Below are 70897 nucleotides of genomic sequence, written 5' to 3'. Positions count from 1 at the left end.
TTAATGTCATTAAATGGAACTCCAAAACAGCCTCCGGCTTTACACACTCATTTCTCCTTCTTGCCTCTGCTAAGAAGACTTTTCTTTTTTTCTCCCTTAGTCCTTTTCTCCCTCCCGCCTTCCCTCCCGGATATCCGCTACTTCTCCCAGTGCTTCCTCCACTCCAAACCTGCCACCATCCCTGGAAACACCGGCCAACTCCTGGCCTCTCACCTCCTGGGCTCCTTCGTCCCCAGGGCCCTGCCCTCCATTCCCGCCCATACCCGTGGCCATGCTGTGCCCTGGAATCCAGTGGGTCTAGGCTGTGGATCGTCCCCAGGACTGTGCACACGAAGCTTGTGCCCCCTGACTACAGCCCCCACACTTGCGGCTCACCAGCTCAGTCACTTTAACACACCCGCTCCTCAGCTCACGGACACCTCCCCATCGCGCCCACAACCCAGGCTCCGCTGCCTTCGCATACGTCCCTTCCCAGCTCAGGTTCCACGCTCCAGCTTCAAGCACTGATCGTCTGTATCCTAGACTCCCTCTCTTCCTTGTCCTTCCCCAGCAGGCACCTGGCAAAACCCCAACCCTCCCCCCAAATGCAGCCAGCAGCTTGCCATAGTTCCAGGAAGCCTGGGCCACCTTAAAGTCGTGGTCTCCACCCTCAGCTGAGCCCACAGCAGCATCCAGCAATCTGAGGACCTGTGTCTCCAGGCAACTCTTGATTCTGTGCCCTGGAAAGACTACCCCATTTGCTCAGACCCCCAACAAGCCGGCCGGCCCAGTGGTGTGTTGGCAGAGGTTCTAACAACAGGCCCGGGGCTGAGGGAAGCCCTGATTTACAGTGTTTGCCCATTCTTCTTCTCCTTCTCCTTCTCCTTCTCCTTCTCCTTCTCTTTCTCCTTCTCCTTCCCCTCCTCCTCCTCCTCCTCCTCCTCCTCCTCCTTTCTTCTTTCTTCTTGATTTCATTTATTTATTTGTCAGAGAGGGAGAGAGAGAGCACAAGCAGAGGGAGAAGCTGACTCCCCGCTGAGCAGGGAGCCTGACGTGGGACTCCATCCCAGGACCCCGGGATCATGACCTGAGCCGAAGGCAGACGCTTAACCAACTGAGCCACCCAGGTGTCCCTTACATGTATTTTTAAAGTAACCTTTATTTTGAGATCATTATAAATTCACATGGAGTTGTAATGATGCAGACCGATAGCCATACCTCTATCCAGCTTCCCCCAGTGGCAACACGTTGAACAACTATAGTACAATGTCACAGCCAGGAGACTAATGTTGACACAGTCAAGACACAAAACACTTCCATTACCACAAGGATCGCTTCTGTCGTCCTTTCAAAGAGACCCACATTCTTCCTCTTTCCATCCCTGACACCTGGCAACCACTCATCTGTTCTTTGTTTCTATCGTTTTGTCATTTTGAGTTTCTGTAAATGGACTCATAAAGGGACACCTGGGTGGCTCAGTCAGTTGGGTGTCTGCCTTCGGCTCAGGTCATGATCCCAGGGTCCTGGGATCAAGTCCTGCATGGGGCTCCTTGCTCAGCAGGGAGCCTCTTCTCCCTCTCCTTCTGCCTGTTGCTTCCCCTGCTTGTGTGCTCTCTCTGACAAATAAATAAATAAAATATTTAAAAAAATAAATGGACTCAGAGTACAATATCTTTTGGAACTGGATTCCCCCCACTCCCCCACACAGGGCATTATGTTGAGTAAAAAATATCCAATTCCAAAAGATCATATACTGTATGATCCAAGTTGCCATACGTATCGAGAGTTTGTTCCTTTTTCCTGTCGGTTAGCATTTCATGGTAGGGATGCGCCATTCACCCACTGAAGGACATCTGGGTTGTTTCTAGGTTTTTACTATTATAAGCTGCTATGAACATTCCTATGCAGATTTTTGTATGAATGTAAGTTTTCATTTCTCTGGGATAAATGCCCAAGAGTACAACTGCTGGGTCGGACTGTACGCACATGTTTACTTTTGTAAGAAACTCCCCATACTCTTGTCCAGAGTGGCTTTACCATTTTGGGTTCCCAAAAGCAATGTATGAGTGATGCAGTCCCTCCACATCCTTAACAGACATGCTGGTAGGTGTGCCACGTTATCTTATTGTGGTTGGAACTTGCATTTCCCAAAATGTCTAACGATCTTGAACGTGTTTTCATGTGCTATTTGCCGTCCGTATCTCCTTTTCAGTGAAATGCCCACTCATGCCTTTTGCCCATTTTTCTAACTGAATTGTTTGTTTTTTACACTGCAGAGTTTTGAGAGTTCTTTATATATTTTAGATACTGGTCCTTCATCAGAGACATAGTTTGCAAGTATTTTCTCCCAGTCTGCAGCTTGTCTTCTGATTCTCTCCATGGGGTTTTTCAGAGAGCCACAGCTTTTCATTCTGATGAGGTCCAATTGCAACCACTCATTGAAAAAGCAAAGTGCTTTCGCATCTTTTTTTTTTTTGGTAAAGATTTTATTTATTTATTTGAGAGAGAGAGAGAGAGAGAGTGAGAGGGAGAAAGCACGAGAGGGGGGAGGGTCAGAGGGAGAAGCAGACTCCCAGCTGAGCCGGGAGCCCCATGTGGGACTCGATCTTGGGACTCTGGGATCATGACCTGAGCTGAAGGCAGACACTTAACCGACTGAGCCACCCAGGTGCCCTGGTTTTGCATCTTTATAAAAAAAAATAGTTGAGCATTTTTGTGCAGATTTACTATAATTTAATTTTAATAACAGCAATGTTTAATAACTGGCTCACAGAATTCTTAAAAACTTAACAATAGGCTCTCTGAGCCATTTTAGACATACGCTGGGCCAGCCCCTCCATTTTGCCGGCAGCCCCAGTATTTGACCTTGTCCCCTGCTTCAGTGACAGAAGAGAAGTTGTGTGGGAATTCCCTTCCCTCATCTCTAGACTTACAAACGCTGGCACCACCCACCTCAGCCCTGCCCCTTCTTCCCTCCCGCTAAGAAAGGGGCCCATCCCTCCTCCCACAGGGCCAAGGCTCCTGGCTGCTAATTCTGGCTCCACCCACTTCCTTAGAAACCCTGCACAACGTTTAACCCCTCCAGTCCGGGCTCTCAGAATGGAAACAAATTGCTTCCCTCTCACCCTTGAGCCCTCTCACCCTGCCAGCTCTACTCCTGTATCGCTTCTCCCCTTCACGAACTTGCTTCCAGAATCAGCTTCTGCTTCTTCCTCCTCCAGTCATCCTCCTCAATCTACCTCAGTCTCCCTTCAGTCAAGTTGTGGTCCAGCCCTGTCCCCTCAGGGTCACCAGTGACTGATCTGTCCCTGAATCCAGGGGACACCTGTGTGTCCCCACCTGCTAGACTCCCTATGGTGTTCCACACGGTGGACCACACCATTTTTCTCAAGACACCCCCTCCTTTGCGCCACCTCCAGGCTTCCCTGTCCCAATAAGTGGTCCCCAGTCCCGTTTCCCTGGGCCACATACCACGCCTCCCTCTTGGCACCCCTCCCCCCACATCCAGCCATCCCCAGCTCTGTCGTTCCTCCTGTCCTCTCCCTTGAATCCTACCTTCCTCTTTCCCTGCTGACCCAATTCAGGTCCCCATGATCCCTCATCTAGATAGGGCAGCAGCCTCCTACCTGGTCTTTCTGGCCCCCATTTGGTAGCATCCTCCACACTGCAGCCAGAGTGGTCTTTCTAAAGTGCCAACCTGACCACGGGGCTCAGGTTCAAAGCCCGCCCTGGTTTCCAGAGCTCCCAGGTCAAGTCCATCCAAAGGTCCATCCTGCATGATCTGGCCTGGCCGACCTCTCCCTTTTATCCCACGTGACCTGGGCTTCATTCAGTTGCTCGTTGGGCCTCAGGTTCCCACCCCACCCACTTTGTGAAAAATGGAGACATCATTCACATAACATGCAATTCACTGTTTTTTTTTTTTGTTTGTTTTTTAAAATATTTATTTATTTGACACAGAGAGAGCACAAGCAGGGGGAGCGGCAGGCAGAGGGAGAAGCAGACTCCCCGCTGAGCAGGGAGCCCGATGCGGCTCGATGCCAGGACGGTGGGATCATGACCCGAGCTGAAGGCAGACGCTTAACCGACTGAGCCACCCAGGCGCCTGCAATTCACCGTTTTAAAGTGTAAAATTAGTTAGTTTTGGTTATTCGCAAGGTTGTGCAACCATCACCACTATCTAACCCTGCAACATTTTTAGCCCCAAAAGAAACCCAATCCCATTAGCAGCCACTCCTCATTTGCCCCCTCCCAGCTCTGACAACCGCTAATCCTTCTTTATGCACTGACGATTCTGAACATTTCATATAAATAGAATCCTACCACATGGGGCCTTTTGTGTCTGGCTGTTTTCACTTAGCATCATGTTTCCAAGGTTCCAGAGCCTCTCTTTTGTTTTGGGAACTTCAAAAACACTTCACTCTAACCCCTAGCCACCCTATACATCCCCTCTACCTGCAGAGCTCCTGCTCAGCCCTCGGGTTTCAGCTCATCTCTTCTTTTGGGGGTCTTTTTCTGCACCAGCCCCCTGGCCACTGGGTGCCGCTGGGACCCTGCTGTATGTTGTCTACCAGCAGAACCCTTGTCACATGGTGTTACTTACCTAGTAATTTGTTCTCCTGCTAGATGTACGCTCCATCAGGACACGGTCCCATGGTCGTCACTCTGTCACTCCGTATCCCTAGAGCCCGGCGCATAAGCATGTGCTGCTTGAAAAAAAATCAATCTACAGGCTCTCTGGCAGAGTCCACTGGTAATTCAGCATACATCTCAAAGCCTCGCTGTGCACCCTCTTACTCTTTCCTGTCTTTCTCCTATCTGGCATCAGGATGGAATTAGGGGTACATAGGGAAGGGCTCTGGACAAGACGCTGTATCCTTTTGTAGCATCCGAGCGGCCACTGTGGGGCCATCTTCTCACCTGGGCAGGGGTGGGGTGGGGTGGGGGCTTATGAATTTGGGAAGAGGCTGTAGAGGTGGGGGAGGAGGAAGAAGAGATCCTGGTGAGTGTAATCGGTAGAGTGGAGCAGAAACAGGAGTGACCTGGGGCCCCCCATAGCTGGGGGTTCTGGGGTTGTACCTGCAGAGGGCTTTTCTAGGTAGGTGAGGCCTCTGTGCAGCCTTGGTGCAGGGTCCGTAAGGCTAGGATGGCCAGATTTAGCAAATAAAAACACAGGGCACTAGTTAAATTTGAATTGTAGATTAACAATGGATCATTTTTTAGGAAAAGTATATCCCAGATGGACAAAAGAGAAATATTGCATGGGTCATACTTTTCCTAAATACATAATATACTCATAAACTCTTAGACCTGAGTGTAAGGGTAATATTTTTGTGGGCAGGTACCTTTTAAATATCCCTTCAACTCTTAATGCTTAGATGAAAAATAGCTGGTTTGCTGTATTCTGATTATTATATTATTATTGCTTGGTTTGGCTGCTGACAGCAACAGTGTGGGATAATAACAGGATCACTCACAGATTGGTAGTGAGATTGAAATGAGTTCAATGTAAAGCACTTATTAAAGGGTCTGGACTCTTCCAGTTTCCACGAGCTAAGGAGGAAGGAGGAGCCTTTGCAGGGAAGGGAGCTGCAGGTAGGCAGGGATCTGCCCACGAGAACACAGGTGATGGCGCCCGCCTTCCCGGCCAGTGCCCTTCGACCGGCCCTGGAGGGGGCCGACGTTCAGTTCCTGGGCAAAACGAGGGCCAGAAGCGCGGGTGTCCACAGCGCGGGGCCGGCCGGCCGGGACTAGGTGAAGGGACCTGGGGGCGCCGCGGTGCGTCTCTCCCTTCACCCCATCTGCTTCGCTGGACTCCGTGTTGCTGACTCACGAGAAGAAAGGAAAAAGAGAGAACGGGGGGGAAAGCCAACAGACAAAACCAACAATAAAGGGAAATTTGCTGAGCGGGTGGATTTTTCTCCCCAGACCCAGCGAGTTAGCGCGCAGCTGGGAATCAGTTGGCCAGGCGGCAGCGCGTTCATCACCCCGGACGCACCCGCGCCTCCCCAGGCCAGGGGTGGGGATCAGGATCGGGATCGGGATCAGGAGGAAGACCTGTACCCAGAGACGCCTGAGTCCCTCGGGGACCAGCCCAGAAGACAGGCGACTGCCACCCGCCTCCTGCTGTCTGGCCCAAGAAAGGGGCAGAGGCTGGGGGCTGCAAAGGCATTTCTGGAAATGATAAATCTCCTCCAGGATAAAAAGAAGAGGGAAGGAGCAACTTAGCTGTTTCACGAGGATTTGGGGGTGGGCTGTCTCCTCTAACTCGATTCTATCCTGATGAGATTCCTAATTACCTTTCCTGGGACAAACAGAGTGAACAGCCAGGATGATCACTGGGTTGAGAAGAAGATAATGGCCCAGGGCAGGTCCCTGTGCTGGCATACATCCTCCAGACCCACCCAAGACAGCCCTGGCCATCCTCCTGGAGCATTGATTATGTGCCTGATCCCATCATGCAAGGATTTTAGGGGCATTATCTCGTCCATCATCACAACCAGCCCAGAGCTGGGAAAGATTGAGTAATTTGCCCAAATTTGCTCATAAGTGGAGGGGTGTCTGCCTCTGAGCCCAGCTTTTAACCCTAAACTATCCTGTCTCCTGCTGTACCGAGATAAGTCTTCAGATTCCTTCTCAACACAGCACTCCAGATAGCCACTGCCCACAGACCTGAGTGGGTGCATGAAATACAACTTGTTTTCCAAATGCCTTATACTGGTGTGTTGGCTCAAGCAACTAACTGTGGCTGCTGGATGACTTGACTGGGTGTCTTCCCACCTGATACATTTATTTATGGAATTGTATAATAGTGTATCTAGTACAGACCTAAGAAATGAAGTCCAGCATGCAGATTTGCAGATAAGGAAACTGAGGCTAAGAGAAGTGAACACACTTGCCCAGAGCTACCCAGCTTCAGGATTAGAGTCCCTGTGTCTGGTTTCCAGTGAAAGACCCTACATGGCTTTGTTTCTCTCCCCGAGCCCAGCCTGCATACCTGAATCCCAGACCTTAGACTACTTCCTGATCTCCCCCTTCAGTTGGGCTTGGAAGCCCAGAGGCTGAGCAGGTCCCAGGGCAACATCTAGCCTGTTTAGATGGCCCCGAGCCTGCCTTTTCAGATGCTTGATGCCAGGTCACAAAATGTAGCAATAGCAAAGACTCTCCCCCCCCCCCCCCGCAACTGTTCTGTTTACCTTCATTAAATATTGTATTATTTCAACAACTATTTGTATATAAATGAATGTGAACAGTGATCCATATAAAACTCAGCAGCAGGGTGCCCCGGGGGAATCATTCGGAAGAGCACGTGACTCTTGATCTCAGGTTCCTGAGTTTGAGCCGCACGTTGGGTGTAGAGATCACTTAGAATAAATAAATAAAATAAAATAAACCCTCAGCAGTAAGCATGCACGAGGTATGTGAGGAAGGGGTGCATCACCACTGTGGGCTGAAGATAGAAAAGGCTCCCACAGATGGGACCTGCCTGTGGTGCTCTAGGTTCTGTGCTTCTCCCTTTCCTGTCCCACCTGTCATGTCATCTGAACAGTGCAGAAACCCTGGGAGGTAGGCTGGAGAGCTTCGGTGACTTGTCCCCACTCACCCAGCTAGAGTGACAAGGCATGGGCCAAATCCCAGGTGTCCTGACTCAGGTCAGCATATGATTTATTGAGGACCATCCCCCAAATTCCTCCCCCTCCCCAGATCTGTCAGGATTCCTAAAAATTTGCCATTATAGTTCCCCAACCCCCTTATTATTGGAGGGTTTGGGGGGGCTTCCAGAACGTCCTCTTTAAACAAATCATGCTGGAAGGAACCCTTCATTAGTCACTGTGACTGAACAAGAATTTTGGCTCCTCAGAAGTGAAGGAGTGGGGGAGGGTATGGCAGGGGTATCAGGACCCCAAAGGCCACCTCTGTGTGCTTCCCACCGCTCTGGGAGCCTCCTCCTCCCTCTGTGCACTGTCTGCCCACCGGGTTATCTTTTTGCTCCTTATTGCTTTCGTTTCTCCAGAGTCTGGCATATGTAGGCACTCAAGAAACGTTTACAACTATCTTTACGCTAGCTCCCCATTTGCCAGAATTTAATGGGCCTGATCAGAACTGGCCAGGATTGGCCAAAGGGCTGCCCTTTGCACTCTTCCCCCAACCCTCCCACCCCCTGGCAGCCCGAGGATGATCATAGTGGCAAGGAAGCCACAGGATTCCTCTAGAAATGTTTTTCATAATCTAGGCTCCAGCGAGGGATTTGGGAATTCCTTAAACAGCCAATGTGCATTTGGGCATAAACACTTGGCCTGCCAGCTCCCCAGCATGTCTATTAAAGGCATCAATCAAGCAGCCCCCCTGGCCAGGCAGCGCTGGGCAGGGCAGCTCCATTCCTCCAGGATGCTGCACGGAGCCCCTTGGGCCTGCCCGTTCTGGGCCAGTGCCTCCTCCTTCTCCCTGGGCCCCCCTGCAGGTCGCAGCTGGGCCCTGAGACAGCAACTGCTCATCCTGCCTCCCGGGCTGGGGACACATCTGCACTTGGCAGTGCCCAGATTAATCCCTATTACCTTCCCTGCTGACTGTGCACGAGCTGAGCAATTTCTGCCGCTGCCACCCCCACGCCTGCCCCCTGGGAAAACAAAGCCGAATGTTCCCGCAGCCAATGTCCTCACTAACCAAGGAGATTATGGCTGCATCGGGTTCTTGGAAGAGCGAGGCCAGAGTGTGTTCTTAGGAGGGCAGGGAGGCACCGAGGGATCTTGTAGCTCCCCAAACGGGGCAAGTGGAGCGAGGCTGCGAGACTGAGTGATGCAACACCAGCGAGAGGAGACAGGAGAAAATTCAAGAGAGAAAGGGGTGAGGGAGGAGGAGGAAAGGCTCTTTTGCAGGAGATTTTTATTTATTTCTATTACCTTTGAAGTCAGACTGCAAGTAGCATCAGGAGTGGAAAAGCAATAAAGAAGCAGGAAAGGAAAAAAGCTGAGATGTTGGGCTGATGGTGCATGCTTTGGGGACCTGTGGGGGGGGCGAGGGGCTTGCTGCATGTCCAACCCCAAACCAAAGGCAGAATGCCAGGAGTCACCCACCCTTCAGGACACAAATAGGTGACCATGAGAGAGGAACTTCCTGGCAGCATTTTGCTAGGAGACAATAACATCCTGGAGACGAAGGGCCACGCACTCTGGCTCATTTCTGTAGTTATTATGCCTGCTACAGAGCCTGGCACACAGTAATTGCTCAATAAATAAGAGCTACGTGCTAGGAGCTCCTCGAAGCCCTTTGCACATATTAACTCATTTTATCCTTTCACAAGGTTATGAGATAGATACTATCATCTTCATTTTGCAGAAGTGGAAGCACAGAGAGGTTAAGTTACTTGCTCAAGGTCACAGAGTTAGAAAGCAGCAGAGCTTGGATGCAAACCTATGCAGATCGATTTGAGAGACTGTGCTCTTACCATGCTCTACAGACTCTTGAAAGAAAGAGAGCAGAAAGAAAGAAGAATATCTGTGTCATGGAATTGAAAGAGACCCTGGATGTCATTTAGAGCCAACTCTTTGTTTTATCAGCTAAGAATTAAAGGGGAGAAAAGACTTGTCCAAGAGCCTTGGCACTAGCCAGCAACGGGCAGAGCTCAGATTAGAACCCACATCTCCCTGGGCCTTTCTGTCCCACCCGCTTGTCTTGGAAGAGAACAACCAATGCCCTCCAGTGTTTTTGTAAACTGGCTTTTAATAGCCTTGGTGTTGGGCGCCTGGGTGGTTCAGTCATTATGCGGCTGCCTTGGGCTCAGATCATGATCCCAGGGTCCTGGGATCGAGCCCCGCATCGGGCTCCCTGCTTGGCGGGGAGTCTCCTTCTCCTTCTCCCTCTGCCCCTCCCTCCTGCTTGTGCTCGCTCTCTCTCTCTCAAATAAATAAATAAAATCTTAAAAAAAAATAGCCTCGGTGTCTGTCAGGCTTGGGAAACCAGTGGAAACTGGGCCTCTTTCCTCTCTCCCCAGCCCTCCCCACCATCCTGCTCTGGGCTGGTTCCATGGGCATTTCCGAGGTCTTCAGACCTTGGCAACCCAGCTGAGCAGGAAGACAGCGAAGCTGCAGGTGCTGGAGAGGCGGGCAGGAGGTGTCCTTGTGGGAAGCTGCCAGGGTCGGTCCTCGGGAACCAGGGCTCCACTCTGTCGGAGGCGCCTGGTCTGCCGCGGCCCAGTGCGGGACCCGTGCGTGTCCAGGGTGGACGCTCTGTGTTTGTGCTGCTGCATCACTTCCCAGCTCTTTGGCCACCTGAATACTTAAAATTTTCAGGGTAATTTTTCTCCCAAGGCATTTGTCCTGGATCACTAACGTCTGGTATGTAAGATATCATTTTTGATTTAACATATCTAAAACTCATTTTTCCTCTAGACAAGACAAATCGGAATTTGTATCTTCCCATATGAAGCTTTCCACAAAGATCAGTGCAGAATGCATTGGGTTCCCAGAGTGATGTCATTTGATTAGTCCTGACATTCTTTTTCCACTTATGAGGAGTGAGTGATTGCAGACGTTCCAACTGGCAGAAGGTGTGATTGGGTTTTTTTCTCCTATGGGGGAAATCCTTTCAGATGGATAAGTTTCTGGCATCTGATATTTTTCTCTGCCACCTGGCGGAAACTTCTAGAATCGAAGTGTCCCAACAGCACACAGCCTGATCATCTAGGGAAGGAAGGCAGAGTAAGCTGACTAGGCTTCTCTTTTGGCCCATGCAGGCTTAGATAAGCCCTGTCCTATTCACCTCAGACAATGCTGGAAAGGGGCTCTGATCTACTAACCCCCATCGTGGGGTCTGAGGCCAACACAGTAGGTTTCCCAGAGTGCTCTGGGGCTGGGTCACTTCCTCTCTGGCCAATCTGTCCTGCTGAGTCCTCAGGACCTCCACAATGAGGACCAGGGACAGGACTGGATGGGTGCGGTCAGGGCCCACTTTTCTATGGGGGGGGCATTTACCTCATCACTCTGTGGCTTGCTCAGGATACCAGCAGAGTGTTGGAGTGAGAGAATGGCCTGGAAGTTTCCAGGGACAGGACAAGGATTGGAGGGTTCCCCAGAAGCCCTTCCTCCTGTGAAAGGGACACTGTCTCTTCTGGCTACTCTGGGTCTATTCTTTTCTTTGGTAGCGAGCAGGATTTGTGAGTTGTGTGGAAACCATACCAAAGAGGACCGCCAGCTGGCTGTCTGACTGGGTGTTTCAGCACAGAGGACAGGCACAGAGGGAAAAGGCAAGGAAGTGGGTAAGGAAGAGCAGAGTCCTTGGAAGGGAAGCCCTCAGCCTCTCAGGCTGGAGTTTCTACCCAGGCTTACAATTTCCCCAGTATTCCAGGCCCTACCAGACTTGTCCCTTCCCTGTCTGTAGACCAAAGCCTCAGTCCCATGCGTGGCCCAGCCACCAGCCTCTCTGAGGAGAGAAGGAGCTAGGGAGGAGTGCAGGGGTTCCCCAGCAGGACTGAACCACAGATGTGGGCTCCTGGACCTAGAACTGCTCTCCAGGGGGCTGGGCTGGGACTGCGTCTCTTGGACTCGTTTGTGGGTGAGTCCAAGGGCGGACATGCTGGGCCGAGCTCCAGTCATGGCTGTTGGTGGCACTGTGACCCTGTGTTCGTGTTTTGGTCCTTCTGAGCTACTATAGTTTGCATACTGCAAACTAGTTCTTCTGGGGATTTAGCCCTGATTAGCTTGGTAGCAATAAAGTCTAATCTTGGTAAATAGATGAAGCCTCGAATAAATGTCTGTCGAATCCTTGCCAATATTTTCCTTCTACCCAAGGCAACACAGCTCTGTGACCTTCAGTCAGTCACTTAACCTCTCTGAGTCTATTTCTATATCTAAAGAAAACGAGGGTAATACCGTACTCCTCCATCCTCGTTATTGTGGGGATCAAATACAGTAATGTGTGTGAACGGCCTTTCTAGGTGGCAAGGTGTTATTCTATTGTAAGGGATCATTACGGTCATCATGCTTATTGTAAAACACCCAGAGCAGCCATACCTTCTAAGATAAAGTATTGGCCACATGAGCTCCATCATAAGGGAGGAAAAAAAAGGAACCAATTTTCTCAATGGAAAAGAGTGACCCCGAACAAAGCAGAGAGACCAATAAAATAACCCAAACGAGAGCAATGACAGTCCAGTATAACCAATAATGAAAATGTTCTCCATTCCTATCAGAAGTTCTCAGAGCCAAGGACAATTGCTTCACCTTCTTCAAAGCCTAAGGTCAAACACCATTTTTTATTTGATGCTGTGTGGTTGAAGTTAAGAGGCAGTTGAAACTGGCTTTTGTTCTTCATACAAGAAAGTAAAGGGTCAAAGTGAGAGCCTCCTGTCTTCACTCTCCTAGAAAGAAATCCATATTGGAACAAGGCTCTGGAAGGCTATCAAGAATCAGAGGTGCAGGACAGAGAAGCGCAGAGCATTCCTGGAGATGTTGTTTGCTGTTTCTGCCTTCCCAGAATCCATCCTTCTTTCTTTTTGGTAATAGAACCCTTTTTTCCTTTGGGATATTACCCCTTACCCATTCTTTTTTTTTTTTTTTTTTTAAGATTTTATTTATTTATTTGAGACAGAGAGAATGAGAGACAGAGAGCATGAGAGGGAGGAGGGTCAGAGGGAGAAGCAGACTCCCTGCCGAGCAGGGAGCCCGATGCGGGACTCGATCCCAGGACTCCAGGATCATGACCTGAGCTGAAGGCAGTCGCTTAACCAACTGAGCCACCCAGGCGCCCTCCCCCTTACCCATTCTTATTCCAAGTGGGATTGAGCCCTTGCCCAGTTTCTGGGATGACTCAAACCTCTACAAGCAGAGTACTGCATCCTCCTGGCCACCGTGATCGGCTCAGCAAGAGACATGTGATCGAAATGAGGCCATGAGAGTCAGCCCTGAGACTTTGGCTGGAACAATCAGCAATCCAGTGTCAACAAGGGCCCAAAATGTCAAAGCATCAGAAAGTCCAGGTAATTAAAAACATGCTTTTTAATTGGCTGGGGCTCCTCCACTTGGTCGCTCATCCTTTGGGAAGCTAGTCTGGGCTGGCTCCGTGATGGCTGAAGGCTTTCCAGCAATGAGAGAGGACAGGCCTCAGAGTGCAAGCACTTTTCCAGGCTCTGCTTGTATATGGCTTGCCATTGTCCCATTGGACAAAGCAGGTCATATGGCCAAGCCCTGAGTCATGTGACAGGAGACTACCTAAGGAGGTGGAGACCAGAAGGCATGACTCATGGAAGCCATCACCGCAATAGTCCACCCATACCCTATGGTAGGGCAGCTCCACCTGTGAGATTAAGCCTTCTGCTGAATTCTACCTATTGATCTCCAATCTTCCTCCAGTCTTGTTCACGTGGCAAGGCTTTTGCAACTATATCTGGCTTGGGATCATCAGCCCAGAATTCTGCCTCCCCTCATGGGGCTTCTTTTGCTCCTAAACTTAATGGCCCAAATGTGAAGTGTGTATGGGCCTTCAGCTCTTGAAGTCAGACACTTATTCAGCCAACAAATAATTGTTTTGTACTTTGTGCCAGGATCTGGCCAAGGTGCTAGAGATACAGTAGAAAATAAAACCGACCCGAAGACCATCCTTGCCTCCCGGGAGCTTATGTGTGTTGAGTGGGGGGTGGGGGTGGAGAGGGAAATGTGAATGAAAAAATACACAGTAGGGCGCCTGGGTGGCTCAGTGATTAAGTGACTGCCTTCAGCTCAGGTCTTGATCCCGGGGTCCTGGGATCGAGTCCTGCATCGGGCTCCCTGCTCAGTGGGGAGCCTGCTTCTCCCTCTGCATGCCGCTCCTCCTGCTTGCGCTCTCTCTCGCTCAAATAAATAAATAAAATCTTTAAAAAAATGTACAGTAAAATATATGCAAGCGAGAGAAGCTAGACGGGTGAGGGTTGGTTTCCCGATCTGTGATTTAAAGAGCTCCTCACCCAAGAAAAGCAGCAGGACAGGCGACTAGTGCAGGGAGCTTCAGGAATGCTGATGGGGAAGGTAAGCAGACCTGTGAGTGAACCCTGGAGCCATCTGTGCGGGCATCTGCTTCCACTGTGTGTGTGTGTGTGTGTGTGTGTGAGCAGCCCACACTGCAAGCTCCTCAACACCAGGACCGTGACCTGGCCAGCCAGCTTTCCCGGATGGTTGTCCCTCTGATGGGGAGAGGGGGTCATGGGACACATCAGAAATCCGTATGTGTGTTTGGGCGTGGGAGGGGCGGGGGAAGATGGCCATAGATATCCAGCCTGGGTATTGCAAAGCTGAAGGCTCAGGTTCTGATCCTCAGATGGGAGCCTCGGGCAAGTCTTGTGAGACCTCTAAGGCATCATCTGGTGCATGAGATAAGTAACAGACATCCTGCCTTGCTCCTCCAAGCGACAAAGGGTCATAAATCCCTCCGTCTGGGCCGTTACCACGAGCTCCAAATTATTATTGGGCTGTGAAGACCACTTCCGGGTTTTGAGTCAGGTGCAAGGTCCAAGCCCAAGTGTGGAAGGGAAGGGAGCAGGGGTTTCCCCTGCCGTCAGGGTCGCAGGCCTGGCAGGGTGGGGGTGGGGAGCCCCACTTATGCCGCACCCGCCAGTTCACTGAGGTAAATACACACATGTTAGAAAAAGAAAAGCTGTGAGTGTGGGTGTTTCCTCATTCCAGGAATGATGGCCAAAAAGAGGATAGGAGGGTGGAGGCGACTTCAGGGTTGGTTTTCTGGTCTGTGAATCTCCTTGGGGACATCTGCCTGAGATGAAACACTGGCCATTGACGGGAAGGCCCCGTCTGAGGTTCCACAGCGTTCCGTGCCAAGGGCTCTGGCTTAGGCCCCAAGGGGGAAGCCTCACTGGCCTTCTGGGTCGGTCCCCCGGCTTGCCCCGTTCTGCACTCTCGGATGTCCTGAAGTGTGTGTAGAGGGTGTGTGTGGCTGGGTGGAGGTGAACAGTGCTTTGCTCCTGCACTGGGAGGGGTCTGATGCAAGCCAGTGGAGAAATGCAGCCAGATGCAGAGCCCCAGGGACAAGGTTTTGAAGGTAGGGATGAAGTATCTTTTTATTACCATAACTTAAGTGGGAAAATGAGACAGGAATCCCATTTTCCTTCACAAATGGTCCGAGGGCTTCTCACCCTATCGAGGATATTTAATACAGAGGGATAACCATGGAGTGGGGACACCACGACTCTCCCTTGCAAAGGGGGAAGGGGAGTTCCGTGCCTCCATGCGGCACCCCAAGGCCCTGCAGGGCTATGGCAATGTCCATCCGAGGCTCTAATTTCTACTCCTTTGGCTTTTTCTTCTAAGCATCAGGAGTTGCTTTTCCAGTATCTCACAGCTGGCTCTTACCACTGTCTCCTTGTTTGATTTGTCAAATCTCTGTTTCAGTTCACAGTTTCACACCCACTCTGACAGGCTTTCGCCCCCTCCCCCCCCCCCCCCCCCCCGGCCCCCTGGAACATCTGCCAGGCAGCGAAATCAAATGTGAAGTTAAACACAACTCGGGGCCCAACATCCTGTTCTCCTTCTTCCTCTTCCCTGCACCCCTTTCCCCCCTCCCCAGAACACACAACACCCAGGTGGCCGAGGGGCTGGGCTGGACTGGACTGCACCTTACCCCAAACTGTTTCTTCTGGAAATTCGGCCCCAAAGTACAGGGCTTGCTATAATAAATTCTTGTGTACCTGTCACCCAATTTTAACAATTACCAACATTTTATTTATTATTTATTTTTTAAGATTTTATTTATTTGAGAAAGAGAGAGAGAGAGAGCAGAAGTGGGGTTAGGGGCAGAGGGAGAGGGCAAAGCAGACTCCCCGCTGAGCAGGGACCCTGATGTCGGGCTCGATTCCAGGACCCTGGGATCATGACCTGAGCCGAAGGCAGACGCTTAACCGACTGAGCCACCCAGGCGCCCCGATTGCCAACATTTTATTGACCTTGTTTATCTACCCTCTTACATATATTTTTTTCTGAAATATTTTAAGGTACATCCCAGACATCATTGCATTTCATCCTAAATGACTTCAGTTTGAATTTCTAATAAATAAGGAAGCATTTAAAAATAGAGGCACCTGGCTGGCTCAGTTGGTAGAGCGTGTGACTTATGATCTCAGGGTTATAGGTTTGAGCCCCACGTTGGATGGAGAGGCTAGTTAAAAACAAAATCTTTAAAAAAATTAAAAAAAAATGGAGGCACTTGAGTGGCTCAGTCTGTTAAGTGTCCAACTTCGGCTCAGCTCAGGTCATGATCTCAGGGTCCTGGGATGGAGCCCTGGGGCTCCCTGCTCAGTGGGGAGTCTGCCTCTCTCCCTCTCCCTCTGCCCCTCCCCCCACTCGTGCTCTCTCTGTGTCAAATAAATAAATAAAATCTTTAAAAAATTTTTTTTAAATTAAAATATTTAACCACCATGCCATCACCCCAACTAATACAATTAGTAATAATTCCTTTCATCATCTAACCCAGAATCCATACTCAGATTCCCATCACTGTCTTAACGCTCTTTTTTTTTAGTTGGTTTGGGCTTATATCTTTGAACTAAAAAGGAAGAGGTTTGCTGAGCAAGTTAAGAGTGAGCAGAATTTTAAGAATTTTAACCTTTAAGGGTCGGGACGGTGTTCAGGCTTTTGACAGAATTAGCTGACCTGATATAATGGGCTTGTTAATACAGGAGTCTCCGATCCTTTGGTCACCAAGCAAGAGTGGAGTGCCTGCGCTGGGCCGGACACGACAGCCAGGCGCGGGGCCAGGCGGGGTGGTCCTGTTCGGGCATGAGACCCCTGCAGAAGTGATTCCCCGTGAGCTGCGCATGCGCCGACTGAACAGGGGCCATCGGAGCTCAGTGGAAGAAATGCTAATATTAGGTACCTTTATTGTAAAAAGACAGTTTAGGCAGGTAGGAGTCAGTGATCGAGACTCCCTTGATTTGGCCTGATCTTTCCTCCAATCAGTGATCATAAAGGGATGCCATAGAGTGAATGTTTGTGTCGCCCAAAAATTCTTATGTTAAATCTTAACCTCCAAGGTTAGGTATTCAGAGGTGGGGTCTTTGGGAGGTGATTAGTGTTATTTTAAATAGTAATTATGTACATAATAATCAACAATGAGATTAGTGCCCTTGTAAAAGAGACCCCAGAGAGCTCCCTTGCCCCTTCCACCCGGTGAGGACACAGTGAGGGGTGTGGTCTATGAACCAGGAAGCAGGCGCTCACCAGACACGGGATCTGCTCGCACCTTGATCTTGGACTTCCAGCCTCAAGAAGTGTGAGAAATAAATTTCTGTTGTCTATAAGCCCCCCAGACCACAATATTCAGTTATAGCTGCCCAAATGCAGTAAGACAGGCAATATTAACTTTACATGTATTTACTTCCCTCTCTCCCTTCCTTCCTTCCTTCCTTCCTGCCTGCCTGCCTGCCTGCCTTCCTTCCTTCCTTCCATCCTTCCTTCCGTCCTAATCTTGTTGTTCTTCCATTTAGTAGATTCCTCTTCCTGTCCTGCTCTCTTTCCCGTGTCAAGCTTTCCTGAAGTGGACTTCCTTTCTCCTTGGGAGCTCTCTCTTCTTTTCTCTCTTAGGCCTGGCTCTTAGGGATGGTTCTCTGAGTTTTGGTGTGTGGTACCTACCCCTCTCTAGAATCTGGCTTCACGGTTCAGCACCCAAATCCATCTCCACTTGCTTTGCAGTTGTCTTACTCTGTGTTCTTCCATGAGCAGCACCAGACCCAAGGGTTCTGGTAAGGAGGTGTATTTGGGAGGTGACCCTAGGAAGCAGGAGTGAGGAGCAGGGAGAGTGGGAATGAGAAGGAGGAAAAGCCAGTTAGGAGTGCCCCACGGATGTGACGGCAGTGGGCACCCAGGGCTCAGTCCTACAGAATGCACTTTAGAATTGCCCCCGTGGAGAGTGGGAGGCGGGGCCGTTTATCCACAGACCCCCCCTTCTCCACTGGTTGAGATTTGCTCCTCTGGGACCTTCCCCTTCCCCTACCCCTTCTGGCTGCCCCATGTGGGCTGAGAGGCTTCCTAAGGAGCCAAGGGGAGAGGTGCAGGGATGGTGGGGGCAGGGGGCTTCTAAGGCTCATGACTGCTCGGAAACAAGACATCTCAAATGGTCCCAGATGGCCACCAAGGGGCAAATACATCATCCCCGAGCCCTGCTACCCATCTCAGGATGGCAGAGACTGGGGCGGGTCAGGGCATGGGCACCTTTCTAGGTCTTTGGGGATGAGTGCAGAGAAAGTCTTGTAAGAGAAGGACCATGGCCCGGACTTTTCAGCAACGTGGACCAAAAATTCTCTCTTTTTTATTTAAGTTGGTTTGCATCGGATTTCTGTATCTTGCAGCTAAAGAAATCTTGACTGGTACAGAGTCCAGCTCCTTCCCTGAGCTGCCAAGTGACCCGCTTAGGCTGTTCCAGCCGTATCTGACAAATCTTCCCCTGCCCCCCCAGCCCCCTGCGGCTTCCCCTTCTTTGGGAGCTCGGTCTCGCTTTCCTCCACCACTTAAACTAGTACTCAGGAATGGGTTAGCAGCTGTCAACTATACTTTGAAATCGCCCATGGAAGTGACTGCTTGATGGACGCCCCCCCCCCCCCCCGCCCTGCCCCCAGTCCTCCCCAGAACTTGGGTGGAAACTGTCAGGTTCTAACTGCACCACAGAGATGATTGTCTGTGCCTACAACGAGATAAGTCTTGTCTTTTCGAGAGTCTGTGCCCCTGGTTGGGTCTGCTGTTGGGCTGCATGTTGTTGATTGTGTGCTTGCGGGTTCTTGTTGTTGTTACTCTTTTTTGTTTAAAAAATAATTTGGTGCTTCTCAAGGCTGATTTGCAGACCCACACTGACTCTGGTGCCGAATGTGCTTGTTTTGCCAGCTCAGTGCTTTGGGGGAATCCTTCAGCCTGATTAACTGGTGGCCGGCTGTGGCCAAGCCTGGGCAGAGCTGACCCCCTGAGGGGTGGAGGCCAGCCAGGCCTTGCCCTGTCACACACAAATAGCTCTTCTAATGCCCCTGCAGAAAGGGTGACAGAAAACAAAGACCAAGGGGCAAAGTTAATTTATTTGGATTTTTTTAACAACAAAAAAAAAGACAATCATTTACATTTTAGAACTTTCACACTCTGAGAATGAGCTGTGGTGCCAGGTTTTGGTGAGTGAAAGCCTTAAGAGATCCCAGCCTGATTGGGTGGTAATGATTGCCTAGGTCCTATTCTCCAGAACGGGTCTGACTCTGCCCATCTCATGAATCTCTCTGTTCTAGAACTTTCGATTCTTAACCCTTTCGATATCAAACTTCTTTGCCACTGAAGGCCTCTTCAACATGTCCCTTTCCCTCCCGTCCTTCCTTTGTCTGCCTTTCTTTGTAACTGGCTGCACATACCTTCACCCCGGTGTCTTAGCACCAACCAAACAGCCTCCTCCCTCCAGACAATTCACACCCCTCGCCTCCTGCAAAATCACTTCCAACTCCTCTCTCTCAGCAAGCCTTCCTGGTCTCCCCTGCCCGACACTATTGGTGCCTCCGGGGAGCATTACCTGGCTCCAGGGACACTGCCTGAATCTAGTCTTGGCCCTGCGACCTGTCTGCTGTTATGGTCTTAGGTCATGTTCTTATTTTTAAATTGGCAGCTACACTGTTCAAAGGGATGTGGCTACACGGTAATAAATGCTGCCGTGCCTGCAAAGCAAAAATGCTACCAAGTGCAAGCAGGGTTAGCCTGTGGGCCCCCGAGACCGCCAGCCTCAGCTCAGCATTTCCCGCCTGCTGAGGAGGTTGCTGGTTCGGCTGCTCCGTTGCCATGGTGAAAGGCCAGACTTTGCATGCTGGTGTGTGCAGTTTTTACCATCTACAATGCAAGGTCCCTGAGGGTTAGACTGGATTTTAACGTGTACTTGGTGAGCTTCTCTAGCCCATAGCACCAATCAGGGCTGAGCACAAATTAGGTGCTCAGTCTCAAAGTTGACAGCTTTGATTCACATTTCCTTGGACAGATCCACCACCTAGAGTGTGACGGCCTCACCACAGCGGGAGGACGGTGGAAAAGCCAAGCCTCCTTGTTCATCCCCTCAAATATGACCTCTAGTGGGAAAGGCACTCCTGGAGACCTCAGCAGTGCTGGCCCAGGTCTTGGGACCATCCATCCACTAAAGCCCACAGACCTTCCCACTGGAATAAAAATCCACCCCAAATGAGTGGGAAACATGGTCTTGTTTTGGCTGAGCCAGTCAGATGAGAATCACAATTTGGCAGGCACATCTCAAGTAGGGCTACTGCTTATAAATCCAGTGTGGGATCATCCCTAGACCATTCCAAGGTCCATACCAAGGACCCCTGCTCTGGGGATCGCTGTCGCCAGAGAGGGATCCTCACTCCCTGATAAGAAAGACCTCTCTCCAGGGCGCCTGGGTGGCTCAGATGGTTGAGCGTCTGCCTTCGGCTCAGGTCATGATCCCAGGGTCCTGGGATCAAGTCCCGCATCGGGCTCCCTGCTCCTTGGGAGCCTGCTTCTCCCTCTGCTTCTCTCTCTCTCTCTCTCTGTCTCTCATGAATAAATAAATAAACTCTTAAAAGAAAAAAGAAAGACCTCTCTCCAGCAACTGGAGAAGGCCAGGGCTCACAACTGCCCCAATAAACAGTCTTCAGTGCCACTCCCTCCATGGGTGGCTGGCAAAGCCCCCCACAACCCCCCGAAGGGGTCATCTTTCCATGAAAACCACACTAAGTGGTTGCAGAGATGAGAAAATGACCCCCCTCCCCCATCCGAAGAGCTCATTGCACAAATGTGATTCCGAAAACACATTCTGGATCCTTCCCCTTGCCCCTAACACATTCCCCACCTCTAGGTGCACACATCCACACATCACAGATGACAAAATTTATTAATTCTTTTTGAAATAACCTGGTCCTTGGAGATCCGCTCAGGGCAGTGCCGTTGCAAACACTGTAATTTCACATCTGTCACAGTAGAAACAAAGCCAGTTACCAAAGAACTAACTAGAGAGCCCTCAAGTCACTAGAAATGGGTTTGCCTCAGCCAGGCCCATCGAAGGGATTGGAACCAGCATCCCTGGCTCTGGTCAGCCCCAAAGAGCCTGGAAAAGCTGACGTTTTCCTTCCAGTCCATCCAGAATAAAAGGCGTAATAAATAACGTGTTGCTTGGAGGTTGCAGCTATGTGTGGATGTAGCCCTCACGGTGCTCCCAGAATTCTCAAACAGAACCTTGCTTGATGGTCCAAAGGCTCGGTGGGTGCCTCCTGCAATCACCCCAGGTCACGCTGAAGCATGCAGTGAGGGGGGAGGTGGCACAGGAAGGAAGACTCTTGTGAGAACCCCAGATCCAGTTCACTGTTTGCCGGGTGGGTCCCCCTTCCCGGTGAGTATGGAATCATGCATTCTATCTTTGGTTTCGTGCCTTGGCGGCTTATGCCTTTGGAAGAGTGGTGCCGAGGTGTGAGAGAGAAATGGACCGGGGTCCGGATAAAGGACACCCACACGGGCTCTCTCCTGGAGACACCCAGAAGCCCAGGGCTCTCTCCTCGACTTTGGGAAGAGAGCCCTTTGAGGCCTCAGCACCCAGGGTTGCGGTCCAGCTGTCGAAGCATGCCCTGGAGGGCTGCCCGCAGCCTGCTCAGGGCCACCAACTCTGTGGAGTGCGCTGAGGCTTTTAGGACATCGCGCAGGTTCTTGATGTTCTCCAGGCCCCTGGCCCGGGGCAAGGGGCAGCTCTTGGCGGAGGCCAGCAGGTGGAGAAGGTCCCGGAGGTTCGTCAGGTCATTAGCTATTTGGACCACATTTCTGGAATGCAGACTGGTGAGGATCTGTTGGTAGATGGCCAACATCTGGTTCATCCCGGACAGAGTCCGGACCAACTGGAGCCCAGGAATGAAGTCTAGACCAGCAACCCTTGGTCTGGAGCAGACACCCTGCTGGGAGAGAGGAAAAGGGAGAGCAGGATCTCAGAGAAGTCAGTTCTGCAAGGCCTCGGCGTCTCCCGTGAGTGTGGAGGTCCACTCTCTTGCTTGCCTCCGGTCCCACTCACCACCCTGGCCCAGGCCCTTGTTTCTTGGGCCCCGGGGCCGCCACGCTTGCAAGCTGGTCTCCTGGACTTCTGTCTTCCTGCCCTTCCCAAATCACCCTGCCCTCCCCTTCCAGACCAATCTTCACAATGGCCTCTGCTGTGGAACCAGCCATGGGGCCCGATTTCTACTTAGTTAAGTCTCTTCCCCAGGCACTGAGGTCCTCCTGAAGTGCCCCTCTCCCAGCTATCCTCCCCCCACTTCCACCCCTCAGAGGACTCCTCCCTCCCAGTTTGGTTCTCCAAGGCCTCCCACCCCCTCAGGGATCAAGGCTGGACAACCCCCCCCAAGAGTGCCCCACCTCACTCTTCAGCTCCAGTAACGCTGGTTACCAGGAGGGGCTCTCCCCTTCCCCTCTGCCTGCGACGCTCACTCTCGGCACCACCCAAGCTGGGACACTCTGGATCTATCCTGAGTGGCCCCGTGAAAGCAGGGAGACTCCTGGGTTTCTCTCTATAAAATGCCCCAAACCCTGTCTAGTTCTGAGCTGTCCCTGCTTCTGGCCACCTAACTTCTCCCTGGCTACCCAAGACCACTGTCAGACATGCATAGCGGGCGAGAGATGTGGAAGTTTCTAGATTGCTCCATGCTGGGGGAGCAAGCAGGCTTTTAAGACTAGGGGCTACCAAAAACCACAGCTAAAAACCTTTAATGAGGGCATGCTCTGTTCTGGTTCTGTTGGGGGCCAGGGGGAGGGCAGGTGGATCACTTGCTTTGTTTAATTGAATCTCAAAACAACCTTGTGAAGTCCCTTATGATAGTCCCACTATCTAGCTGTGGAAACCAAGGCTTCAAGACACTGAGCAACTAGCTTAAGATTTTACAGAGAGAACAGAAGTGTGAAGATTCACATTCGGTCTTCCTAATTCCAAATACAGCCCTCCTCTGGGAAATGGCTGAAGGTCTAGGCCTGTGGACCCCAGGACTCGCAGTAATAGGGAGAAGCTTCACAGGGCCAGAGTTCAGCTAGGAAGAATGCCCAATGCGGGGCGCCTGGGTGGCTCAGTCGGTTAAGCGTCTGCCTTCGGCTCAGGTCAGGATTCCAGAATCCTGGGATCGAGTTCTGCATCGGGCTCCCTGCTCAGCGGGAAGCCTGCTTCTCCCTCTGCCTCTCTGCCTCCCACTTGTGCTCTCTCTCTAGCTCTGCTCTCTCTCTCTCAAATAAATGAAATCTTAAAAAAGAAAAAAAAGAATGCCCAATGATAAGCACATTCTAGCGATGAGACAGAGGCTCAGAGGGGATGCAGCTGGGGTTCTGGTCATCTGCCAGTTGGACACAAGGACCTTTATGGCTCCCTCTGGTCCTAGGCACTAGGATTCCCATCAGAGAGGAAGGAGAGGGAGGAGGTGGGAGGCAGAGGGGAGAGGAAGAGGAAAGGCAGCTCTCTTCGTGCAGGAGGGAGGAATCAAGGCTGCCATGGCTCCTACATGAGGCTGCACAGGCCTTGGCTAACGTCTGAGGTCCTGGTTTCCCCATGGGCCAGTCACAGCTCTATTTTGTCTTCTCAGACCCTCCCTACCGGTTGTGAAATTTCATTGATCCTGGTGATAATCGTCCTGATGAGGATTTTGGTGTCATCCTGAACTTTTTGGATGGGCATGGCTTCAATATAGGACAGACAGGACCAAAGCCACAGGAATCGGCACAGGGATCCGCAACGCATCTTCCTTCCCAGGATGTGCTTCTCAGGCCTGAAAACAGAAGGAACCACACATAGCAAGTCGCTGGTATCTCAGAAAAAACACCCAGACGCCCTGTTACCAACCACATTATCTGATGTGTATAAAAATGAGACTTGCTTTCTGCCATCCCCTCAGCGTCAAAGACAATTTGTTATCTAGAATTACATTAATGAAATGCATTTCCTCGGGGAGGCAGGGCCTGAGCAATTAATCTACGAAGTGGTGTGGGATGGACCACAGAGCAGTAAGCCAAGGCAGGAGCACATGGACGTCATGGTGATGATAGGACTTTATTGCACGCTGTGAGGAAGAGAACGGGCTTTTAAAGTCTGGTCTGAACCCAGCCATTTAATAGCTGCCTGACACAAAGCATATCACATAACCACTAAAAGCCCCACCAGCATCTCCTGCAATATACCTACCTCTTGACTTTTATGAGGATCAAATGAGACAATGCATGTGCAAGAGCTTTAAAGGTGTTGTGAAATGTACTCTCTTATTATCCTTATTACTAGAGATGATGTTACTTGTCCTCTCCATTACTCTCCCGTGGCGGCCTCTGATGCCTCTGTGATGGCATTTATCACTGGCTTTATTACTTTCTTTCTCTCCCACCGGGAGCCGGAGCGCACCCAGCCCTGGCAGAAGGTCTGTTAATGTGTCAGATACAGAGCCGGGCACCAAGGATACAATCGTGAACAACAGATGTTCTCCACTCTCGGGTTGCTTATGCTTTCATAGGAGAGATAAACAGGTCTGTAGGCCATTCCAATACAGGAAGAACAAACTTTTCGAGAAGGATGAGCGCAAGATACCACAGGAGTACAAAAGGGGCTCCCTCGAAGAGGTGTCACCTGAGCTGGGTATTAAAGACCCAGTAGGGGTTAGTAAAAATGGAAAGTGGTTGCCACAAATGGCCAGAAAACAGCTGGTTCAAAGGTATGGAGGCAGGGGCGCCTGGGGTGGCTCAGTCGGTTAGGAGGCTGCCTTCAGCTCAGGTCATGATCCCAGGGTCCTGGGATCGAGGCCCGCATCGGGCTCCCTGCTCAGCGGGGAGCCTGCTTCTTCCTCTCCCTCAGCTGCTCCCCCTGCTTGTGCGCTCTCTCTCTCTCTGACAAATAAATAAATAAATAAATAAATAAATAAATAAATAAATAAAATCTTAAAAAAAAAATAAAATAAAGGCATGGAGGCAGGAGAGACTATATAACATGTTCATCCAGAATGATTGACACTTTTGAAGTCATGGAACAATGAATTCTAATATTAGTAATATGCAGATCCTTGAGTAAGCAGCTAAGTTTTAATGAGATACATAAGACAAAAGGTAATACAGTTAAATGTGTGCGAGTCTGTGATCCATGTTGTGTGCATGAGCCTGAAATGATAATCAAATGCAAGTAAATATTAGCATGAAGGTTCCGGAAAAGGCAAAAAAGTTAATCCCTGTTTTTTATGTTCTGCCTCATCTGGGTCTTGATAACAACAGATAATACATTTTCTATCCATAATCATATTAGTATGATTCATATTCTGGCAATATAATAGAAATAAACGGTCTGTTTATATATTATTTATCATGCTTGATCAAAGGTATGCTTTTAATCTGAATTTTATAGAAGGGGAAACCGAGGGTCAAGAAGATGCACTAACTTGCTCACAGTCAAACAGGTAAGTGGCTGAGTCAGGGTTCTGCTTAACCCAGAGAGGCTGGGGTGCTCTCTCCCCACCCCACAGTTTCCCCAGCCTTTGAGGAGAGCCCCAACTTACAAACCACCCCAATGCTCAACCAAGGTACCTCCTGGGACCATGTCCTTGGAAACAAACACCCTGCTCTAGGATGAAGCTATGGAGATTGTACCCCCGTATCAACTCAAAATCCCGAGTAATTCAGGAGGGGGCACTTCAGGTGTTTCTGTGCTTGCTTTCTCTCTTAAAAAGTCGAAGCTCAGGTGCCTGGGTGGCTCAGATGGTTGGGCGTCTGCCTTCGGCTCGGGTCGTGATCCCAGGGTCCTGGGATCGAGTCCCACATCGGGCTCTCTGCTCCTTGGGAGCCTGCTTCTCCCTCTGCCTCTCTCTCTCTCTGTCTCTCAAAAAAAAAAAAAAAAAAAAAGTCGAAGCTCCCTCTATTAACTCCCGATTACATGAGTAAACATTTCCACCAAATGTTTGTGGAACGGAGTTAAATAGCGCTAATCCCCAGTATGGTTCCACGAAACCCTAGCAAAGGTGGAAAGTATAGTGGTTAGGTCCCAGGGTGTCAGTGAGCTCCTGGGCAAATACTTAACCTCCCTACAGCATCCGTTCCCGTGAGTAAAATGTAACAAATAAAACCACCCGGTGGAAAAGGGTAAATGAGATGGACCTGTCAAGCCCCTGCGTATTGTGCTTGTGTGCCGAAGGGTGGGTGGGTGGGTGGGGGGAGAGGTCAGCCATCTGGGAATTGTGTGATTACCAGGCAGGGCCTGAAACACTGGGCTAACACTGCCTGTAGCCAACCCTGAATCTAGCATTTGGCCCACTGCCTCCCCTGGGCCATCTCCACAGGGTGCCTGGCATTTCTGGGTGCTCCCCCTGCAGCACAAGATTGAATGGTACCCTTTTCTAGGATTCTAGTGTAATGATACCCTCCTTCCCGGGAGAATTTATTACCAGATTAACTCTGGGCATAGTCGCTCTCGCATAATGGCCACCCTGTAACACCTGAACGGGAAGACAGTTTTATAAGCCCCTCTATCAGCACTGATAATATGCTTCAGTGGATACAGAAAATACACTGTAGTTCCTCGAAATGGGGAATTGAGAAGCTGCTGCTAAATCTGCCTAAGAGGAGGGGCCGGATTTAGGGGAGCTCCGTAGAGAACCCATAACAAGTCCATCTGAGATCAAAGTGGTGGAGAGAACGAGGCCCACCAACATACGCCACACATGTGTGCTCACATACATAACATACAGCATATGCACACACACGAACACATCAACACACCAAACCCTTTTAGTAGAGGCTGCTAGTTGTCTCCAATATCTATGCTTCCCTTCTTCCGCAGTAATAGAATATCCAAGTTTAGATGGTGATGTGCCATCCAGAATAAATACTACACTTCTCAGCTTCCCCCAACTAGGTTTGGCTATGCCAATAAGCCTGGCCAATTAAATATCAGCATGGGTGCTGGGTGGCAGCTCTTGGGCTGTGTGCCTTTGCCTCTTCCTCTTTCATCCCTCCCTGCGTCCCATGCCTGGATTGCGGACGCAGTAGCCGGGGTTCTGGCGCCATCTTGAATCATGAGGAGGAGAGCCTCACCTTACAAATGGTGGAATGGGGAGCCAAGGTGACATACTGGCCTCAGACTGCCCATCCCTGGACTTGTGCTGCACGTGTGAGAGAGACATATCCTCTGTCTTGGTTAAGCCACTGTTATTTGGGGTCTCTGCTAAATGCAGCCAAACTTAATGCTAGCTGATTCACACACCTGGACATGGGCATCAGGACAGAGTAGATGTCAAGTGTTCCTGGGTTCCCCTGAGTGTCAGGAGCCGGGTGGGGACTGGCTGTGGCCTAAGAAGGTGGTGTAGATGGCTGGTGAGAGCAGAGTTTAGGGACTAGAGAGGGGAGGGATAATTCAAGACAGCAACTACAACTTCACTAAGCACAGTGCCTGACACGTAATGGTTACTCAGTGGATAGCGGATGGTTGACAGCCAACGTGTACTGATCGCCCACTACGGGCCAGGTACAAAGACGAAAAGGACATGGAAACACAGGAAGGTGGGAATCAGGACTAGGGAGGGATGGGGCTGAAGACTGCTGGGTTTCCCCAAAGCCCAGGGAATATACCGCAGTATTTAATGTTGTCAACTATTAACATATATTATTTCTTAGAGATAAAACTCAAGAACAAAACTGTGCTCTTGAACAACCAGTTTACATAATTAGCTCCAACTCCAGGAAGAATGTAAAAGCTTTTTTTGTTTTCGTTTTTTTTTTTTTTTAGGAAGGATGTTTAAACATGCCCAGGGTAATTCATGGGAGGGAGATGTGTATAAAATTATGAACTCTGGAGTTCAGCAGAACTCTGCTTGAGTTGGAGTACAGGACCTTGGACAAGTCTGCCAAACTCTCTCAGACCATTGTTCTTCGCTATAAAATGGGAATGATACAAACTGTAATTCCCACCTGAGGCTGTTCTGTGGATGAAATGAGGTAATGTATATAAAGTGCTAGCTCCTTGCCTGGCCTATGGCCAACCCCAATACACATGAGCTGTTATCACCACTATTTCCAGCTAAGGAATCAAGGAGGCATCTTGGAGGAGGTGGCATTTGATAAGGGCCGTAAAAATCAGGAGGAATTGGGTTTATGAAGGTGGAAGAGAGGAGCAGTCCAGCCAAGGGCTCAGAGGCTGAAGAATACCTGTGAACTCAGGACACGGGCTCACAGCCAGCATGGGAGTGATGGGCCAGGAGGTGGGGTGGGATTGGGCCCCAAGTGCTGCGTAGGGAGGCTAGGTTTCTTTTGCGGAAGTGAGGAGCTCTGACTGTTCCCAGGCTAATGCTTTCAGCCCAGGTGACAAGAAGGATGGAGATGGAAATTGGCAGAGGCACAGGGAGGGAGTTGCAATGCCTCTGATTTGCTGTTTGCAACTGGTGGGACCTCAGGTGGACCCATCCAGCTGACAGTTGGGATTGGCAGTCACATTCAGAAAAACAGGGCTGCAGATGTAGACCCAGGAGTGCCCAGGTGGAGAAAGCTCAGGTGAGAGGAACGGGGAGGAGAGGCGATTGTCAGCCAGCTGCCTGGGCGGCAAAACCTTTCCTCTCTAGAAATTTCCAAAATGGTTTTGAACATTTAGGAGCTGTCATTTTTTGAGGGTTAAAAGATGAACCATTGAAATGTTGATACAACATCCTGTCTCTTTTGTTTCTCTCTGCCCATTATTTAAGTAGATCCTGGGGAGGGAGATGGGCACTGTGGGGGGAGGTGTGGCCAATGGGCCGCATGCACACTGGCCAAGGTCTCCCCTTCACTCTGCTGCTCCCTGCCCCCACCCCTCTGCTCACCCTCACCCTCTGGCCCTTCTGTTCACTAGCTTTTGCCTCCTGATACCTTCCCTCTACTTTAATTAAGACCCTGACACCCCCCGTCATCTCTACCAGCATCCCCTGCCATGGGTCCACTGGAGAAGGAAAGAGAAAAACCAGTGCTCCCAGGACAGCACTAGAAAAGGAAATACCACCACAGAAAACAGTTCCAAGGCCAGCAGGAGAGGCTCCTATAACCACACCTTCCATCCGACCACATCCTACTCTCTGAGTTCACCTGGGGCCTGGATGCTGGCCCCAGCTCTATTCATCCTTATCTGATCCCCCTCCCCAACCCTGCCCCACTTGTATGTGGGCCCCCCACCTCTGCCTTCTCCACAGACAAGCTCATCTCCTATTTCCCCAAGAAGCTGGTGGCCTCCAGATGTGACCTCCTTCACCTCCACTCTGGTCCTAGGGGTTGAGGCAGACCACGTGGAACCTCTCTGTCAAGATAGGGGGATGCTTCTCCAGATCCAGGCTGGAAGGTTTGCTGGGCCAAGGTCAGGCCTGCCTACAGCCTTCTGATGATAGCAGTGGGCGGGGAGGGGGGGCGGTGGAGGGTGGGGAGAGCTTAGGGACACAGAGGCATTTGCTGGTGAAGGCTGCTAGCCTTGAGCTATCCAACGTCACATGTCTTCTCCTGGTTGAAAGTGCCAGAGGTTAGTAGGAACCCAGCACACGCTTCTCTCTTCCTTCTTCTCTTCTCCAGCCATTGGGATTTCTATACCCCCCTCTTCAGTAATTCTCGGTGTGCTAGTACGAACTAAATTCAGATAATGTGGTATTTGCTGTTAATTATGAGGGAAAAAGCTTTGGATGGTCTAAGCCTCTCCCTGCAGAAATTCTTCCTGTGGTCTCCCTCCCATCCTTTCCTTCTCCTCCTTTCCTTCCTTTCTCCATAATTCCAGTTTGGAAGGGACTTGGGTACAGGGAAAAAACAAAGGATGAATAGAGACAGGGAAGACCAGATCTTGGTCATTCAAGCTACTCAGAATCCAGTGGAACAAACAGAAGCTAAAATAACTCATTTTAACACAACCTCATCAAGGTTATGAGGGAAGGAGCATTGAATCTGGGGAGCACAGAGGAAGGTGGTAACTCTGGGGAGGTGAGGACAGCCTTGTAAACGAGGCAGTATTTGAACTGAGACCTTAAAGACAGGAGTTCCCCAAGAGGGCAAGCAGGGCATTCCAGGCCAAGGCGACAGTGTGGAGTTGGGGAAAACTATGGTGGGTTTAGGAGAATTCAATATGGCAGAAGGGTAGAGCGTGTGAGGCTAGAGAGCTAGAATGTGCCAGGCTTGATTCCACCTCGTGGGGGATCTGCCCTGTTCTGAGCACGCACGCACGCACGCACGCGCACACACACACACACACACAGGTCCTGGAGGCCATGTCTGCATGCCCAGTGGTAGTCAAGAGACCAAGAATACTCTTCTCCTCCCTTTCCGCATCTCTTCCTCTTCCAAAGCCTGATTAGGTCAACTGGCATCTCTCCCAGGAATTGAAAGTAGGGCTTCAGAGAGCCCAGTTTGTCTCTGCTGAGGGCTCAGAAGCTCCAGGGTAGCCGTGGTTGCCCTCACGTGCATGGAATAGCCGAGAAAGACCAGAGTTCATCCTGTAACTGGTGGGTTACAGTCAGTGGCTGTGCTCCTTCCTGACCTTCCTTCTGGTTCCTGACCTGGGTGGTTCTGGGCCCTCCCTGTCCTTAGCCTCCACTGTGAGATACTCTTCCACATATACTCACTTGAGTATGTTTCGACTCTCTGAATATATTTTTAGATATGGATAAACACATGTAAGAGGAACGAGGGTCAAGAAATCAAACTCACCCTTACAAAGAGTGCTGCACTCTTAGGAGTTCTGTTTTTTAAATGTTGGTTGCAATATATTGTTTGAAACACTGAGCTAGATGAGTGGTTTTCTCTTCTTTGCAACTGAGAGCCTTGTCTGAGAAATGTTAACACACATAACCAGCAGCCAGAGTGGGGGTGTGGGGGTTACAGTCTTCCTACTCATCACAAACCACCCTTAGATCTGATCCCCATCATGGAAAACAAAGAGGTTTCAATTCCAGTGTCAACTCTGATCAACTTTCCGCGGCTCCCTGGTGCACTGTGTGCATGGGGAACCTGAAGCTCCATCCAGCCTCAGAAGAGAGGGTGCCTCGATCAATTAGCACTGTCTGCCAGGTGCAGGAGGCATGGACATGCTATTTGTTCCAGCATCTCCCAAGGGCCTGGCACAGAGCGGGAACTCATTAATATTTGTTGAAAGAATAAATAAAATGTTTCCCATCTCTGACCTTCATTGTCTAACCAGGTTAACCTACCTCTATCATGGTTCACTTGCCCTGGTCTCAAAGTCACATTGTAGAATTCCCTTTTGCCCAGCCAGAATCCCTAGGAAACTTTCTTAATGAAGGCAGAAAACACTTTGGCTTTCAGGTTTCCCTTTAACAGTGACCTTGGTTGGCTTCCTGCACCTCAGGTGTGTCCTCCAGCACCCTGTGGGTCCCCATTCCTTTCAGCTTCCCCGGTTCTGCTCCATCCTGATGGTGGTCCCAGGTGCTCCCTGCCTTAGCCCCATTCGTCAGCCTGGCTCCAGCTGCTTGCTTTGGGCCTCCTGCGCTTCTCAGAGACCTCTCCCCCTCCTCTCTGTGGCTGCCCCCCCGAACCGCCGCCTTTGAACTCCTCCCCAGCCCCGTGCACCCCAGAGTACAAACACAATGTGCACACCGATGGGGATGAGATCAGCAATGAAATCAGTGAGACGTAGGCATTGACACGGATCACGCATCTGGTTCTGGGGAGCTGACAAACTGGGTCGGAAAGACTGTAAGCCACAGTTTGCTGAGAAGGAAGGCCCATCTGTTGTCACACATGGAATAAGTGCCTGAGCCCAGGCATCAGGTGTGTTGTTTCTAAGCAAAAACAACCTCTTTCTATTTCTCTGAGACAACTGTGTGGTCAAAGAAGAATTTCGAGGCTCCGGGCTGGCAGGCCGGGATGGAGCTGCTACCACAGAATCCTACTGCTGGGGAGGACAGAGTCTCCTGATTGACTGGACAATTGCAGGACAATTTGGCTTGCTTTTCCCTGCAATCACATGCATGCTGTTCAAGGATGCACACCCCACAAGGACTCTACTTCCGGGAAGCCCCTTCTCTCTCCCCAACTCCCACGTTCCTTCGGGTGGCATCTAGGCTGGAGTGGGGGACAATGACCTGGGTTCTGCAAGGAGAGTTCTCCCAAGTGGCCACCTCCGCGCCCTGCACGGGCCACTCAGACATGAGAGGCATCCGCCTGGGGCTGAAAGGCAGGAATTCATTGCAATCTCCCTGGCTCTGTCCTTGGCGCTTGGAACCATTTCCTGGAATGGGGGGGGCGGAATATTTCCCCCAAATACCGAGAAGAGTTATTTTGGGCATAAGATGTACAAAATATGAGAAGGACGCTCCTTTGGCCAACACGGACACGTTCCCCTCAGCCGAATGTCCTCAATTGCTAGAAAAGGGAAGAACCTAAAAACATCCAGGTTTTCTCTTGCCTTCTCCCCCTACCTAAATGAGGGAAATGATCCGCATGGCATCTCTGCTCCTAGGGACACGGGAATGGCAGCGACTATGATTCTGTAGACCAGCCTGGTGTGAAAGAGATTGGGTACCTTCGCTCCCACCAGTCCCAGCTGACGGCTGCCCACCTCAGAAGGCTACAGACCAAACTTCCCCGTTGTAGTTCCTACAACGGGGGTCACGGACCTGGGGCTCCTGGGTTGGTGCCTGCAAGTACCTGCCCTCTGCCCCGCCCACCCTGAAGACCCTTCTAGCAGAAATCAATCATCTCACCCACTCCAAAACTGCTATTCTCAAAGGACAACCAGGCCACTCCTCTTGGATCTAGCGGTACGTAAGGATTCACAATTCCAAAATGCCACCATCTTGCAACTATAGAAACGGGAAGGTAAAGGCAACCACACCCACAATGCAATGTAAACCAGGCCGGGAGAGAAGGCGGACTCTGCCTGGGGCCTACCTGCCAACAGTGGGTATTTGCGGTCCTGACAAGAGAGCCGGTAACAGTGAGAAACATGCAGTAGGCCTCTCCGCGACCCGCTGCTCTGTCAGCTCAGAAAACCCCAATTTCTTCCATTGTCAAGAAGGCAATTTGCTTGGCTTTGAGGCCAGATGTGTGAGACTCGGCAGAATTTCTCCGAGATATTTGGGTTCTTCCTGACAGTTTTCCCTCCACCTCTACCCCACAGTGGTCCTGTTCCTAGGCTTTGGCCTTATACAGATCCTCGCATTCACATATCAGAGATGAACACCCCCACCGGAAGATGATGCGGGAATTCTTAGCCGCAGAGCAAAGCTAGTTCCCAGAAACCGAACGCTCCTACCCGAACCCCCAGCACCCGCGAATCTATCCCCTTCCGAGGGGGGCAGGGTACCCTGATCTTCGGGGATGTGCTCAAGGCAATTTCCAAAGCATCTCAGCAGCTGGGCTGGCGGCTCTGACAGTCTCCGGGGATCCTGGCTGCCTCCATGGCACAGATTCCTGCTCCGTGGGCACGGCACAGCCCGGCCCCGAATCCAGATCTCCCCGGCCGCCTTCCCTCCCGTTCGAACTCTGGGACAAAGCCGCCATAGTCCAGAACCGAGCCGTCTGTCCTGCCCCTCGCCCGCCTCAGTTTCCCCCGCGTTCAGCGTCGGGTGGGGTGGGGTGGCTGGCCAAGAAAGACCGGCGGAGAAGGAAGAAGGAGCGTGCCCAGGCCTTACCTCGCAGCTGCTTGCTCCGCGATTCCTCCGGGGCTCCATGCCTGCCAGCCCCTCTTATAGCTGCCCGAGCACCACTTGCGCAAGTGGTTGGCAAGCCCCGGCGCATCCTGAGCGCCTGCTCCCGCCCCGCCCTGCCCCGCGGCGTGGGGCAGCGTCCGGCCCGCTGGCTGCGGGGCAGGGGCCTCGAGGGAGGGCCTCCGCGGCGCCGGCAGCCACGCGCGCGCCCTCGGGGACCGCCCGGGGGCCGCCTGGCGGGGGCGGCGAGTCCTGGCGGTCCCGCCCGACGCTCTCGGCACGGCCGCGCTGCCGGGATCGACCTCTCGGGGCCAGGGTGGCGGTGAAGGGCTCCTCTGAGCCCGCGGGGAGCTCGGACGGCGCGCCCTCGACGAGGCGGAGGCGCACCGACGGCGAGGCCCGCGCGGCCGGCCCGACGGCCCCGGGCTAGAGGGAGCCCGCCCGCCGTGCAGCCCGCGCCCCCTCCCAGGATGGGGGTCTGCCCTGGCGCGCCCCGAACCCGGCTTCCAGCGCTCAGCCACCGGCACTGGGTTGTGAGGAGTCTGCCCCCAGGCGACACTAGGTGCGCTGCTTCGAGGGCTGGGAGGAGGAGAGCGCCCTTCGGCCTTGGGGGGATGCTCTGGACGCACCGCGAGTCCATCCCCTACCCAGTATTTCCCACGTACACAGGAGAGTGTACGAGGCGATATTTTCCCCTCCCGGCCTGGGAGTAGGAGCCTGAGCCTCCCTCGGGTTTCAGGGACAAGGAAACTGAAGTCCAGGAGGTTAAGTGACTTTCTTCAGAACCCCCAGCTGGGAAGGGGTAGAAATGGGCCAGGAACCCAGGTGCCAACAACTAGATCAGGCCCATTCCCGTTCCCACAGCAAAGAGTAGCCCTGAAAACAAACCTTTCAGTTAAGAACCAGCCCATCTTGGGAGGGAGCAGTTGGGAAGTTACGTGGGTGGGCCGAATTCGGCCACCACCTGTTTTGGTATGGCTATGAGCTGGGACTGGTTTTTGCATTTTTAAATAGTTGAAAAAAAAATAAAAAGAATAGTTATGGCACGTGAACATTATATGAAATTTACACTTTGGTGTCCATAAATAAAGTTTTGAATTTTGGCCAAAAAATGGGGAGGGGACCTTTTCCCTTTTGTACCTACATATCTCTGATGTTGCTTCTTGGTCTGAAAAGCCTAAAATGTTTATTATCCAGCCCTTTGGAGAGAAAGTTTGCCAACCCCTGAACTAAAGGATACAATGAACATTAGCTCCTCTGGGTGGGCGTTGTGGGTGGGCGTGCAGTTAGTTGTGGGTGGGCATGCAGGACTGCTCATCCAGCCCTTCTCCTAGAAGAATCTTCCCGTTGCCCTGGGGTCTCTTCCTTCCCCATTGAAGAAGCTTGTCCTGGTCACCTTTCCAGCCAACTCCCCTCCTTCCAACGGGCTTGGGTGACCTCTTCCACCTCCTCCCACAGGCTGTAAGTGGAAGGCAGGGGTCAGGTCATCCCCTTTCTAGGTCCTGGTACCTTCGCAGTGCCAGGCACACCTGGGTGCCCGGGAAGAGTTTCCTGAATGGAACCCCAGGGGCACTATGGACCACAGAACTGATTTCCGACACGCAGTATTAGTGACCACAGTGTGGGGATTCCTCTAGACTCAAGGCCACTGGGAGGTAGATATTTAGAAGGTGGGGAAAGACACCTGCAGTGATGATGGTGTGTAGGGCAAGGAACGCTGGGCTGACACGGGTCCTGGCGACACCCTCAGGTTGCATTGGAGACTTTCTTATGGAAACATATTCCCCAAAGGCTGGTGTGCTCTGCCAAGACCACAGGGGTCTGTTTTGTTCACTGCTACATCTTCAGCTCATAGTCCAGGACCTAGCATGATGTATTTCATTTTTAAGACATATTTTTAAATGAAAATTTCAAACATACAGAAAAGCAGACAATACGCCCGTCACCTAGATTTCCCATATTTGCTTCATTTACTTTTTGGTTAAAATATTTTAAAGCAAATTACAAGCATTGTGACATTTCATCCTTACATACTTTAGTGTGAGTCTCTAAAAAATAAGGAAGCTTTTCCCCATAACCACAAGACCATTATCACACAATTATAATTCCTTAGCATCACGAAAGAGCAACTCTACTTTCAAATTCCCCAAATATCTCAGAAATGTCCTTCATAGGTGCTTTGTTTGAGCCTGGTTGTTTTGCACTTATTTAATAACTACTTATTGAAGGAAGGAAGAAAGGAAGTTGAGCTAATATTTGTGGAAGTCAGGAAGTGTTAGCACTGCCTGTGATCTGTAATTGTGCTGCCACTGAAAACGTGGGAAACCAACTAAATGTCCGATGAAAGAAATTGATAAGATTATTGAAAAGCCACGTAAGAGCAATATGCACGCATTAAAAATTATGTTGTAAAATATAATATTTAATGATGCTGGAAAACTAATTCTATTTTGTGAACTGGAAAGAATCCAACTACAGGGCTTCTGGCTGGCTCAGTTGGTAGAGCGCGCGACTCTTGATCTCGGGGTTGTGAGTTCGATCCCCACGCTGGGTGCAGAGATTATTTAAAGAAATAAAAATAAATAAATGAAGACTCCAATTACAAAATGGTGTTTTCTGATCACACACATTCACACCAAAATATACGGTATCGCTTCTGGGAGTGGGATTAGAAATGATGTTTAATCTCTTTTTTTTGGTGCTTTTCTGCTTTTAGAAAGTGTATACAATGGAATTACATTTTAAGAGAAATATTTTATGGTGCTTTGTGTTGTTTTCATATAGTGTCTGTTTCACTCGCTGCAATCAAGTTTTCCTTGTCCCCAGCGTCTTTATAACTTGGCTCTAAGCAAGGGCTTAGCTTATTTGCAGGACCCCATGGCAGCCTGGGGTTGCTCATCTCAGTGGCACCATCTTCAGGGTCATGGGCTGGATTTGAACAGATCTCTTGCATGAACATCAAACAGCACTTGAGGCTGCATTGCAAGGATATGGACTGCCTATCTGTCTATCCATCACCTACACTTGGTTGATTAATAAATCTTTATGTTATTTTGGGGTGCCTGGGTGGCTCAGTCGGTTAAGTGTCTGCCTTCAGCGCAGGTCATGATCCCAGGGTCATGGGATCGAGTCCTGAGTCCCACATCGGGCTCCCTGCTCAGCAGGGGGTCTGCTTCTCTCTCTCCCTCTGCCCTTCCCCTGGCTTGTGCTCTCTCTCTCTCTCAAATAATAAATAAAATATTTAGGGCACCTGGGTGGCTCAGTCGTTAAGCGTCTGCCTTCGGCTCAGGTCATGGTCCCAGGGTCCTGAGATCGAGCCCCGCGTCGGGCTTCCTGCTCTGTGGGAAGCCTGCCTCTCCCTCTCCCACTCCCCCTGCTTGTGTTCCCTCTTTCGCTGTGTCTCTCTCTCTGTCAAATAAATAAATAAAATCTTTAAAAATAAATAAATAAATAAATAAATAAATAAAATATTTAAAAACTAAATAAATCTTTATCTTATTTTATTTTTAATAAAATACTATATAATAAAATATTTTTTTAATTCAAAAGGGACAAAGAGATATGAAAACTCAGTCTCTTCCCAGTCCTCCCTCTTTCCCTAGTAGCAACTGTTATTACCAATTTCTGGTGTGTCCTTCCATGCATATTCATGTTCTATCCTTCATCTATCTATTTGCTTAAAAGAAACACACACACACACACAAATGATGTCATAGTAAACACACTACTCCTCCTGCCCCTTGTCTTGAAATTTTTTTATTTTGGTGAATTTCCAATTTCCATAATACATTTACAAGAAAACATGACCTAACAAATCCCCACATACCCATCATCCAGCTTCAACCACTATTAATCTCACTTCTTCCATTTAATATATCCAGAATCTCACTTCTTAGCAGCATACATATATCTTAATGGTCTCGAATATAATTTCCTACCAGTATACATAGAGCTGTGCCAATCTTTTTAAAGTCATATATTTCATTTTATGGATGTACTGTCATTAATCTTACATATTGTTGCATACATGTTTGAATCAATATATTTAATTAAATTAATTAATATTTAATGTAATTACATTTCAATATGAATAAATATAGTGATGTAACTATACTTACCTATGGGTGACTATATCTGTGGAAGAAATTCCTGGTAATTCTGTGGGAGAATTGTTGAGTCAAAGGGCATGTACATTCAAATATATCAAATAGAAATATATGCCAAGTTACATTCTGTAGAGATTGCACCAATTTACCTATGCAAATGGATGCAAGTAACAGTGACTTCAGCATCAACAGCATTTAGTTAACTCTTATAACCAGAAGCCTGGAGGAGGGCAGGCGTAGTAGCTCAGTGGCATCATCAAGGATCCTGCTCCTTCTAAACATGTCTGGATCAAAGGCACATTGATGTATGTATGAACAGATTTTGTTGGTTCAGATACAATTTTTCTGCCTAAGACATGCACACATAAATGTTCTGTCTCCTCATCTGACTGTGCTTTGTCTGTTTGACTCTATAATAAAATTCAGAAGCAAAACAGAAGAAGAAAAGAAGAAGAAGAAGAAGAAGAAGAAGAAGAAGAAGAAGAAGAAGAAGAGGAGGAGGAGGAGGAGGAAGGAGGAGGAGGGGAAGAAGAAGGGAATCCTGCTCCTTCTGATCTTCTATTCTTCCATTGTGTCCTTGTGCTTATTGCTTCACAGTTGCAAGATAGATCCTACCCCTTCAGGCATCATGTCCTCACATGATTGCCCAGTAAGACAGAGGCAAAAGGTTTTCTTATCTTGAAATTCTGTTTCAAGTTGGGGCAGGGAAGTCACATTTTCCCTTATTTCTCATTGACCAGACCTGGGACTTACGCCCACCCCTATCACTGGCAAAGTAGAATGTGATTGCCATGACTGATTGAGACCAGTCATCACTCTCCCCCTGGGGCTGGGGCAGATCAAGGTGGATGAAGAAAAGCTCTGTCCTCACCTGAAAGAATTACGGTTCCCCATGAGCTTGGAAGGAGAGTAGAAATGGCTCTTGGGTACGCAACAAATAACGCTTGCTGTATTCAGCTATGGTGTGTTATCAAGCTTCTGATAATCTTGACTTATTATTAAATAGTAAAACTTGAGCGCTGACAACCGTCACAATAAAAAAAAGGTAATCTAGCACTTTATATTTCAATACTGCTTTTTCTTTTTCAAAGCACTTTCATGATCTCGTTTGATTTTGACCGTGACCCACAGAAAGAGGTAGGGCGGGTCTCATTCCCATGTTACAGGCGGGAGCCTGAGCTTCAGAATGGTCCGAGGACTCTCCCGGCAAGTGGTGTCATTGGATGCCATGGCTGTCAGTCAAGGTGGCCCCTGTGGTTCGACGCTGATGTCAGCCATGAGCTGCCAGCTGACAAGGGCGCACTGGGTCTGAAGGTGGCCTCACAGAGCCCTGTGCTTTGCAGACCCACTGGTGTTGCCCTGTTGAGGGAGAAGAAAGGCAGATAACGGTTAAATCTCTGTTCTGACTTTAGGTAATCCTAAGAAGCTTCTCTTGTATGAAATAGGCCTTTCCAACTACATTGAGGAGGAGTCTAAACAGGCCTATAAATTGGACTAAAAAAGCAACTGGATACTTCAGCCAAATAATAGGTCTATGAAATAAAATTAATATTAAATATGTGTATGGGGGGGACTGGATTGGATCTTTTGGTATGTACGTGGCCTCTTACGGGTGAGCTCCCCAAGGGCAAAGACCATATCTTATTCACCTCCCTGTTCCCAGTCCCTGACACAGCACCTGATATGTGGCAGGTGCTCCCTAAATGCCTGTCAGGTGTGTGAGTGCTCTAAGTTATTTCTGCTGATGACTGATGTTCCCCCTGTTATCATGTCAGAGGACCCTGGTTATTTCTACATAGAACCAATCTAAAAGTATAATCAATCAATCAGTTAATTATAAATTTGTCTCTATTTCTGTCTGCATCATGAGAATGTACATTCCATGAGGATCAAGACTAGGTCTGCTCATCCCAGCTCAGGACCTGATACACAGTAAGGGCTCTATAAACTGTGAAATGGAGTTTTGAGCAAATGTTTGTATCCCTAGGTTTTAGCAGTGGGCTCATAGTTGGCCCTCAATAAATATCCATGGATTATCCATTCTTGACTGCGAACAACAGTGACTTCGTGAAAACGTATGTCTTACAGGTTGGGGTGAAGTGGAGCAAGACAGTGTCCCGGATGGACAGAGAGCCCACCATGAGGTCTGCTACCTTCCATAGGATCCCATCTGAAGGGCCAGGTCAGCTGGAGGAGAGACTCAAGGAGAGAGATCAAATCCTTTACAAAGGAAGCTAAAGAGGGGCTGGATATTGAAGGACCTGAGAGAGAGTGGGAGCCATTAAAGGCACCATGTGAAGGATTCACAGGGCCAAGTCTCCATTTGGGGAGAGTCAACTGGCAGAGAAATATGGGAAGGCTTGCAAGGAAAAAACTAAAATCGAGGAGACAAATTAGAAAAGTTTTTTTTTTTTTTGCCCATTTGTGCATTTATTCATTCAACCAGGAAGCATACATGAAGAGCATACATGGGCTGGGCCCGGTGCTAGATCCTGGAGATGAAAAGAATGAGTAAGATTTCGTCGTGGACCTCTGCAATAGTTCCAGAGCCTGAGTGAGGGGCGTAGGGAGACAGGAGAAGAGCCAAGAGACATTTTGAAGACAAGAACACCAGCCCTCCCTGTTCACTGAATGCCCAACCTGAGGAGGGAAAAGCAGCTATGATTCCATATGCCTACCAAGTCAGTGACGGTGCTGCGGTGAGAGGCGAGGAAAGTGCGAGGTGCCTGGGCGTGGAGGGGAGAGGGCAGGCTGGGGCAGTGATGTTTGTGACCATGGCTGTTTGGAGCATCCCGCTGCAGATGTCTGGCAGTGAACTGGGGACTGATGTCCGCGCGAGGGGCCAAGGATGGAGATATGGTTCCAGGCATCATCTCCAAAGATAGGAAAGATGACTTTTTTTTTTTTTTTTTTTATTCATTTGAGACACAGAGATACAGAGAGAGTGTGTGCATGAGCAGGGGGAGAGGCAGAGAGAGAGGGAGAAGCAGACTTCCCGCTGAGCCAGGAGCCTGATGTGGGGCTCCATCCCAGGACCCTGGGATCATGACCTGAGCCAAAGGCAGACGCTTAACCATCTGAGCCACCCAGGTGCCCAGGAAAGACGACTTCTTATGACATTGGGGTTGTGGGGTGCAGCAGGTTGTGGGGAACTGTGAAATGCTGTGTAATCTGTAAGGTTACAGTATAGTCGTGTGCAGTGGGAGGGTGTGAAAGAAGGGGAGGATTGCTGGGGTAAAGGTCAGGAGGGGCTCGGAGGAAGCCCCACAAAGTAGAGGGTGCCCTGGAGCTTAGCAGTCTACAGAAGGTTGGGGGGAGAGCCCTGGGAAGAACGCAGCAAGAACAGTACCGCCACCACCCCCTGCCTTTAACTATTTAATTGCCCAAATAATCATGTTCATTGCAGAAAATTTGAAAATGCAAAGAAGAAAGCCACTAAAAAAGCCATCCCTAATCTCCCCCCCACCCCCACACTGAGATAACCCCTGTTAATATGGTTGTGCTAATTTGCCCAGATTTGGTAACAGCCTCTTCCATCCTGGGTTGGAATCCAGCCTGGAAACTCTGAAGAAAGAAGTGACAGCCAAGAGGTCGACTCCAACAGGCTCACGCTCTGGGCTGCATGCTCTTTCCCTCACCGAATCTCTCCTCCCAGTTGGAGTGGAAGGACCAGGGCCATGATCCTAGGTAGAGCTGGACCCTCCCCAGGAACCTGGGGACTGAGCAGGCATTTGGGAAGATGCTGCAGAAAGAAAGCAAGAAGCCTTCAATCCTACAAGAAGGCTGAGCCCTGATGCATCCTGTGGCTTCCAGAGTCTCCAGCGCTGTGCCTGTCCCTGAAGGAGGTGTTTTACCAGGCTCCTTGCATAATCATCCGTAGACATGTCTCTAGCAGCTAGAGGCTAGCTCAAGAGGACACACCTGCTTCTCCTGCAGTTAGAGTAGCAATTATGCTGGGTGTGCAGCACCTCCTCAGGGACCCGTAAGGAATTCAGTCTTCCAGGAACAATCTGGGAACAATTCAAAATCACCATGGAAACATGACTGGCGACATCGATTGTCTGCCAGAGGGCCTGTGTGGCACGGTGTCTCTGAGGGCTGGCCTTAGGGCCACACTGCCTGGGGTTGAATCCTGACTCTGCCATTTATTAGCACAAGCTTTGGGGTAAGTTACCTACCCTCCATCTGCCTCTGCTTCCTCATTTGTGACGAGAGCATTGTAGGGCCCGCTCATAGGGTTATTGTGATGGTAGCTCATGTTCATTTAGGTAAAGCACACGGTAACCACTCTACACATGGTACTTATTAATGAGAGCAGGGGCATTCAGAGCACACTGCACGGTGGGGTCAGTCTGGAAGGCTTCCTGAAGAAGGCACTGGGTTTGTACGGGGCTGAGCAGTCAGGGACGGAAGGAGTTCAAATGTGCCTGCTCAGCTGAATGCAACACAGTGACCACAAAATCCATCCATTCTGCCTTTATGTGACTCTTGGGCCTGAGTCCTGGTTTGTCCCATCATGGCCTGTAGGGAGGCTGATGAGTGGGAAGATCTGCGTGCCCAGGGCTGAGGCAAGGCTGGCAAGCACATTTCTGCAGTACATCGCGTGAGTGGGGTTGCTGCGTGGCACTGTGAGTGGCTAAGCAGCATGGTCTAGCATCCAGGAGCTCTGGAGGACCCTCCTGGGCAGGGCCTGCTCCCAGAAATGTGGCTCCCTAGCGCCTGGCCCCAGCCTGGGCATGTCTTGTCCTGTGCCCAGGGAGATGTCACTTTATTATACTTTAAAAAATAGAGTATCTTATACTCTGATTATACAAGTAATGAACACGTCTTGTAGAAAACATCCGGAGAAGATACTTTAAATTTCTTATGATTCCCCTACCCTGATATCACCAGTGTTTTATATTTTTTATGCATAACTTTTCCCTCTTTCTTGTGTTTTGCTATATGTGCATATATACTTTTTGCTATCATAAACAGGATCAACCAGTGCATATTGCTTTGCAATGTGATTTTTTTTTTTTTAAAGATTTTATTTATTTTTTTGACAGAGAGAGACATAGCAAGAGCAGGAACACAAGCAGGGGGAGTGGGAGAGGGAGAAGCAGGCTTCCCGCGGAGCAGGGAGCCCGATGTGGGACTCAATCCCAGGACCCTGGGATCATGACCTGAGCCAAAGGCAGACGCTTAACGACTGAGCCACCCAGGCGCCTGATATTTTTTTTTTTAAGATTTTATTTATTTATTTGAGAGAGAATGAGATAGAGAGAGAGAGAGCATGAGAGGGGGGAGGGTCAGAGGGAGAAGCAGACTCCCTGCTGAGCAAGGAGCCCGATGCGGGACTCGATCCTGGGACTCCAAGATCATGACCTGAGCTGAAGGCAGTCGCTTAACCAACTGAGCCACCCAGGCGCCCTGCAATGTGATATTTTCAATTGTCTTCAACTTTCTTTTCATGTCATTAAGTATTCTCCCATGATCATGATGTAATTTGTAATGCTAGCATTGTGCAAGTATGCCATAAATTATTTAACCTATCTCTTATGGAAAATTTAGATCCTTTTAGATGATTTTTAAAATCTCATAAACAATGCTCTCATGCATAATCTTGCAGATAAATCGTTCACATATTCACACTTACTTCCTTACGCTCATTCCTAAAGGCTGGACTAACAGCTATGCCTATTTTAAGGCCTTGGATGCCTACTGCAAGACTCCCCAGATGAGACCCCCCCCCCCCCATTGGCTTCCCTACCTGTGGACCTGAGAAGGCCCGGCTACACCACTTACAGGGAGCTGAGCTGAAACCAACAAGCACCTTAGAAATTCCCCCACGGCTGAAGGAAAGTGGCTGGGACAAGGAATGTGGCAGAAAGCTGTGTCATCTGCTATGCAACCAAAAAACGTCGCTGTCCCTTGAGAGCCAGGTAAGCTGACGACAATTGGTGGAACCTGGGAACACCGTGGAGGAGAGTGCAGTGCCTCAAAGAGGAAGGACTCAGGAAAGACAAACTTTCCAGCTCAAAAACCTGCTTGTAGCTTTCAAGGGAGCCCCAGCTTTGCCCACGCCTCTAGACTATGGTCTGTCTATCCCTCTAGACGGAGCTCCCCAAGGGCAGGGATGTGTCTGTCCACCTTTGCACGCCCACACCCAGCCCAGGGGCTGGGAAGGATTCGTTGAACTGGCGTGACAAACTCCACCCCAGCTCACAGCCCCTGTACCTGCTTGTCCTGCATTTTCAAGTCAAGGTCAAGGCTGCTGGCACCCACCTTACTGCCAGCACAGTGTTCATTAGAGCATCCTTCCTGGAGGCTGCTTGAGCAATGTGTCCCGAAGGCCTTAAAACCTGCGATTTCACCTGTAGGAACACCCTAAACTAATCCACGGCCCCCCAGGAACTGCCGGCCTGCCTTTCCCATCTATGTCCCATCGATTCTCTTTATACCCCCTTCACTCACATCGCTTCCCCATTCACATCCTAGGCATCCTGGCCACTGGCACGAAGCATTTCCGGCCCCATGCCCCCCACTCCGCTCCTCCTCCAGACACAGTTAAAAATAAGACCTCCTCCAGCGCGCCTGCCCTGGCCCCTGGCAGGACGGCTTTCCCACGGCGTGAGCGTCCCTTGTGTGCGTGACTTATTTGAGCTTCCAAACCACAGTCTATTTGAGGGTAGGCAGGCGGAATCCACAGCTCTGTGATCTTCAGCCTCCTCTACACCTGGCAGAACTCCGGCCCAGCAGCGCGCTCGGGGTGGGCTGTCGGCACCCGGCACTCTGGCAGCGCTGCGAGCCGCCCCCTTCCGCCTGCTGACGTCAGCACGTTGGCGTCGGGCACGAGCTGCGCAAGCGCGCACCCTTCCTAGGAGCTGCGGTGTTTTCAACCCCGGTTTTCAGGTCCTCAATCTGAAATTCAGTTGAGCAAATGGAGGCTGGAAGGGGTGAGGGGCGTTGGCCAAAGGCACACAAATTGGGTAGAACCCACATGATCGGATTTTAAGTTTGATGCTCATTTCCTGAGGCAAGCTGCTTCATATTTATACTGGGATACAAATATGATTATTTCTAATAGAAAAGAATTCCTTCCTTTGCGATAAGATCGAGCGTACAGGACTTTAAATAGGTACGAAGAGTTCCCCTGGTGAATTACAGGGAGGGTTTAATGAACCGAAATTTGATTCAAAAGTGCCAGCACCATGAAATGGGGTTTTTTGAGATAAGGAGCACCTGTCATGGTCTTCCCAGAGACCTGGAGGCCCTGGCATCCTCGGTTCCTCATCTCAAAAAGCAGTGCCTTTTTACTAATAATGACTGAATTTGTATTGGTAGTACAGTTAATTACTGATAGTAAATTTGCAAGAGGGAGAGTTACTGAGATACTTAACCCACGCTGTGCCGGCCTTCCAACATTGAGAAAGTGGAGGCTCAGAGAGATTCATTAACTTGCTCAAAGTCGCCCAGCAGAGCCCCCCCAATTCTAGTCCCGCCAAACTGAGTAGTTAGGGTTCTTTCCCCTGTCCAGGTGGTTCTCACCCCAGTTGTGTATTAGTGGCTCCCGGTGCCCAGGTCTCAACTGAGCCTAATAAAATCAGAATCACTAGGCTTGGGGCCAGCCATCAGTACTTTTTAAAAGCTCCCCGGGAGCTTTAATGAGCAGCCTGGTAGAGACAGCCTGAGCCGAGCATGCCATGCTGCCTCTCAGCCCTCACCCAGGAGCCTCTTCACTCCGGGGGAGAGCCCTGACAGAGGAGACAGAGGTTCCCACCCCTCTCACCTCAGAACCACCCAGGAGCTTTTTAAGACAGACGGCTGCCCTGGGCAGCACCACAGATCACTGAAGGCAGGAACTCTGGGGTGGCATATGTGCATTAAGCAGATGTATTTTTAAAGCTCCTGCAGCCAGTATTGAGAATTAGTCCAGAGGCTTGAACCAAATGGCCTCTCCGGGGCCATGCCCTTCAAGGCAGCCCAGGGGCCATGCCCTTCAAGGCAGCCCAGGGGCGGACACCAGGTGAGGGGATCTACCCTTCATGGGATTCCTGGCCAGCTGTGGGCAGGAAGGACAAAGGAGAAAAGGATCAACATCCCACAATCCAGTGTGCATCATTAAATGCTCAGGAAAAGTCTTACTCTCCAGTCAATTAAATGCTTCCCTGCAAATTCATTGACAAATTTACTTGACATAATCTTTCTTCACAGAAAAAGCAAAGTGCACTTTAGTCTTGGCATAGAAAAGTGATTAAAAAAATTAGTCATGAATGAGGTCCAGATGAATGGGGGTTCACTGTGGGAACAAAGGGAACTCACAGAAAGAGAAAAACTGGATCTGCAGCCTCCGCAGAGCATCTATTGTGTGCGGGCTTTGTATGCAAAGCGGGGAGAGAACTGCTGAATAGGACTCTGATTCTGGGGGAGAAACAAAAGATTACCAGTCAATGCAGGAAAGGGAGCTAGGTGCACCCAGGGCAAAGAGCCCCTTAAGGAGGGCAGGCTGCGGGCTGGAGGACTGGGGCCAGCTGCTGAGAACTTGAGCCTGCTCCCTCCAGGTGACTCCCTCCTCCTGATGGGCCGAGGCTGGGCCTTGCCCTGAACTCTCTTTAGGAAAGTATGGACAAAATCTCCTCCGAACCCAATCAACTCTTCACAAAGGTAGAAGAGAAAGAAACCAGTTTTCTTATTCAATCAACATTAAACCCGAATGGGATGCACATCACAGGCAGTCTACTAAAAGATTGCAAAGACAAAGAGAGACATTTCCCTTTTATATAAACAGCTACAACCCATCAGGTAAGAAAACATGATAGCACCATTTGTCCCCCATAGCTCATCCTGGATTCCCCTGGTTTGGGGGGTGGCCATCTGTGTCTGCTAATTACTTTTATTCAAAATAAACTTCTCATCTCTATGACAAGAGCGAGTTTTGCAACTTGAAGCCGAAGTTAGGGTCCCACCCTCCCACAGAAACTAGGAGATGGGGGGCTGTCTTCCCAGATGGTTGTATTCCAAAGAAATGTTTCCTGGGTCCTTGAGAAAGGCAGGCCTGGGTCATAAAACTGGCAAGAGGCTTATTTAGCTTTTGAAAAGATTTACATACATTTCAAAGAGACAGAGAAAGCATTTCCAATTACCGACGAATTTTCTTAAGTCAATGCTCTAAGACAAGGGAAAGGGGTGGGGGTGGGGAAGTCTCTTCCATTTTCTCAACAAGGAGAATTAAGCCTCTTATTTTTGCCCTCTGGGGGTGCCTGATGGGGAAGGGGTGTGAGTGTCTGACCCCAGGGCAGGTGCCCCAGACCTGAGAAAATCTGAGAAATAGTCTTAAACCATATTTGGTCTTGCGACCTGGGGAGGAAGCAGGGTGGACACGCTTGGGGAGTTTTTGGATTTGTCTAGGGTGTTAGCAGTGATGGGTGGTCGCAGGAACCACAGATCCCCAGGCCCCTCTGCCTTCCTGGACTTATTCTGTGCCCCGTGTCACCCTTCCCCCCTACCCCATCCCCAACATGCTCTGGGTGACTCTCAGCTCCCTGCGGGGGGGGGGGGGGGGGGGGAGGAAGGTGGTTTGGGGACCCTGGCCTGGTGTGGCTCCCAGGCTGTGACTCTCCTCTGCCCGCCTTCCCCGGCGCAGCTCCTGCCTTCTGCTCCACTCCAGTGTGACTCTAACCCACTAGAAGCTGCAGCCAATTCTGCGGAAAGTTCAGATCTGTGGGGACTTCATAAATTAGGCTTTATTGCTAAGTATTCTCCAGGAAAAAAATTGGGGAGTTGAGGGGGTTGCAAAGCACAGCACAATAGCTGCTTACTCTTCTGCAGCTCTGTTCACTCTGCCAGTAATCCGGCAGAGCCATCTCGGGAGGGGGCGATGGGGCAGTGGGGTCCATGGGATCTGCCATCCCCGGAGGGGGCGATGGGGCAGTGGGGTCCATGGGATGCTGGGATTGCTAACTGGCTGAGGGCACGGTGGGTGGCTCTGGGTCTGGAGGGGGTGCAGTGGGGAGGGAGGGACTGTTCTGAGGGGCAGGGGCTGTGACAGCACTTGTTTTGTGTTGGCAAATTCTGAGCAGGACCTCGAATTTTTAGTGTGTGTTTGTGAGTGTGTGGGGTGTGTGCCCTTTTATATTTATGTTAGGAAATTTAGGTCAGGACCCTACATTTCTGCACCCATGTATGTCTCTGAGCATGTTTTGCTGTGTCTGAGTGTCATGTGTGTGTGTGTGTGTGTGTGTGTATTCTTGCACTGGGTGCAGAGGGGAGGTTTCCATGAGATCCCACCTTGCGAGCCATGGCTGTGGGGAAGTCCAGTGGTTTCTTGGTCCTAGCCAGTGTCAGCAGAGAGGGAGGGTCACTGACAGTGGGATGATGTATTGACAGGGCCTGGTCCTCATGGGACCAGGAACAGCCTCCACCTGCCTCTTCACATCCTCTAGGCTGTACCCTTGTCCTCTGTTCCTCATGTTTCTGGCCCAAAACTTGGCTGCTGGGTGTTGGGGGCCATAACTACAAACCTGTCAACTCTCTCACACCTCCATGCCTTTGCTCCTATAGGTCCCTTTGCCTGGAACACACTCCCCCTTTTTCCTTGTCTGGCTAAATTCTGCCCATCCTTCAGGAAGGTCACCTCCTACAGGAAGCCCTCCTCCACCACTCTGGGATGAGGAAGGAGTCCCTCTCCCCGGACCATGAGCATCTCACCCAGGACATGCATCTATTATAGCACTCACCACACCTTTTAGACTCCCCTGTCTGTGGGTCTCTCTCACCCCCAGTCTGGAGAGCTCCTTGAGAACCGATGGCATCTTTCATTCCTGGCTTTCCATCCCCAGCACAGCTCTGGGCAGAAAGTGGGATTGTGAAATGAATGGCTCTCGGGTGAGAGCACCCCATACTTGCATTGCACTTTCCCATTCACCCAGCACTTCACACCCGTGCTCATCCTCCCGGCAACCCAGGGTGCAGGGGAGGCAGACCTTGTCATCCCTGATCCTGAGGTTGTACTGGTCAACAGCTCACCAAGTCTCACCACCACCTAAGTCCCTGCTCTCCAGCTCAAGAGCAGTCTTTCCTTTCAGGCAGGGCCCACAGAGAGAAGGTGGCTGTGACCTGTGGCAAGCAGGCTTTGGGGAGCTTTGCCCTAAAGCCCCAAGCCACTAACACACTGGTTGCTAAAAGATATATGTCGGGGAGCATGATGTTTTGGAAAATGGGTGGGGGGAACCACTCATGGACCTGGGCTGCTGGTCCTTTTGGGATGTCCCTGGCTTGGCTCCCCTCCTTTCTCCACATTTGGGCCCAGGGATCCACTCTACTTTTCCCTGAGCAAATGTATTTGTCAGGGCTTTCCAGAGAAACAACCAAAAGGATAATATAATAAGGAATTGGCTCATGGGGTTATGGAGCCGACAAGCTCAGAATCTGCAGGGCGGACTGGCAGGCTGGAGGCCCAGAAGGGCAGACGTTCCAGCTGGAGTCTGAAGGCTGTCTGCTGGAGAAATCTCTCTTACTTGGGGGATGGTTGGTCTTTTTGTTCTATGCAGGCCTTCAACTGATTAGATGAGGCCCACCTACATTATAGAGGGCAATCTATTTTTCTCAAAGGTCAACTGATTTAAATGTTAATCTCATTCAAAAACACCCTCTCAGAAGCCCTGCTTCTCTATGAATAAGGTGTGACCAACTATCTGGGCACCTTGGCCCACCCCGGGTGACACATGAAATTAACAATCACAGCAAAGGATGGCTGGGGTCCCTGGGGCTCAGGGAAGGGGAGGCAAACTGCTGAGTGCCAAACACCATTCCAACTGTCCCAGCCCCCTTTATAATGAAAGAGGAGTCACATGGGAGGATGGATGGATGGATAGGTAGCTGGGAGCGGGGGGCATGGAGAGGCAGAGAGGTAGGTAAATAAGGAAAGACAAATACTAGTAACAGTACCTAATAATTTCCAGGCAGTATTACACTGATGGTTTCAGAAACACAAAACCAGGGAATGACAGAACAGAAAGGTCAACTTACCCAACTCTTAAGTGTCCACGTGAGGAAAATGATACCCAGAGAAGAAGAGCGATTTCCTCAAGGTCCCACCAGCGTCACTGGAAGAGGTTATCGGCCTCCTAGTCTGACTGCCGGGACGGACACAGGAACCAGGCACGTAGGACACGTAGGCTAGACCAGGAGGGGCGACCCTGCAGGAACTCCCAGGCTTGTGGTGGCTTGTGGTGGTGTGACGTGGGCTGGTGGAGGACGCAAGAAAGAGAGAGCTGGTGTGTCAGAGGTCGGCTCCTCCGGGCTTCAGTCCAGAAACAACACCTGTCATGTCTGTTCTCAGCCACACGGCCCCTCTCGGAGAAGAGGCCTGGCAGTGTGGGGGAGCACATGGGTATTCGGTGAGAAATAAGTGTTTCTGACACAGGGTACTTTGCGATCTCTTTGTCGGGACCCCAGTGTTTCCTTTTCTACATCTCGGAGCCAAGGGACTTGCCCCAGGATATCTCAGCACCCCGACATCTCGCTCCAAGGGGTCTGACTTCACACGGCACAGAGCATCTCGGCCTTCTGCAGAAGGTGTAGCGCTTTGTGTAGGTGAGGATTTGAGGGACTCTTCCTGTCATCCCTTCCATCTAAACAGATGGAGCCAGAGGAATGGGATATGCCAGAAGTCCTGGGCCTCCCTCTGGCCACATGGCCTGGACCATTTGCTCCCATGTTTGCCCAAGACTCACGAGCATCGCCACAGGGTAATGCTGTGTCTGATCCCCCCTCACTGTTCATTCACTCATCCTTAGAACATTGGCTATCAGTGTTTTCAGGCTTTTATATCTAGTCCCTTCCAGGGTGGGGTTTCTTAATAAGTATTGGTCAAGCATTATGGCATTTACCAGAACTCTGTGGGTTCACATCTAGCGATCGTCTAGGTCCCCTGAGGCTCCTCGCCAGTGCTTTACAACAAACTGCCACCGGATAGCCGGGCTTGAATTGCTTGGTTCCCTGAAAGCATTAGGAACTGAAGTGTGCTTTTCTTTTTCTTTTTTTAAAGATTTTATTTATTTATTTGAGAAAGAGAGAGTGAGAGAGCGCACGAATTGGGGGAGCGGCAGAGGAGAGGGAGAAGCAGGCTTCCCGCTGAGCAGGGAGCCCGATGTGGGGCTCAATCCCAGGACCCTGGGATCATGACCTGAGCCGAAGGCAGCGGCTTAACCGACTGAGCCACCCAGGCGCCCCTGAAGTGTGCTTTTTTAGTGGCATTGGTGTTCTTTCAATAATTAAAATAGAGCTTTTTGTTAAAATAACCAAGAACAAAGAAGAAAAAATATTATTTTAAGACAGGATATGCAGTTGGAGTTAGATCCAAAGAAACGCCAGCACCGAAGTGTAAACCAGCATCTTCATTACCAATGCTGCCATCCTTTATTTAGTGTAATCCTGGTCTGCCTTAGGCTTGGGGAGAATTCATCGACCCTGAATCTTTTAACTTTCTTAGCTGTGTGCCAAATCTGATCGGATCTGTCAAGAGGCCTGGTTGGGAGCTTTTCTCCTGCCTTGATCTCCGATGTTTAATTAAGGACCTCTCCCGACCTCTTATAACTTCTCAGAAGAAGGCTTGGTTTCTTGTGTTTTTGTTTGTGTCTTAGCCCTGTTTCCTTGTAGTCTGCAGAGAGAGAGAGAGAGTAAATTATAGTAAGGTGTGAGATTTCCAGAATATTCGACACTTGTGACTGCCTTTTTCTGAATCAGCAGGAAGATTTTCCTTACCTGAATTCCTTTCTCAGTCTCAGCTCTTTGCTGAGTTCGTTATCTCTAATCTCTAATCTCCATCGAAAGGTCCCTTTGCAACCGGGTCCCTGATAAGGTTAGATTGTAAACTGACCCCTCATGTCATCTGACTCTGCGAAGCCTGCTCTTCTGTAGGTACAAAGCAGGCCATCCCAGGACAGGGCTTTTAAAGACTTTTAACCCGAAGGTGACACAGAGCAAAAAGTGACTTCTATCTGAGCATCCCTGTGCGCTCAGCATGATCCCGGGGACACGAAAAGAGCAGTACTGGAAGAGCTGACAGTCTGGAAGAGGTTTTCAGTCTGACCTGGGGTGTCAGACACGGAGGGACAGGGCCCAAAGGTGGCAGCTCACTGAGTTTGACTCAGTGAGGCAAACTCCCCTGGGTCCAGACCACCCGTAAGGGGAACCCTTTCCTGCTGCAAACCTACTTCTCCTGTCCTGGTCAGGGCAAGCTTTGCTTTCTATTCCCTCCCAGGTCACAAGTCTCACGGTGAAGGACACGAGACACGAGAGCCCTGAGGCGAGCCAGGTGGAGTTCAGTAAAGCCACATAGCCGGTGTGGTGAGGAAGATCAGGATGGCAGGAAGGACCACTGCTGGGCTTCACTACACCCTGGCTGGGGTCATTGTGGCGGCGGCGGAGGGGGGGCCATGCTTCAGCCTGTTTAATCCCAGATGTTTGGGAAGGCTTGGAGAAGCCTTTGGCATGAACAAAATCTACATAGTCTACAACACAGATTGCTTGTTTTCTATTTTTGTCTGCTTACTGATCAATTTTGCAGTATAAGACACCTTTCCATAATTCCCCTTAGAAAAGCTGAAGCAGGGGCGCCTGAGTGGCTCAATTGGTTGAGCATCCAACTCTTGATTTCGGCTCAGGTCATGGTCTCAGGGTCCTGGGATCAAGCCCGCATGGGGCTCCCCGTACTCAGCAGGGACCTGCTCCCAAATGGGCTCGCTTGCTCTCTCTCTCTCAAATAAATGAATAAATCTTTTTTTTTTAAGATTTTATTTATTTGACAGAGAAAGACACAGTGAGAGAGGGAACACAAGCAGGGGGAGTGGGAGAGGGAGAAGCGGGCTCCTTGCTGAGCAGGGAGCCTTATGTGGGACTCGAGCCCAGGACCCCGAGATCCTGACCTGAGCCTAAGGCAGACGCTTAACGACTGAGCCACTCAGGCACCCCTAAATGAATAAATCTTAAAAAAAAAAAGAAAGAAAAGCCCAACCAAGTTGATTGATAAAGTTACTCAGTGCCATTCTTATCAAAAGGGTCCAAATTATGCCTCAGTCCTGTGGCCACAACTGCTCTGCAGGGTGAGGTGAAAACTGCTTTTGGGAAGTGAGTAGATCGAAATTGTTAACGTTTAATGAGTGCATGCTGAGAACCAGGTTCTCTCTGAACCTTTTACTTCATTATCTTATTTATTAAGATACACAGTGTTCTCCAGAGGAGGACGTTCCCATCCTGTTTGGGAACAATCAGGAGAGAGAAGAATTCAACGGGGGGCAGGTCTTGGTGCCAAGAGGGGCCGCCCCAGCCAGCTAACTTATTCCTCCACAGTGCAGGTCCCCTAGAGAGGAGAGACCCTGCCCTCCCAGGGAAACCCCCCACCCCCACCACCGCCACGGCCAGCAGACCCGGCTCCCCTCCAGGCTGCACCCCAGGCTGCCTGGGCCTTAGGAAGGAGGGCTCACAGAGCATTATGCTATGGGCTTGTTGTTACGTTATCTTGTTTTCTCCTCACTATAATCCTATAAGGGAGGATAATATTTTTGCCCCCATTTGACAGGTGAAGACACAGAGACACAGAGGGGATGAAAGTTTGCCCACAATCCTACAACTAGAGGCTGATGGAGCGGAGTTCTCCCGTGTTCAACCTCTGTCTCCCCGCTATGGTAATCTGCCAATGTTCTGACTCAGCCAAAGGGGTTGTACCCTTTGGCATCACAGTTGGGTCACTGGGACCATTGAGAATCTCAGGCAGGGTCAAGAGGGTCTGAAGGATTATGGAAAGGTGTCTTACACTGCAAAATTGACCAATAAGCAGACAAAACCAGAAAACAAGCGATGTGCGTTGTAGATTGTGTTAGTTGGCGAGGTCTGCCCTAACAGAGCACGATAGGCTGGGTGGCTTAAGTAACAGAAATTCATATTCTCACGGTTCTCACAGTTCTGGACGCTGGAAGTCTATGCCCAAGGTGCCAGCAGGGTCAATGTCTGGTGAGAAGTGCAGATGGCCGCCTACTCTCTGTGCCCTCACATGGCCTTTCCTCTGGGTGTGCACACCCCTGGTGTCACTCTCTCTTCTTGTAAGGACACCCGTCCTGTTGGAGTAGGGCCCCACCCTTATGACCTTATTTAACTTTACCCTCTTAAAGGCCTTATCTCCACATACAGTCACATCGGGGGTTGGGGCTCTCCACTGTGGGAATGTTGAGGGGACACAACGCAGTCTAACCATAGATGCTTCAAAGCTCTGTGTCCCTCCCGGCACAGCCCCCACAGCATGGGTCTGTCAGGGGAGTCCCAGGTGTCAGCGCCTCTCTGCAAGGCTTGGCAGCTAGAGACGGCTCCCTGCCATCCACAGCCGTGGAAGACCACTGCTCTCCTGAGAATTCAGGAAGGCTTCCTACAGCGCTTCTGCCCACTCCTGCAGCTTTATAAAACTCAGCATTTACATGTAGTTGTTTTCACGTCAGCTAAAGCTTTTCCATTTACCATCTCAACAGAGGGGCTGAAGCCACAGCCCCTTATCTGGTCAAAATTTTTATCAATATTACTTTTTTTTAGTCCTCATAGTGGTCTAAGGTTTTAGAGGGCTATGTTCTTCCCATATACAAAGCTGATTTCTTTTATTCTACCCCTGGAATAGCTTTTCCAATGAATATTCATTTTTTTTTTTTAAGATTTTATTTATTTAACAGAGAGAGACATAGCGAGAGCAGGAACACAAGCAGGGGGAGTGGGAGAGGGAGAAGCAGGCTTCCGCCTGAGCAGGGAGCCCGATGTGGGACTCGATCCCAGGACCCTGGGATCATGACCTGAGCCGAAGGCAGACGCTTAACGACTGAGCCACCCAGGCGCCCTGAATATTCATTTTTTTAAAAAGATTTCTTTCTTTATGTATTTGAGCGCCAAAGCAGGAGAGCAAGAATAGGGGGAGGGGCAGAAGTGAGAGGAAGGAGTCTCAGGCAGACTCTGTGCTGAGCATGGAGCCCGATGTGGGGCTTGATCTCACAATCCTGAGACCACAACTGAGCTGAAACCAAGAGTTGGACGTTCAACCAACTGAGCCACCCAGGCGCTGCATAGTTTTTCCAGTGAAAGAAATGGCTTTGCAAAAAGCCATGCATACCTGGATGCCTGGGTGGCTCAGTCGGTTAAGCATCTGCTTTCAGCTCGGGTCATGATCCTGAGGTCCTGGGATCGAGCCCTGCATGGGGCTCCTTGCTCATCGGGGAGCCTGCTTCTCTCTCTGCCTCCCGATCCCCCTGCTTGTATTCACTCGCTCTTTCTCTCCCTCTGACAAATAAATAAATAAAATCTTAAAAAAAAAAAAAAAGCCATGTATACCTTGGTAAACTAGCTCTAGAAAGGAAGAAAGAGAGAGAGAGAGAGAGGGAGGGAGGGAAGGAGGAAGGAAGGGAGCCAACCAGCTCTGATTTGTAGTTTGCCAATTTTCATGGTGTAAATACTTCTACCATTATAGATTTCAAGCTATCAATGGTTTAAAAACTGACTCACAAAGTTCCTGAATATTTTATACTTGGCTCCCATGAGCCACTGTTTATTCTGCTCATGGTCACGGAAGCCATTTCACAGATTTTAATTTGGATCAGGGTGCAATCTGAGATCTTGATCACGATGAGGTTGACTGGCCTTGCCAGGACCCAATGTCACAATCTTATTTCAATTCCTAGGATGCTGTAAACCTCTGAGCGCAGATCCACGTGCATCTAATACATGCTTCTTAGAAGAATCACCCGTTTGCTGCAGATCAGTCACTCCACTGGCTGTGGGAATTCTCACAGGGCCTTGGGTCTTCATGGGAAAAGTCAAAAGTTAATTGGGAGCAAGTCAGGGGAAGATTGTTGGCCAGTGTGAAAGCTGCCCAAACATGTCGTGATTTGTTGGAACTGGGCATCTGTTTATTTTTCATTCAACAAGGACCTTGGGGGGTCAGCCATTGCTTCCTGTCTGACCTACTGCTGATGACAGGGTCATCAGGTCTTCCTTGGGGCCCTGACTGTCTGCACGCCATGTATGTGGATATGTCCAGAGAGCTTCCGTCCCAGAGTCAGAATTGAGAAACTCAACAGGGCTCCAGAATAACTATGTTACCATGTTATGTAAAACATTACGGTAGGTCGTAATACCAAGTTTGTGGCCATGGTGTAGCATCTCAGAGGAAAAGAGATCTGGGAGCAGACCTTGGAGATAACGGGGTTTGGAGGCATCATACTCCACTGAGTTGAATATGAGTGGGAATTGTAGCAAGTTTTGGCTCAGGAACGGAATGGTTTTCAGAGTGACCAGCGTGGGGAGGGAAGGGATGGTCCCCCCACTTCCTGCCCGGTCATGCCCCTGCTGCTGTATCAGGCCAGGCTTGGTGGGGATCAGGAGGAGGGAAAGGGCCCCTCAATTCCCCCCTCCCCGCCCATGTATATTCTCCTCTTCTCCGTTCCTCTGCATTTTGCTCTTCCGATTATTCCTGGGTCCTGGCTGAGCTGGCGAAGTGGGCATGATGCTACTAATATGTTGATTTGAGAGAAGAGTTTAGCTCATGGGACCTTTGGGAAAGACCTCGTCTGGCACCTTGCTTGGTGGGATAACAAGCTTCAGTGACGTTAACAGTGATACTAGCCTACACCCCTGTCATATTTTTATTTTATATGCCGAAGGTATCAAGAATCACTTCTGTAGGTGAAATCTGCCTTTCCTCTGGCAACAGAAAGGCTAAATTGGAAACGGTATCCTTGGGGCCACCTCTCCATTCTAGAGCTTCTCTCAGCTCAGGGGCGGATGGGCACAGATAACTTCACACATTCACAGGGCTCTCCATAACATATCATGGCATTCGAAACATCAATAATGAATTATCTCTTCTCTCTTTTTTTTTAAAGATTTTTTTTAAATTTATTTATCTGAGAGAGAGAATGAGAGACAGAGACCACGAGAGGGAGGAGGGTCAGAGGGAGAAGCAGACTCCCTGCCGAGCAGGGAGCCCGATGCGGGACTCGATCCCGGGACTCCAGGATCATGACCTGAGCCGAAGGCAGTCGCTCAACCAACTGAGCCACCCAGGCGCCCGAATTATCTCTTCTCTTATACTCCTGTGGTCTCTGTTTACTCATAGGCCTATTTTGAGGAATTAATGAAATTAAAATAATTTACAGTTGAACATCTACCCTGTGCCAAATCCTGTGCTAGGTACTTTATAAATATTATTTCCAAACCTAATAACATCATGAGATAGGAATCATCGCTACTGTTTTATAGATGAAGAAGCTGAGACCCAGAGAAGTTATGGATTTGTTCAAGGTCATTAAGTGTTAAGATTCCAGTCAAGTCTTTTTAATTCAAAAGCTCACATTTTCTCACTATGTTACTATGTAATATAAAACATTGTATCAGTCAGCATAAAATTAGGTTGTGCTATAGTAACAAGCAACCCTAAAATCTTAGTGGCTTTTATTTTTAGAAGTTTTATTTATTTATTTTTAAGATTTTATTTATTTGACAGAGAGATAGAGAGAGAGCACAAGCAGGGGGAGCAGCAGGGAGAGGGAGAAGCAGGCTCCCCACTGAGCAGGGAGCCCGGCATGGGGCTCCATCCCAGGACCTGGGATCACGACCCGAGCTGAAGGCAGACACTTAACCGACTGAGCCACCCAGGCGCCCCACAACCAAGTTTTGTGATATCCTCCCATGTGATGTGTAATTCACATGCATCACAGTTGGCTGGGGGCTCTGCTCCACAGCCGCTCAGGACTCAGGCTGATGATGGAAATGCCACTGTCTGTTGCCAGCCCCCGTGGTAGAGGGAGAGAAAGCTTTGGAGGGTCTAAAACTAGCACTTACATGCCCCGGCATTGAATTGACACACATTGCTTCTACTCACAACTCATGGCCCGAGTATTACATGAATATTCCAAACCACAATGGGGAGGAAGTGCAAATCCCACTGGACAGCCGAGAACAGAAAGTTACACGGCGGGTAGCATTGAAACCTGCCATGAGTGTCTGACACAGGACTTGGCACGTACATGCTCAGTAAACATTATTTCACACCCCTTCCCCCTCCCCAGCTATGAGCAGCTTATGGTGAAATAATGTTTTTTGGACCAAGAGACAGGCCTTTCATTTTGTACTCTGTTCAATGCTTTCTTTCTCCATTGGCTTGCAGCTGGATCATGGGATACTGCCAGCAGTCCACATCTAGATCAGATTGTTCCGGGGCCCAGGTCTCCAGTGACTTGCTGTCTAACTATGTATCAGGAGTCTCTATCAGTCGTCCTCAAATGCCACGTTCCAGGTGATGGATGATACTCACATGCACGACATACGACAACCTCCCCTGGGCATCCCTGATTTGGCTCAGGGCTACAGGCAATCCCTGTCTGGAAGCTTTAAGTCCACCCCTTTTCCTTCCTTATAGGGCAGAACATCAGAGTGCAAGTGAGTGGCATGGGCATTATCATAGGGATACATTGACTCTCTTCTAATTGACAAAAAATTCCCCAATCATTTCAAAACCTCAGTAGTTCATTAGTAATAGAGAATTGCCTGGGGCACACCTTATAACTGCTCCAGACATGCAGCATGTCAGGACACCCCCCTGGAGGGACTGGTCGAGAAGATGCCAGAGAAGCCAGTTGTGAAATAAAAAATTGTGTCAATTAACTAGTTGTTTTATCGACACTGTGCCAAAGAATTGATTGGAGAGGACATTTTGTCCACACTAACTGAATTGACTTGTGGTCTTGGCATTGTGTGCACCCAGCCTGGGAATTAAGAATGTGAGCATGATACCAAATCACAGAATGTTAGACTGGAAGGAATCTCCAGAGACATTTTTCACGCATTCCCCTCATATTACAGATGAGGAAACTAAGAACAGCCAGCCTTAAAGATTTGCTGAGGGGCACGCAGCACAATTGTTAACTATTGTGTGTGTTAGTGCACCCACAGCATTTTTAACATTTTCTGTAGCTATTTCAGAAGCAAGACGCTCAACTGAATGGTATTGCATATTTTCTAAAAGTAGACAAGAATTTGAGAAACACCCTGTGGTGCAATTTTCATTGCTTAAACTTGCTGCTGACTCATTTGCCTTACCCCACTTCTTTACCAACATCGGTCATGGCATCCGTCACTTACATTGGCTCTTTTCCTCACTTGGTCCCATCCTCTCGGGCTGGGCTGGGCTGGGAAACAGGATGTACTGACGTCACCTCCGTTCATCTTCATTGGCTGGTGAACCAGGGCTCAGAGGTGAGGTCTCTGCTGGGACCTTCTTGGCACACCGATGTCCTCCAGCCTGAAGTAAGCCACCTGTTGCCCATAAGGGCAAGCTGTTTAGGGCCAAAAGAGTCTGTGGGACAAGGAAGCCAAGGGTTTCGGGCTTCATATTTTTGAAAAGGGATAAATACAGTACCCCCTACGAACAAACACTGTTTAAAGTGTTAAGGGTAAGGGGCCCCTGGGTGGCTCAGTCTGCCAGGCATCTGTCTTCGGCTCAGGTCACGATCCCAGGGTCCTGGGATCAAGCCCCGCATCCGGCTCCTTGCTCAGTGGGGAGCCTGCTTCTCCCTCTGCCTGCCACTCCCCCTGCTTGTGCTCTCTCTCTGATAAATAAATAAAATCTTTAAAAAAAAAAAAGAAATAAAGTATTGAGGGGAAAAAAATCCCACTCAAAAATAGTCCTTGGATCAGGGCCCTCCATACTTCCACTGAACTGTGACTGGAAATTTTCCCCTCACCTTGGGGTCCTGCATCTTGAAATGTTTTTAGTGTGAGACAGGTGATTTTGTGGTGGTCCCTTCAATCTATCCCCTCTCTTCTCAAGTCTATTTCAGAGGACTTAAAGGCTCCCTGCTTCAGGGCCCAGGAGGGAAGGCACCCCAGACCGGTTCTGTATGGCCCTGGGCTGAGGGTCAGGGTCAGTGGCCAGGATCTAGTTTGTCCTCTGTCACTGCCCAGTCTAGGATTTTGGCAGCTCTCCCAATCCTACAGGCCCAGATGCAGGAGGCAGCCCTTGGCATGGACAGAGAGCTGTTAGACTCAGGGCCAAAAAGTCAGCCCTTTCCCCCAGATGGATCACATGGGACTGCCCCTCCCTCACGCAGCAGCACCCCTCTTTCCCTCTCCCATGTGTTTCCATGGCTTAGGAAGTATTTGGAGGTTGGTGGGGAGCAGGGAGCAGGGAGGATGGAGCAGTAGGGTGACATCCTGGGACAGGTCTCTCCCTAACCCACACCAAATAAGAGAGGGGGAGGAAAGGACCTGGAGTACGAGAGTAGATTCTAAGTCGCACTGGGTACTCTTCTCCCGGTTTTATGCATTGTTGAGAAGACACCGTAAAAGACCTGCCCTTCCCAGTCCATCTTCTTGCTGGCTTTGGTACAGAGCTACACACACAGACGCAGACAGAGTCACACACACGAACGCACACACACATAACGTCACCTTACAATGCACATACCAGTCATTTCTTCTGGGCCACTGGGTTCAGGATCTGGAAAACCCTGGTGGTGGAAGAATTCACGTCTGAAGAACTTAAGCCTTTAAGAGAAAGTAAAGGTAGGAGGAGAAAGGTCAGAAATGAACGAGAAAAATCTTTATAATTGCTTTTACATTCAGGAAAGCATACAACCCAAGAGCACGTGGAAGAAGGAACATGTTAGGATGTATCGTATCCACGTTGGTGAAGGTATGAACTGGTTCAGCCAAGCTTGTGAGCGATTTGGCAACATGTGTATAACTGGGAATGTGTTCTCCCAAGGGTAAGCAGCCGCACTTCTAGGGACATACTCTAGAGAAACAAGCTCAAGGGGGTTCACTGGAGAATAATTTGTGACAAGGGAAAAATTAGAAATAACTTCAGTGTCCATCAGTAGGTTAATGGATGAACTGTGGTCTATTTGTACAGTTTAATGTTATTCGTCAGTTAAAAAGAATGAGCTAGATCTTCACCCAGCGACACAAGCAGGCCTTAGAAACATCACGTTAGGTGAAAAAAGCAAGTTCCAGAATGATAGGTTCAGTGTGACACCACTTACGTAAATTGAGAAGCACTTAAAACATTGTTAGTATAACTTATGAGTAATTCATATGTGATAAAGTATGAACACATTATGAGAAGAATATCCATCAATTTTAGGACAGCTCCTGCATCTTTGGAGGAAGGAAAAGGGAGGCAAAGGGGACTTTGCCGTGTCTGTAAGGTTGTATTATTATTATTATTATTATTTAAAGATTTTATTTATTTATATGACAGAGAGAGACAGCAAGAACAGGAACACAAGCAGGGGGAGTGGGAGAGGGAGAAGCAGGCTTCCCGCTGAGCAGGGAGCCCGATGTAGGACTCGATCCCAGGACCCTGGGATCATGACCTGAGCCGAAGGCAGACGCTTAACGACTGAGCCACCCAGGCGCCCATGTAAGGTTGTATTATTATTATTATTATTATTATTTTTATTTTTAAAGAATCCGACATGAGGGGCGCCTGGGTGGCTCAGTCGGTTAAGTGACCAACTCTTGGTTTCTGCTCAGGTCACGATCTCAGGGTCGTGAGATCAAGCCCCACTTTGGGCTCTGTGCTCAGCTCGGTGTCCATCTGCTTGAGATTCTCTCTCTCCTTCTCCCTCTGCCCCTTCCCCTGCTCGCATGTGCTATAAATAAATAAATAAATGCATAAATAAAATCTTAAAAAAAAATAAAGAATCCGACATGAAAGTGGCAATATGTTAATATTTGCTATTTCTGGTGGTGGTTACAAGGCTTTTGTTATATTACTTCTTATATTTCTCTGTATGCTTGAAATATTTCAACATTGGAAAAAGGAAAAGAAGTCCCCCATGGCATTTTGCACACATTTACACGAGTAGTAATGGATATGGTGTTGTGATTTTGCATTTCCATCTCTTCTGTGAAAGAAACTTTTCAGAATTTCCCTTCTTTGTATCTGCAATGAACTGCTTGTCAATGTCTTCTTCTGAGCTGCAGAAATATCATCTGGTGGGGCATTTTCCAGCCAGTTATTCCACGCCCTCCTGATCTCGTGACTTGGAGTGATTGACTTCGTCTCCCTCATCCAGCTATCTGAAAAAAACAGAGCATTCCAAATAGGCTGCACCTGAACCTCCTCAGCCCCTCTTCCCGGTGCCGGGGCTGGAGGGCTCATCTCTATCCGGGAAGGCTTCCTGCCAAGTGCCTGGCTGCCCTTCTGCTGGGACGGAAGGCCCAGTGTCCGGTTTACTTTCTTCTTTCTTCACCTTCCCCAAAGTTTCCTTGCAAAGCCTTACTCTTTGGCTACCCAACGTCTCCCCCCTCCCTTTTTTTTTTTATCCCCAACCCCCTAGTTTTTTCCCATCTCTCTCATGATTCTGCCAGTGGTAACCAACTAGAACAGTGGTTCTCAAACTTGACTGTGCATCAGGTTCATCTGGAAAGCTTATTAAAACACAGACTGCTGGGTCCCACCTCCAGCGTTTCTGATTCAGTAGGTGTGGACGAGGTTCAATGGTGTGCTGGAAACTCTTCCCGGAAAGAAAAATAAGCCCTGATTTGCGGTGTCTGCCAATTCCCATGGTGTAAATATTCCCACAATGGCTGATTTTAAGCCCTCAATGTGACTGTCACTAAATGTGGAGATGGGGAGGGAATGCACTCAACTGGGTCTCCCAAGGCGATACAAACTATCTCCAGCATACCCTTGGCAGTGGGGCCTGAGAAGGTGCATTTCTACTAAGATCCCAGGTGATGCTGAAGCTGCTGGTACAGGGACCACGCTTCCAGAACTGCTGTTCTACAAGGCTGAACATGGGATTTGGGAAAGGATTCCTGGATTGTGTGAGTTGTGCAACCTTGGCTTTAAGTCCTAGGGACTGGCATGGGCTATGCTGTAGATAAAACAAGCCGAGGGTCCATCCTGAGGTGGTGCACTGGCCTGGATGTTCTGTGCCCTATTCTGAAAGCCCCCTGCCCACCAACCCCTAACCATGCTGCTCCCACTTCATGCAACAGTCTCTCCCCCTTCCCAGCCCCAAACCCTGCAGCCAAGGAGCATAGCCAGCAGGATGAGTACCCACTAACCCCAAGGGCTCCAGAAGGAAAGAATTGTGTCTGGGGGCGTCCCTTGCAGAACAAGGCATAGATGCTAGGAAAGAAGAGGAGATCGGGAAGGAGGACTGAGAAAAGGAAATGATGCTAGAGAGGGAGAGTGGGGAAGAAGAGGAAGGCTGATGGTGGGGCTCAGTAGCTTCCAGGGGACTTAGGTCACACCGAGGGGTCCCTGGGTGGCTCAGTGAGCTAAGTGTCTGCCTTCGGCTCACGTCATGATCTCACGATCCTGGGATCAAGCCCTGCATCTGGCTGCCTGCTCAGTTGGGAGTCTGCTTCTCCCTCTCTCTCTGCCCCTCCCCCTTGCTCATGCTCTCTCTCTCTCTCTCTCTCAAATGAATAAATAAAATCTTTTTTAAAAAATGAAACCACCAAATGACACTGTCCATGCCCCTACTCGTGACACAACAGCTCCATTCTGGGAGCATGTTGATCCTCCCACTGTGTCTACCCAGGCAGATCTGCACGGGCTGCTTCTGGGAAGAACAAAGGAGGCTCTGTAGGCGCTGGGGATGAGCAAACCCGTGGGGGAGAAAGGCAGGATTAATGCGAGGCAGCATTGCCATACCCACTCGGGATATTATCATGTTGGTATATAGGACTGTATGTCATTAGGATTACAGGCTATAATAACTCCAGGTGCGCTTGACATTTCTATTCAAATTATACTTTGGGGAAACCTATAGGTCTTCATCGCTGATAATTTCTCTGACTCCTTCCTCCCAGAGCCTGTTCGTGCTCAGCCTGCTCCCACCCTCGGCTGGCACACCCTCCGGTGCCCTCACAGCTCCTACCCCAAGGACAGCTGGTGGGACCCCCATCCCGGCCTGCCTGGGAGGTGGGGCTGGGAGAGGAGGAGATGGCTGGGAGAAAGAAGCCAGCACATTCTTCTCATTTTCCAGGTGCAGAAGTTGCAGCCCGGAGAAGGAAGGAGACGCATGCGAGGACACTCGAGCGGTGTGGCTCAGTGGCACCCTGGCTGGATGCTGCTGCCCTGGCACCTCGAACAGCCCCCGAGAGGGGGACACAGCCCCCTGAGAGACTTCCCACATTGCCATGCACGCTTCTCCCTTCTTCTGTTCCTTTCTTGACTTTCTTTCACCCTTTCTGTGCTACTTCCCCCATCCCCTTCTGTCTCCCAAAGCCTCAGCCTTTGTCCCTCCAGCTCTAGCAGCCTTATGCCCCCCAGCCCCCTTCCCCATCGTTGTCGACTTACTCCAACCCTGTTGGTGTTGGCCACGGTACTCAGGCTCTCAGCACACCTCCTCTCTCCTTGGGTGGGTTACACAGGGGCATGCAACCATGGCCAGTTTCAATCAAACCATCTATTGCCAGATGGACACATGCACACACGTGCAGAAAGATGTCACAACGCACAGGCAGCAGGCGGATACCTCCCCGGAGCTGATAGGGTAGTGACCACTCCTTGTCCTGACAGCGGCCCCTCTTCACCCCTGCAAGGTGGGGATGATATCCCCATTTTACCAATGAGGACACAGAAGCAGAGAAGGTAAAGGGCTTTCCCAAGGTTACACAGCTAATACAGGGAGGATCTGCGATTTGTATCGAGATCTGATTGATTCTGAAGTTCAGGTTCTTTGCATTAACATTGGAAACAGGAACCTTTTCTAAATGACGCCCTCTTCCTGGGCCCCATTCCCCTTCCCGGGGGGTAGGGGGGAAAGTCCCCTAGGGTGGCAGGAGATTTCAGTTGCAGCGTGAGGGGCTCAAGGGAGGGGCTAGGCACCTAGACATGCACCTAGAAAGTCCCTTTGAAAGGTGGCTTAGACCCAGGAGACGGACCTGGGGTGCAGACACCCTCACTGAGGGGCTCCTTCCCTCCTGAAACCTTTCCTTCCCATCTCCCCTCCCCCTCGCCCTCTCTCCCTCCATCTCTCTCTCTTCTCTCCACCATCCCTCTAAGGCTCTGCGCCCCTCAGGACTGCTCCTCAAAGAAACTCTGGTTCTGTGGGAAGATCTGTAGGAGACGAGATCGGAGTCCAGCCCAGGGTGGGACTGCGCACGGGTGGAGGGACCTATGACTGGAGCTCTTTGGAGGCGGTGGGGCGCACTACCTCATTCTGACCACACGATGCCGCCCTTGAGCTGCATACACATCCCCCTGGTGGGCAGGTGGCCGATCAAGACCTGCTTTGCAGCCGGGTTGGGGAGGGAGGTCAGGGTGGCACCAGGGGCAGGAGCTTCGTCAGACACAGGCACTGGTCGGCCCTGCAGTCTTCGTCTGCTGCCATCCGGCCTTCCCCACTGGCGTCCGGCTGCTCCCAGGTGGGGGCTGAGTTTATCTCCCACACCTCCTGTAATTGCTGCTCGGCCCATCCACCCAGCCCGCCTTCCTGAGAGCCCACAGCCCCCACTCAGGCCCCTTCAGCACCTTGGAACTCAGTGTGGGCCACACACCAGTTCACCTGTTGGCCTTGGCTTAGACCTGCCCCTTGGCGGCTTCTGCATGGGGAAGGCACCTCCCAGCTGCGTTGTTTCTTGCAGGCCGTGGCTCTGGTGTGACCTGTACCCGGTAATGGGCTCGGGGTGGCCTGACACTGTGCCCCTCACCTTGGACTGCCCTGGCACAGCAGCCACTGGGGTGGGCTAGGAGGATTCCAGAGAAGGAGGGGTAGGGGAGCTCGGCCTTTCCTGGGCGGAGGATACGCAGGCCCCCGGGGCCCTCTCCTGGCGGCGGGAGGTGAGATGGAGGTCTGCGTGGCCGTCCCTGACCTACCACGGCCTCACTGCAGTGCTGATCTCCAGGCAGCCGGCACCTGGCAGGAGGGACAGGTGAGCCACAGTGACCTGCCGTTGTCAGAACACATCCTCCCCCTCCTTGAGAAAGTGAAGACCCTTCCTGGATGTTCCTTTATTTTAAACTTCTCCATAGTGTTAGGTCCTGCTCTGTCCTTCATCCCAACATCGTTCTCACCTTTGGGAATGTTTTCCTTGGGCCCTAACACAGGCCTTGTATGGAGTCCCCGCCCTCTGCTCCGTCCCCTGCCCCCTGGGGGCTGACACCAAGCGGGCCTCCCCTAAGGATGAGAACAGGTCCCCCAGGCCAGCCTGTCCCCTCCTTCTCCAGGGTAAGCAATCCCACCTCCTGTCCCTAGAGGTCTCTGTATCCCGAGGCAAGCAACAGTGTTGACTGCTTAACTAGAACAATGAGGATGTTATTGGAAGGATTTGGGGGTGGTTCACCAGCTTAAGGGGGCACTTGAAGGTCCAGGCTAAGGAAGGGCAGACACTGGGCGGTTCAGGGGACGAAGGACGCACAAGCTCAGTGTTCTCCTCAGCACAGCTGCTGGGATCATTGGGTTCCCAGTCTTGCCTCTCTCCACATGATTCTAATTCCCAGGCCTGCCTTGGGTCTCGTATCCAAGGAGAACAGGAGAAGGCAAGATGCCTTGAGTGACAATCCCACCCGGAGTGCCCACGGGGTGGGAGAGGTAATTCCCCAAAAGGATCCCAGAGGGAGACGGTCTACAAATAGAGGACAGCAGGCTGAGAGTTAAGCCACCAACACAGCATCCACACTGTTAATTGAGCCACTCTTGTGTTCTTTCTTACCTTGTGGAATCTCCCACTAGACAATGCACACAGATAAATGATTAAATGTGTAACTGAGGCACAGAGAGGCTCAGCACTTTTCCTGAGGCCAACCAGCGGCTCTAGGGGAAAGACAAGTTGATGGCTTCCCTTGTTGCTGTCCCTCGTCTGTGAGTTTGGTGTGTGACCCACCTGAAGCCCTTGGGGGGACATCCCCCCTGTAGACAAGGCCTCCCGCAGATACTTTTTGGGGTAAGGGCTTCCTGACTACTGTTGAGAGGAACAGCAAGCCCAGACCGCAAAAAGATCCAAAGGAGACTGCAGCCCTCGGGCAGGAGGGCAGGAGGGGAGGGTGGGTGTCCCTCCAGGGCTCAGCTTGCTTGCTCCGTGGGGAGACCGAGCCAGGACCTGAAGGGAGGAGAGAGAAGGAGGGAGCTGAGAGCCCCAGGAAGCAGGCAGGCAGCAGAAATCCCAGTGTAATCCCTCCCTCCACCCACCCAAGGTCACAGCCTAATTCTTACCTGGGATTTGTAGGGGGGCCAGCGAGCTGGGAGGACTGCAGTGTGCTCCCAGGCAAGGGGCTGTTTGAACCTGCACCGTCTGCCCTTCAGGGCAGATGCCTCCTGGATTCTCCTTGACCTTGGAGCATTTTCGTCTCCTGCTGTGATCGAGGTGCAGTCAGATAGTCTGACGCGTTATGAAGCCTCCATGCTTACTGGGGGAGGGCCCACGCGACCTAACACTGTCCTTGGTCCACAGCATCAGGGCACCCGGGCGCCCTGGGGACTCTCCCGGAGTCACAAAACACCAGTCCCAGGATGTCATCTTGGATGAGACTTCTGGGGACAGACACCTTTGAACTTGCAGGCATGGGTGTTCAGTCTGTTCTGACAATGCCCTTGGCTTTCAGCAGATGAGATTGTTATGGCAAAAGCAGGGGTTGGAGGCGGGAGTTGAGTTTGAGTGGCTTAGTCTGATGAAGGCTCCCCTGCCCGTCAAATGAATGGCTCCACAAAGGGGGCAGCCAAGCCCCCCGCCACCCCCACTCCCCATCTCAGTGCTCTCTGGCTTCCATAATAAAAGTCACCCACACTTCCCAGAAGTCCCTGAGCCTGGCCTGGTGCTTACCTGCCTTACCTGGAGGAACCCCCGCCCCCTCCAGGCCACAGCCGCCCAGGTGCGGAGGAAGTTGTGGGACAGTCAACCTGGCAGGTCTGCAGAATGGGTAGCTTCGCCTGGCGTCCACTGCAGAGCTCAGGATGGGATGGTGTGTGCTGGGCTTTTCCTGAAGCCGCTGAGGAGGCACTGGGTCCTGCCAGAGAAATTGGGCCCTCATGCCCTCCCAGACTCCCAACCCGGGCTGGTAAGCTGGGCCCCTTTGGAGATAGCAGCCCTGCTCCGGAGGTTGGTCCAGGAAAGAGACCAGAATGTGGGACCGGTGGCCATAGAGGAGAGCCTGGGGCACTCGGCCACCTGCGGCGGAGAGCACTGGGCGGCCAAGGGTCAGGGAGCACCCTACCTGGACAGGTATCCATGCTGCCTCTGCAGGGCTGGGCCTGAGCCTCGCGGGAGCCGGGAGCAAGCTTGCTCTCAGACCCCGAGCTTGCTCTCAGGAGGAAGAAAGGAGGCCCCTTCCCACCCAGGGTGCAGGCCGCCCCTTCCTACATGCTCAGCCACTGGCCCAGGGAATCCACACCCGGCAGTGACTCCAAGTGAGAGTCCTCGGCTTCTCCCCCTCCTCCAGCACGGTTTCCTGGGGATCTCCTGGGACTCCATTCCGTCCTGCCCGTCCTGCCCCCCTTCCCCAGCTGTGGCCTGTGCCAGAACCAGCAAGAGGACACACTGAGGGGGTGGAGAGAGGCACACTTGGTGGGTTCGAGCCGAACCATACAGACCTTGGGGACTGGACCGCGCACGGGGCAGGGCTGGTAAGGGCCAACAGGGAGTAAGCCCAGCCCCTCCCTGCTGGCTCAGGGCTCCTCCGCTCCCCGCACCCCAGGGTGCTCTGTCTCTGGCATCACGGAAGGCCTCCTCTTCCAAGGCTGCTGCCTGCACTGAAGGCACTTCCAGGTGAGTCCAGGGCTCACTAGAGGCCAGCACAGGGCTGCTCCCTGGTTCCTCACAGTGCCCTGAGGAAGTAGATACAGTTAACGCCCCTTACCCCCTTACAGGGCCGGGCGGGGGCGGGGGGGGGGGCTGCTGAGACTGGTCTGTTTGCAGCTAGTGAGGGGCTGAGACCCAGCCTGAACCAGGTCTGTCTGACTCTAAAGCCCTTGGTCTCCAGGACACAGCCCAACCAGACTAGTGTGATGGTCCCTTCTGTCCCCTCCTTCCCAGACTCTCTTTCCTTCCCCCCCACCCCCCACTAAGGTCTAGGGCAGTTTCTGCTGCCCTCGAATCTCAGGCCAAGTTCTGTACCTGTTTCCTCACCTCTAAAGTGGGCATAATACCCCGTGTCTGGGTCAAATGGAAACATCTCATGCTCCTGCTACCACATCTGCCCACCTGCCGCCCCCCCCCGTGCCCCTTGACCTCCTCCCCTTCTGGTCTCTCGTGAACCATCTGCCCCTGTCTAAGGCCCACCCCGCCCCTATGCCTGGATCCCACCCTTCTGGCCACCCCATGGACGTCAGCGGGCTACCGCCTGCTCCTTACTGGATGGTCAGCGCCCCCTCAGATCATTGCCACCCTAACCAAAGCCCTCCCCTGGCCACGCGGTTGGAGAGGGCTTTAGCTACTGCCCACCTCAAGGCAAAACCCCTCAGAGTCTATTTGCTATTCCATTTGTCCCCCCAACCCTGCACTCTCTCCTGAAGCCCCCACAATCCCTTTGGTCCCCAGACCACTCCTGTCAAGGTCACATGATGTCCACACTGCTAAGCCCAGTGGTTGCTTCTCAGAGCTCATCTCACCTGACCTATTGACAGCCTTGGACACAGTGGGTCAACTTGTCCTCCTGGGAACACCTTCTTCCCGGGCTCCACGAATGCCCTGCCCTGCACCTCCTGACCCCCGCCCCTGGCTGCTCCTTTCAGGCGGCACCCTGTGTGGGGGCTGTTCCTCAACCCCCCCAGACCCCCAGGACCAGAGCAAGCTGGGGGCCTTGTACCTTCTCTGCTCTCCCTCTACACTCAGCCCTCAGTGAGCTTATCCAAGGCAACTGCAACCCCCCAGGGTGCACCCCCATTTCAAGTCCCTCCCAGGCTCTGCCTCTGAAAGTCAGTCCTGTCCGTGACTCCTGACCCCCCCACCCCCCCCACCCCCCGCCAGGATTGGCCGAGCTGCTCTGACCCTCCGGCAATAAGCTGTGTACCCTGTTGAGAGTCTTACCTTCCCAGGCTCCCTCTTGGGATTTGGAAAGCGGGAACAAGGCAATGGCTCACAGGAGGCCCCCGGCTGCTCTCTCCTGTTCCTGCTACTGCCACAGAGGCTGGTGGACCAGCTCCTCAGAACTGCTCTCCTTGGGCCACTCTCCTGCTGATGGGAGTGGGGGAGGGAGCCTCCAGCATTCTGGTCCGGCAGGGTGAGGATGGAGAAGCCGGAGCCCCTGCTGTCCTCCCAGCTCTTCTGCCTGGACCACTGGCCAGAAGGACCGACCCCACAGGAGCCCACCGTTCCCTCAGATTCCCAATGCCTTTCCTGAATTCCCCAACACAGGCCCTGGGCCATTGATTGGCCCCTCGGTTGCTCACTTGGCAGACGCCAACTGCCGCAGACTTTGCCGTCTGGGAGCTCCCAGCATAAAAGGAAGTATAGACGTGGCCCCCTGGATGTTGGAGGCGTTCAAACAAGACTCATCCTGCACGGAGCTCGCCGGCCTCCCTGGGAGCCCCATCTCCTTCCCGGGTCACCTCTGCGCAAGGCACCAGCGCGAACGGTGGTGGGCCAGGCAGGCAGTGATGGGCTCCAGAGGAGGGTTTCAGTGCTTTGGGGCCACCCAGGAAGGGGCAGCTCTCCCAGGCTGGGGGGAGGTGAGGACAAGGAGCCTAGGAGGCTTCACCACGGAGGCCTTGTGGGAGCGGCGCTGGGGAGAAAAGTCACAGTCAAGGCCAAAATTTGTAAATCTCCTCATGTCCCTCCCCAGCACCTCCACTTCCTCACCCCTCACTTCAAAACATGTCTCAATGTCGGACTCCTTAATGTGTTTGGAATCCACCCACTTGCTCCTCCTGCCCCTGGCCCCTGCCTTACCCACGTCCCTGCCCTCGTGACCTTGTTGACCACAGTAGCCTCCTACCTACTCACTCCACTCGCCTCTCTGTAGCCACAGTCATTTATTTAAATGTAAATCTCCTCATGTCCCTCCCCTGCTTAAAAAAAAAAAAAAATCCTTAAATGGTTTCTTAGCACTCTTCAAATTAAATGACCCGCCCCTACCTAGCTCCCAGGCTCCTCTCCTGCATCAGTCTGTCCTTCTGTCCTGATGTCCCAGCCACGCTGGCGTTCTTCCAGCCCCTTGAGCACGCCAAGCCTGCCTCGGGCCTTGCCCTTGTCTGTCCCCTCTGCCAGGAACGCTGGCCCTCCCGCTCTCCCC

General features: G+C 50.8%; 1 protein-coding gene across 2 annotated transcripts; it reads right to left on the bottom strand.

Annotated features, from left to right (window-relative positions):
• Positions 1 to 20816: 20816 nt before the first annotated feature.
• Positions 20817 to 33659, bottom strand: LEP (leptin). Of its 2 annotated transcripts, none has more exons than XM_035021052.1 (3): positions 33575 to 33659; positions 23554 to 23725; positions 20817 to 21883 (listed from the first exon to the last, which is right to left on the bottom strand). In XM_035021052.1, exons 2-3 carry the CDS (start codon positions 23695 to 23697, stop codon positions 21524 to 21526), a joined length of 504 nt encoding a protein of 167 aa, XP_034876943.1. In that variant the 5' UTR covers positions 23698 to 23725; positions 33575 to 33659; the 3' UTR covers positions 20817 to 21523. The 2 variants fall into 2 exon arrangements, with proteins under 2 accessions (XP_034876943.1, XP_034876944.1); XM_035021053.1 differs by having other exon boundaries at positions 20817 to 21880.
• Between the last annotated feature and the right edge of the window lie 37238 nt (positions 33660 to 70897).

Source organism: Mirounga leonina, unplaced genomic scaffold (genome assembly GCF_011800145.1).
Source record: "Mirounga leonina isolate KUSES-001 unplaced genomic scaffold, KU_Mleo_1.0 Mir_174, whole genome shotgun sequence".
NCBI classification, from domain to species: Eukaryota; Metazoa; Chordata; class Mammalia; order Carnivora; family Phocidae; genus Mirounga; species Mirounga leonina.
The sequence above is the reverse complement of the archived record's forward strand: the minus strand, read 5'-3'. Positions and strand labels throughout refer to the sequence as shown.

Excerpts from the sequence above, each read along its gene's own strand:
- LEP (XM_035021052.1), bottom strand. The coding sequence starts at position 23,697 with ATGCGTTGCGGATCCCTGTGCCGATTCCTGTGGCTTTGGTCCTGTCTG. Across the intron at positions 21,884-23,553 it reads TCAATGAAATTTCACAACCG|CAGGGTGTCTGCTCCAGACC; the intron begins GTAGGGAGGGTC and ends CCTCTCTCCCAG.